At 44.1% G+C, this 72,089-nt stretch overlaps 1 protein-coding gene and 1 long non-coding RNA gene across 3 annotated transcripts; one reads left to right on the forward strand and one right to left on the reverse strand.

The window, feature by feature from the left end:
* Nucleotides 1–10,467: 10,467 nt before the first annotated feature.
* On the reverse strand, nt 10,468–17,805 carry LOC309525116. Its single transcript, XR_014216054.1, has 2 exons — nt 17,334–17,805; nt 10,468–11,771 (listed from the first exon to the last, which is right to left on the reverse strand). It is a non-coding gene; the product is annotated as an uncharacterized lncRNA (long non-coding RNA).
* Nucleotides 16,894–40,854, forward strand: SP3 (Sp3 transcription factor; the record flags this gene model as incomplete). Of its 2 annotated transcripts, XM_082237137.1 has the most annotated exons (7): nt 16,894–17,325; nt 17,827–17,987; nt 18,220–18,324; nt 28,498–29,851; nt 37,201–37,393; nt 37,722–37,918; nt 39,126–40,854. In XM_082237137.1, 7 exons carry the CDS (start codon nt 17,319–17,321, stop codon nt 39,440–39,442), a joined length of 2,334 nt encoding a protein of 777 aa, XP_082093263.1. In that variant the 3' UTR covers nt 39,443–40,854. The 2 variants fall into 2 exon arrangements, with proteins under 2 accessions (XP_082093263.1, XP_082093262.1); XM_082237136.1 differs by lacking the exon at nt 16,894–17,325 and having other exon boundaries at nt 17,817–17,987.
* Between the last annotated feature and the right edge of the window lie 31,235 nt (nt 40,855–72,089).

A 72,089-nucleotide genomic window follows, 5' to 3' on the forward strand; every position in this document is an offset into this window, starting at 1 on the left:
TACCCTCCCCGATTTTTCCTGGTAGCACTTGTGTCGTCGTCCCCCCACTAGAGAATTCAGAGGAACCTTTCTCCCCCCCACCCCAATTTAAACAGTGTCCCAATTTTCCAGGGACGGTCCTGGATTTACAGATGCTTTCCCGATTTCCGATTTGATCCCAGAATGTCCCACTTTTCCTTAGGACGTCCTTATTTTCTTTGGAGATATGTTGGAAAGTATAGTAGGATGTCGCTGTTTTCATAGGAGGGTATGGAGTTATGGAGTCAAGGGGATAAGTAAGTTATGCAAGCCTCTAGAGGACATCTGAAGGCATGTACAGTGGTACCTCGGGTTAAGAACTTAATTCATTCTGGAGGTCCGTTCTTAACCTGAAACTGTTCTTAACCTGAGGTACCACTTTAGCTAATGGGGCCTCCCGCTGCTGCCGCGCCGTCGGAGCACGATTTCTGTTCTCATCCTGAAGCAAAGTTCTTAACCCAAGGTACTATTTCTGGGCTAGCAGAGTCTGTAACCTGAAGCGTATGTAACCTGAAGTGTCTGTAACCCGAGGTACCACTGTATAGGGAAGGCTTTTTAAATGTTAAAAACAGGCCAGTTTTTAGTGACTACTTTCAAATGGCCGCGGGTGGTGCTGTGGGTTAAACCACAGAGCCTAGGACTTGCCGATCAGAAGGTCGGCAGTTCGAATCCCCGCAATGGGGTGAGCTCCTGTTCCTCGGTCCCTGCTCCTGCCAACCTAGCAGTTCGAAAGCACGTCAAAGTGCAAGTAGATAAATAGGTACCACTGCGGCGGGAAGGTAAACGGCATTTCCGTGCGCTGCTCTGGTTTGCCAGAAGCGGCTTAGTCATGCTGGCCACACGACCCAGAAGCTGTACGCCGGCTCCCTCAGCTAATAAAGCAAGATGAGCGCCGCAACCCCAGAGTTGGCCACGACTGGACCTAGTGGTCAGGGGTCCCTTTACCTTTACCTTCAAATGGCAGTGCTTTTGCAGGCAGATGCTACCTAGCTCCTCCAATGGTGTCCGTTCTTGCTGCAACTGTGCTTCACAGCGTGGTCAGGTCACAGTTGCAATCTGTCAGAGGATTGTGAGGTTTGCCAACTGCCTGGTGAAGGAAGGGGGCAAAATAGCATGCAGCACTGACCTGCACTTTGTTCCTTTTCAGCGAGATACCTCCACTTCCTGTACGTCTGCTGCAACAAAGCAGTAGCAGTGGGAGGCAGGATAAGGCTTGGGATGAGCCTGTGTAGAAACTATGCATGCGGGCCATGTCAAACACAGGACAGGAGGAGTAGACAGATCTGTCTGTTTCTGGTCCATTGCAATTTCACACATGCTCATTCATAAGCCCTTGAGAGGCTCCTCCTTGAGAGGTCCGGAGGGTGGCAACACGAGAACAGGGCCTTCTCTGCAGTGGCTCCCCGTCTGTGAAATGCTCTCCCCAGGGAAGTTCGCCTGGCTCCTTCATTATACACCTTTAGGCGCCAGGCAAAAACATTCCTCTTTAACCAGGCCTTTGGCTGACCCGATCAACATCCTATACCCTTTAAAATGTGGCTCTTTTTTGGGGTGGTGGCGTGTTATTGGATTACTGTTTTCATTTTTATTTCATATAGTGTGACCTTTTTGTGAACTGCCGCGAGACCTCCAGGTATAGGGTGGTATATAAATTCAATAAATAATAAGCACGTGTGTGCATGTTTTTAAAGAAAGGAAAACTCCAACAATGTGTATTTAAACATGCACTTAGGTTTATCACAAAATTTACCGCATATGTTTTTTCTAAGTGTGTGTATGTCTGAGCCTATGTTATCCTAAAATATGGGGTTTTTAAAGAGACAAGAACATTATTATTATTATTATTATTATTATTATTATTATTATTATTATTACCCCACCCATATGGGTGGCTTCCAAAACATACAAAACCATAATAAAAATTGCAAAATGCAGAGAAGTGCAATATCTGATGATTACTTTCTGGTTTGTGTTGTAGCCCAGGAGGTGCGAATATATGTCTGTTTGCTTAAAAATGAGGACAACAAAATACTTGTTGATGATCTGGCCCTACAAGGGAGGGGAACAAGGAAGTCTTTCCTCCAGACCATGCCCCCAGGTCTACCACCTGCCTACCTCCAGCACCTCCACAATATCCAGAATATTCCCTGAGCATCTCTTGGTTCACTGTAACTCAATTCTCCTTGTGCAAAAACCTTGGTAAAAGATTGCAAGACAGGAAAGAGTTATCTGACAAGTACAAATGAATGATAGATTTAATTAAGAACAGACAGCAGGAGAAACATATTCATCAATAGTTCTATAAATACGAATGTACATAAAATCATATCATTGCCCATTTAATTCCTCATATTGAATTATGAAATCCATTAAATACAATATTGCACAAGAGCCAAACATATGTGAATGGTATGATAGCCTATTATTTCGACAGCAAAGAGAATTTTCATAAGTCATTCATACTCAACTGAATTAATGCTAAGACTTACTGCTGGCTGTTAATTATCCTCTATAAAGATCTGGTTATTGTGTTCAGCCTTAGTAAAGGGAACAATCGTTATTGTGTGTGTTGAATGAACGGTTCCTGGGGAAAAAACATGCTTCCATGAAATTTCTAACTAGCAGGGCTTTGCTGCACAGAAGGAATGCTCTAGCTGTGATTTTAGCTTTCCATTCTGAGATTTGGATGATGAATGTTTCTTTTTGATAAAAACAGCGGACCATGAATCTCCAGGGTGCGTGTTGCTGTTAAAGTTAGGAACATGGAAAACTGACATACGAGTCAGAGCATTGGTCTATCTAGCTCAATATAGTCTACACTGACCGGCAGAGGATGTCCTGGGTTTCAGGCAGGGGTCTCTCCTAGCCCTACCCAGAGATGCTGCAGAGTCTGAAGGGCAGCCAACCGAATATGCACCCAGTATTTCAGAACCTCAGTGACACCTATAGACTAGGACAGGCATAGGCAAACCCGGCCCTCCAGCTGTTTTGGGACTACAGTTCCCATCATCCCTGACCACTAGTCCTGTTAGCGAGGGATGATGGGAGTTGTAGTCCCAAAACATCTGGAGGGCTGAGTTTGCTTATGCCTGGACTAGGAGGAGAGAGCAACAGAATGTAGCTTGATGCTCTGCATGTGCTGCATGTGAGTCAGCAGCAAAAAGTGAGAAAGATGTTTCAAGCACCATAGGTATAAACAGTTTATAGTACCATAAATGCTATCAGATAGTAATAAGTAGACCAAGAAAGGTGAGAGTTCTCTCAGTTTCAACCACAGATGAATTTCTTAATGGGGCAACCGTCTTTATGATTTGTCATAGGTTAAGTGATATATTAAGGGACGCGGGTGGCGCTGTGGGTTAAACCACAGAGCCTAGGACTTGCCAATCAGAAGGTCGGCGGTTCGAATCCCCACGATGGGGTGAGCTCCCATTGCTCGGTCCCTGCTCTTGCCAACCTAGCAGTTCAAAAGCACGTCAAAGTGCAAGTAGATAAATAGGTACTGCTCCAGCGGGAAGGCAAACGGCGTTTCTGTGTGCTGCTCTGGTTCGCCAGAAGCGGCTTAGTCATGCTGGCCACATGACCCGGAAGCTGTACGCCCGCGCCCTCAGCCAAAAAGCGAGATGAGCGCCGCAACCCCAGAGTTGGTCACGGCTGGACCTAATGGTCAGGGGTCCCTTTACCTTTAAGTGATATATTGGGGGGATGACCCCAAGGTCGGAGGAAGGGGGCACTCTGCCCTGGGTGTCACCACTGAGGGGGGTAACAAAATGCCGGGTTGCACTCACCACAGGGCCTGCAGCGAGCCATGCGGCTCTCCTGGGAGAGACCCGATGGCCTGGGTGCTTGCAGGCTTTGCGCTGCCCAAACGGTCTGCCCACTGCCTCTCCCTCAGCTGTAGGGCGGCTGAGTGGGAGGAGGCAGGCAGACTCTGGAGGCCCTATGGGTGACTTGCCCCACCCCTGGGCGCCTCACCCCAGGCGCCTGAGCAGCTTCCTCCGCTGCTGGATGACCCCAGCTGACATGCAGGTTTTCCCTTTCTGAATTTGAAATAGCCAGAAATATATTTACATCGCTTTATTTCTGACTTTGCAGCCCTACAGAAAACATGTCCGATCACTTCAGACTCCATCCAGCAAGAGGCAAAGACTTCCTGTACATACGCAAGAGGAAGGTCTCAAATTACACACTTCACAAAGTCTTTTCCAGCCTGTGAACTTCCGGGAAAGTTCTTTCCCACAGCTAGCCATATCACATGATGTCAACAAGCTGACTGTCTGCAGCTGCGATGTTCTCATATTGTAACAAAGTTGGCATCCTCCAGCTGTTTTTAACCACAACTCCCATTAGCCCCAGCCACTATGGCTGGGGCTGATGGGAACTGTACAGTGGCACCTCGGGTTACATACGCTTCAGGTTACAGACTCCGCTAACCCAGAAATAGTACCTTGGGTTAAGAACTTTGCTTCAGGATGGGAACAGAAACCGTGCTTCAGTGGCGCGGCGGCAGCGGGAGGCCCCATTAGCTAAAGTGGTGCTTCAGGTTAAGAACAGTTTCAGGTTAAGAACAGACCTCCGGAACGAATTAAGTACTTAACCCGAGGTACCACTGTAGTCCAAAACACCTGGAGGACACTGGTTGGCGAAGGCTGATGTACTGTTGTAGTATAAACACCAACAACCGGGAAACACTGGCCTGCGAGCGCTCCAGTTGGAGAACAACCTTTACCCATGGGCTTTGAAGACGTTTGAACTCAGGACGAAAGGGAGAAATGAGCTAAGAGGAAGGCACGTTTGGCAAACCCTCACCTTGATCAACTCCCACCCGGAAACCTATATCCCCACTGTGGAAGGACGTGGGGATCCAGAATTGGCCTCCACAGTCACTTACGGATTCACTGTTAAAACCGTGTTCAAGGAAGACAATCTTACTCGGCTACGAGTGATCGCCAAGGAAGAAGACTGTTTCGTCACCATTCTTCCTGACAGTTTCAGATGGGGGACATTAAATGCTTTTGAAAGTGCCAGTTCTATATTTAGTAATTATGAGTCAAGAATATGTCTGGTTGTGTGTGTGCACGCGCAAGGGAAATGTTTCCAACAGCATGCCCCTGGCTTACAAGGCACCTTAACAAACACAGTTGTGTTCTGCCCCTGAGATGTGCTGCCCTTTTGCTGTGATGGATCAATTTGAGGACTGCTTGCGATTCTGCACAATGCAAACCCTTCCACATGCCCTCTTCTGTCTCTTGAAGAGGAAGGAAGGAAAAGGTGAGAGAAAGAACTTAGATGGGCGGCTAGCATTGAAACTGCAGGAAGGCGATTTGAGAGCAAAGCGCTACCTCAGAAAGAAAGAGTTACAAATTCCGTGAAGGGGACCTTGAAATTCCTGATTGTAACTTCAAGAGCTGCAAGGCTCAAAAGGATAAACTGCTGGACAGTCTTGAGAAGCCTGATAACTTGTGCCTACTAAATGTGAATAGTACAGTGGTGCCCCGCAAGACGAATGCCTCGCAAGACGGAAAACTTGCTAGACGAAAGAGTTTTCCGTTTTGGAGGTGCTTCGCAAAACGAATTTCCTATGGGCTTGCTTCGCAAGACGACAATGTCTTGTGAGTTCCTGCTGGTTCCCCCCCTTTTTCTAAGCCACTTATCAGCTGATCCGATCAGCAGATAAGACGCTAGAAGCCGCTAATAGCGCTAATCCGCTAATCCGTCAATGGGCTTGCTTCGCAAGACGAAAAAACCGCTAAACGAAGAGAATCACAGAACGGATTCTTTTCGTCTTGCGAGGCACCACTGTAAAGTCTCTTGAGAAACAATTACCCTACCTTATCCCAGGACCACCAAGTACCCCTATTTTACAAGGACAGTCCGATTTACAGAAGGTTTCTGATGTGATCCTGAAATGCCCCGCTTTTTCTTAGGACGCATAACAACAACAAATTATACCCCGCCCATCTGGCTTGGTTTCACCAGCGACACTGGGCGGCTCCCAACAGAATATTAATAATAATAATTAAAAAGCGACAAAACATTAAACATCAAAAACTTCCCTAAACAGGGCTGCCTTCAGATGTCTTCTAATAGTCAGATAGTTGTTTATTTCCTTGACATCTGATGGGAGGGCGTTCCACAGGGCGGGGGCCACTACCGGGAAGGCTCTCTGCCTTCCTCCAATCTTCATCAGAGAAATGTTGGAGGGTATGTTATCCCTTGCCTTCCTTTCCTTACACCTTCTTTTCAGCAACCAGTGAACACTGCATAGAGTGCTGTTACATCATTATTTAGAATATACATTTTTTTTTCTTAGTGAGCCAAAAGGTTTCCCTATTTCATGGACCAATATGAGCAGATACACAAAGCAAATATAGCGAGTCTGTTGCACGCACTTGGTGACTATACAACTTTTAGACGTCTGAAGGCAGCCCTGTATAGGGAATTTTTAAAAAATGCTTGATGTTTTATTCTGCATTTGTATTTGCTGGAAGCCACCCAGAGTGGGTGGGGTGTAAATAATAAAATTATTAATTATTATTATTATTATTATTATTATTATTATTATTATTATTAGTGGGCCACCCATACCACCAAGCTGCCTGATCATGATTAAAGTAAACACTTTAACTCAGAACTTAAAATAAAGTACTTAAAACAGAAATAATATTTGCCCATAGCCATTTGCAAGGCTGAAGTAGAGTACTTAGCAAAATACATGTTCACTTCTGGATAGAACGTTCTTTATTGATTAATTGCCCTATAAATCAATACTTTATGGTGTGGTGTTAACAACATAATTCAGGGTAGAGATGCCCTGGAAAATACTTTTTTTTTTTTTTTTACTTTAAAATATCATTGTTCTCTTAAAAAGAAAATTATCAGTGTTACACCTCTAAAGGCTTTAAGCTACTGTACTTGCTCCTTTAAACTGGGGAAAAGATAAAAATGTTCTTGTTTAATTAAATCACTGATGATGAGATCAAATGCAATCATTTACTGAAGCTGGAACTATAGGATTGGGGAGTAGAATATATACTTTTGCGATTTATTTCAGTTTAAAAAGAAGGAAAGACAAACAAGGAATGACAATCATAATGTGCTGAAAGAGGGTATTTATTTGCTCATAAAATTGCAAAATGTAACTGCTTGGGAAGGTTGCAGTTTCATTTCACTGCTGTGAGATTTGGCGATTCCTCTTACAGAGCTGATCATTATTATAATCCAACCAGTGAAAGATTAAAACAAAACTTTTTCTTTTTAAAGGCAGTAAATTTGGGGCAAGTTTTATGTGGCACCCCTCCATATTATGCTTTGTTTGTTTTTTGGTGCTGTTGAAGCAGCAGATAAGCACATGAGATGTTTTAGAAACAGATTTCTTTTTCTATATTTCTTTCCCAAGGTAAGAGTATAATGAGAACCGAACTTGAAATCAGTCCATTGCATTCATTGGAAATTAGACATCTCTTTGTATCGCCCCGATTTCTAAATTGGTCAGGCCAGAGGAAACAGCAACAGTCCTATTCCGCTGATAGGGGATCTTTTTTTAAAGTTGAAGTTGGTTGTTTTTGAAACTAAGAAATGAAGTTCAAATAACCGATTTCCTCCTTGCCCATTGCGGCACCCTTACAACCCTACACCAATTATAGCTTCTTAGCTCACGTTGACGCCTATTTCAACTCTAGCTTTTTCATTGCCTTTCGTCTCCCATAGCATATCGTCGCCCTCCCTGATGAAAAAACGTGAATGTAAAGAAGAGATTGGCAACTGGTAGCCCTCAGATTGGATCCAGTCTTCAAAGCAGCATTGTCCAGCCCCTATCTCTTTTCTCCTTCCTATCTGAGCTGTGAAACAGCTCAAAAGGAGGAAGACATAGATCTGAGTCTGTGAGCAAGAGGAGGACTTCTCGTTTTAACTGGTGCGCTCCAATTATTCTCCCTGTCACCTTTTTTTCAGGGAAGTCACACCAGAAGGAATGGAGACTGGGCTGCAACACTCGTATTTCTCCTTAATTGCTGCGTCCCACCTTCTCATTCCAGATGAAGGGGAGTGGCAGTTTGGTTTGCCAGAAGGCTATTTCAAGTGACGAAATGGCCATACAAGGAATACTCCATGACAAAGGATCTAGAGCGCTCGTTTCCCAACCGGAGGCCATATGGCCTCCTTGCGGTCCCCAGGATATTACAAGAGGGCCACAGGTGACTGCCAGGAGTTCCAGGAACAAAGTATAAAAGGGAGCTGGCGGTTAATAGCTGGCAGCCTGCCCAGGATGCTTCACAGAACTTGCCCAAGGTGTTTCTCATAGCATAGATAAGAAGGTGCTGATAGAATCTCAGTAGGTTGGTAAGTTTAAAAGTAAAGGTAAAGGGACCCCTGACCGTTAGGTCCAGTCATAGCCGACTCTGGGGTTGTGGCGCTCATCTCGCTTTATTGGCCAAGGGAGCCGGCGTACAGCTTCCGGGTCATGTGGCCAGCATGACTAAGCCACTTCTGGCGAACCAGAGCAGCGCACGGAAACGCCCTTTACCTTCCCGCCGGAGTGGTACCTATTTATCTACTTGCACTTTGACGTGCTTTTGAACTGCTAGGTTGGCAGGAGCAGGGACCGAGTGACGGGAGCTCACCCCATCGCGGGGATTCAAACCGCCAACCTTCTGATCGGCAAGTCCTAGGCTCTGTGGTTTAACCCACAGCGCCACCTGCGTCCCGCAAGTTTAAAAGTAGAGAAAAAAAAGAGGAAAAATTACCTCCCTGGGTAGCAAATAGCACTAATTACAGTCCTGTTACCAGCAGAGATCCGAAGCCCGCTTGCTAAGCCATCGCCATCTTGGAATCGCCCTACCTCCTCCTAGAAGAGGAAGTCAGGGCCACAGGTGAAAAATACGCAAAAAAAAATTATTATTTAAAAAGAGTCCTGATTGGCTGGCTCTCTGCTTGGTGAATCGTAAGTGGGTAAGGGAGGGGGGCACCAGGGTGTGGTGCTCCTTTTTGCCACGTGCATTTTCTTGGAGCAGTCCTGGTTTGTTTCCGGTGGGAGAGGGCCATCACTGAGGCTCCCGTTATGACCAGTGCATCCCACAATCCAGAGCCCCCAGGTCAGGCAAGTTCGGTGCTGCAGTATGGGTAGGGTTGGGCAAGCCAGAGCTGGGTCCAGTGGCAGCCTGGGCCTGACTGCAAGGCGCAGGGCGCCATCCACCCATGCTTAGTGGATCAGGGCCTTTGGATGTTGCAGAGGGGCAAAGGGCCCATCAGCAGTGTCAGCCTGGCTCTGCAAGGCGTGGGGCGAAATTCACCCCAGCGCCTAGCCAAGTCTGGTGCTGCTGACGTGCATCTAGTAAATAGCTGTCTACTCAGAAGCCACACTTCCAGTGGGACTTACTCCCAAGTAAGGGTGTGTGGGGCTATATCTAGGCAGCCAGGGCTCCTCCGGATGACAAGATATTTTTGCAGTAGATCAGTGAGGACCACTTGCTTTTTAAAATTCTCCCATATATATAGAACTCCCTGTGCACCTTTTGGAATGTATCTGTAGATTTTCCCGTGTGTCAAATAAGTGGGGTCAAGCAAGTGTTGTTTACTTTTTTTAATACATGGAAGATGGATCGCCCTCATGCACTAGGAAAGATGACCCATGGGGTCCCTTCCATGATTCTATGGCTTTCTGCTTCAATGTTTCATGTCAGGGAACTGCCATCAGAGGCAAGAGGAGAGGTAAGACGCTCCAATGATGCAGGGGAGGGAACTAGCAAGGAGAGAGAGAGCACTTCTGCTGGGGAAGGAAATCCAGGGGACACCAGGGAGAAAGGGGAGGCTGAGAGTACGGTGGAGGGGAGGCTCCGACTCTTCCAGTGAAATCAGCGGAGAGAGCACAGGACCTCCGCTTGGCACGCTCACGCTGCGCAGAAGGCTTCCGCGCAGAGAATCTAGGAGGAGACTTGGTGTCAAAGAATTTCTATGTTGGAGGAAGTTTAGGAGACGCCCACTCACGGATTTTGGCAGTGACTAAGACAGTCGCGTTGTAAGGGCTGTCAAACCAGGGAAAGGTTTAGCTATACGACCAGCTTGGAGCAGTTTGCAGTTTACGCACAAGCAACCCCAATTCTCATTACACATTATGTTCCTATCATTTTATGTGATTGTATTTTGTATGAATTACAAAGAAAACATGTGCCATTTACAAACAAAACTTTTAAATAGCTACCTTTCTACCAGTAAGATGGGGGGAGGGGCCGTGGGCATAGCCAGGATTTTTGTTAGGGGTGGGGACAGAACCTCAGATTTGTATTGATTTTTACTTATTTGGCTACGCCCATGGGGGGGGCACACCACAGGAAGGAAACAAGGTTGGAAGGGGGCCACGATCGGAAAAAGGTTGGGAAACACTGATCTAGGCCATGAACTAATAAGCGGAGGAATGGAAACAGGTAAGCATATTACAGCGAAAACAATGTGTAAGTATAAAAATATAATTTTATTGAGTAGAATGTATCATCAGTAGTATCAATACAAAGTGGTAAGGATCGCCAACAGGTGCATTGAAACAGCTTTCAGCTTGTACTTGTTTTGAGCAAAAGGAAAAGGCGTTTTTGAAGGTTGTTTTAGTACCTTAAATGGGTGGAGAGTATATTGGACGAAGATGACTCACCCCAAAACTTGAGGAAAATTTTGCTAGGTGAAAAATATGTTTTCCTTTGCTATTTCTGATCTCTCAATATAGGGGTATCTGAGTCAACTAATCCGTTTCTGTCAAGTTAATAACATTCTTACCAGACCTCTAAAATAGTGTTTTAAACTTGAGCCTGAAATGATATTTGCTTCCCAGTAATGATGGAAAACACCAGTGATGTCCATGTTATAATCTGTTTGGATCATCACAGTCATTTCAAAAGCCTTTAACAGCAGTATTTCTGAGCTATGTTTGCATAGGCCCTTGGGTTCTTTTGAATTATTTTGTGCTTCAATGTGTGTTTGTCACATCAACCCAGCTTCAGTAAATGGAATAGCATGCAAACACATGGCAACCCTGTTGAATAACTGTTTATCACTGTCCACTTGTTGCTTGTTTGGAAACACCTCCCTTATTGTGGCTAATTTTGTTCCATAAATAAAGCCTGTAAGAAACCTGAGAGTATTTTAGAAAGCCCTCTAATATTATTGGGTCTTTCAACCAAATGCACCATAATATGCTTGAAAAACATTTGTGGAACCTCTGGAATTGCTGTCATCTGGAGTTAATCACTTGGTGATATATAGACAATACTGCCATGACTTGGGGTTCCTTGCACCTTAAATACACATACATTTTTATTATGAAGGGCATCACATCTGGTTCTTGATACAGAGTCAGTGGTGATGGACTACGACAATTTTGTTGCATCGCTCAGCACACGGCACTACCATTTTGTCTTCTTTTTTGTTCCTACGTACAGCTTGCCGCAGCTTCCTTCTAGATGCAAAGGTAGCCTTGCGTATTTTGTGAAAATACATTACCTTCCGGACTACTATCCCAATCCACGTTCTCATACCAATTCCGTATTTATACAGTGCGCTCCAGTGCTTGACTCTTCATTCATTTTATTCCACAAGTCTATGTGAAAGGCACTTCTGGTATCCTTATACTCTTCATCAACTAATATACACAGGCCATGCATCATGTCTTCCCATCTCCTCTTTCTGGCTGAGCCCCTGGAACTACTTTCAGTATAGGGGTTGGCATTGTTTGGCTGCTGGGAGATTTGCGTACATTACACATGCCACTGTAAAAAAAAGTAAAAAAGTAAAAAATTACAAATGTTTCAAATAAAATATATTCACAATAACCCATAAAAGCTTTTTAAAAAAATATGTTGGGGGAAATAACAGTGCCAACTTATGTTTAATGTCAAACAATATGGGTACCTTTATCACAATTACTTCTACTTAAGGTATCAAAAACACCTTACTGGGCCTTTGATAAGGGAAAATGTGGTAATGTCTGCTATCTTACATTTTCCACCTAGCTAATTTTCCTTATTATTTTTTTCGGGGCAAAGGGAGTTTCAGCATGGCTGATGAATTTTCCACTCTAAGGACTAGGTTTCAGACCTTTGTCCCATTTAACTGGCGGCATGGCTTTACTATTCAGCTTTCATTGTCACCTAACATACTACCAAACCATTCCTATCTTAAAAAAATCAAATTCTTTTGTTATTCTGCCACAATTGACATAAACATACAATCTTTATATAGATTTACAAATACTACCAAAGCAGTTATTTTTATTTCATTTGTTAAATCTGTATACCCGCCTTCATCTCAGGACGGTTCACAACATAAAAATACGAAATACATAAGAAAAGCAAGAACATTAAAGACACAAACCAATGAACGCCCCTCCCCTCCCCAAACACATTTAGAAGGGCATTGGGTATTAATCAGCCAGGCTGAAGAGGAACGTTATAGCCTGGCACCTAAATGTGTATAATAAAGGCACTAGCAGAATTTCCCTGGGGAGAACTTTCTATAAATGGGGAGCCACCAACTTGGATGGCTTTAAAAGAGGATTAGACAAATTCATGGAGGATAAAGCTCATCATTGGCTAGTAGTCACAATAGCTGTGTTCCACTTCTGAATACTCATTGCCTTTAGTCACAAGTGGGCAGAGTGCTGCTGTGTTCATGCCCTGCTTGCATGCTTTCCACATGTCTCTGGTTTGCCGCTGTGAAAACAGGATGCTGGACTAAGTGAGCCACGGGCCTGATGTAGCAGGCTCTTTTCATGTAAACCACAACGAAACTTTACTATAGGGATGGCTGTAAAAATACATATGAAACAGATACCATGAATTGCCAGTGACATCTATCACTGTACTGAAAGCTGCTCTCAAAGCTCAAGTGTTTTAATGGCTCCATATTATTCTATACCACAGCACAGGCTAGGCCTAGGGTTCAGTTGGTTAAATAAAAATTGAACTCCGCTTTCATGTCATTGTTGGACCTTTTCTCTGATCTGGAGTTTAATTTGTTCTTTGGTGTTTGTTTGATATCTGCAAATGACTGTGGTTCTCAACATTATACATGTATAGAGTGTGTATCACTATAAGCAACCTTTGAAAACTGTTGCTCCTGTGTTGAAAGAGTATGCATGCACCAGACATGCAGAGTCTCAACCCGATTTGAAAAGCCCTACTCATCAAATCCTGAAAATGTATTCAAAACACAAGTTTGACAGCTTTATCTATGTGGTGTGTAACACAATACCATTGCACAGTAGCGTAGACAGATTTGCAGTCAGACAGGCACTATACTAAAAACTTTAACAGGATAGATGAAAGGCAATAAAAAAAATTTAAAGCCATTTTCCATTTAATCAGATATTTTGAGCATGTGTGTGTATATATATTTGAATATGTCTCTTTGTACGTATTATGTTTTCTGGGGGACACATAATATAATGTAATAATATATAATAATATATATAATATTATATTTCTTAAGGAAATCAACCCTGAGTGCTCACTGGAAAGACAGATCCTGAAGCTGAGGCTCCAATATTTTGGCCACCTCATGAGAAGAGAAGTCTCCCTGGAAAAGACCCTGATGTTGGGAAAGATGGAGGGCACAAGGAGAAGGGGACGACAGAGGACGAGATAGTTGGACAGTGTTCTCGAAGCTACTAACATGAGTTTGACCAAACTGTGGGAGGCAGTGGAAGACAGGAGTGCCTTGCGTGCTCTGGTCCATGGGGTCACGAAGAGTTGGACATGACTAAACAACACCACACACACACACAGTTACATACTGCTCTGGATATGTAACTTTCGGGTTGTGAACGTGGCAAACCTGGAAGTGTATACTTCTGGGTTTCACCGCGCGCGCATGCGCACAAGTGCTCATCATGCCGCGTGTGTGCGCTGAAGCGGCGCCTCCAGTTACAGACTTTTCAGGTTAAGTACAGACCCCCGGAACAAATTTAATTCGTATCCAGAGGGTCCACTGTATATATATATATATATTGTGTCCCCTAGAAAACATAATACAAAGAGACACATTCAAATCTACTCTCACTCTTCATTAAAACTGAATCCATGACCTTTTATCAAACTTGAAGAAGTTCTATCTAAAAGAACAAACTGGGGCAAACATGACACTGTTTGCTTACAGTTATTTATATATTCCAGGGACAATATTTTTCTTGGCAGTTTCAAAGATTGTAAAAACATCCATTAACCGTTACTGTTTGTGAACATGCTATCTGAAGGACCATCTTCTCCCACACAACCTTTCCCACATATTAAGAACTATCAATGGAAGCCCTCTTCCGTCTCCTGAAAATACATCTGGTTGGGATAAGAGAAAAGGCCTTTCTCGCTACTGCGGCCTGAACTGATCCCTCCCAAGGCCGGCCTTGCTTCTTCCCTAATGGCAGTTCGCCATATTACCAAGACAACCCTTTTTAGGAAAGATTTTCAGTGTTTTGAATTGGTTGCAAGCTTTTGATTTCTGTATTCCCTCTGCTGAGAGTAGTTACTACATCTAACCTCTGAAGCTGTGTGTGTCCACGGTTCCCTTTCACTGATGAACTGGGGTTCAGTGAACAGTGCCCAACAGCTACTTTCACATTAGCTGCCCAAAATGTCTCATAAATCAGTATTAATTTTCATGTTTACATTATTATTAAGTCAGGATAATGAGTTAATGCAATATGTTCAGGGGTACAAAAAACCTCACATTATTCATTTACATGGTTTCCTGTTGGCTTGAGGCAGAAAGTGTCTAGGCCACAGAGCACTGCAGCCAATGAGTCGCTAGGAGCACTAAGGGGGGGGGGAGTCTGAGCTGATAGGCAAGGTGGAGGTAGTTGTGGTGATGGTGCTGTCAAGCCACATCTCCCTCTTCTGCTGCAAGTCTCCTTTCAGCTTTCTTGCTCCCACAACCAAAATAAGGGGGAAACTCGCTTGTGCTTTAAAATGAAAATATGCAATATTTTAAATATGGATGAATTCATGACTATTCCCTTGCCTTAACTGAAAGTAATCCAAAACTGAAACAGAAAAATTATTTTGCTTTGATCAGTTTTATAGCTACACACCATCTGATAACATGAACACCATCCATTCTTGGCCAGCCACAAATAGACATAGAAAAGGAGGAAGTCTCATGTATATTGGTCTATTGTACCTACACTTAGAACATAATGACCAAATCCTGGCAATTTCTACGTCTGATGAACAGACTGTATTTCATAACATATAGAATCCAACTTATTCCCATCATGTGCTGTGTCAGTTATTATGCTCACTAAATGCTTTTCACTAAGATGTCAAAAAGTCCTGAACTAACCACAGATTGTATGCTGAAGTCCCCCACCACTTAACAGTATCAGTTAATTCTTAGCAAACATGGACAGTATCAGAACGCATGTCTTCAAGAGTTCAACACTGCCTTCAAGCCAACCTCAAACTCAACAAGGGATCTACGCAAAAATATATAAAACAATCCCTGTGCTATTTATAGTTTAAGTGCATTTTGGTGTGACACATATCAATAACAAAAATCCAAAACACATCTAAAAAAATCATCCATGTAATTTTGACAAATTTATACAGATCCTAATTCAAGAAATGCTTGTGGATTAGCGCCCGATCCATTAGAATTAAATCAATGGATATTTCGCCATTGATCTCAGTGGGAGATGGAATTGCTTTCTTCAGGAACAATTCAGAACCATTATAATCACAGTTGCAGGTAGGTAGCTGTGTTGGTCTGCCATAGTCACAATAAAAACAAAGGTATCTAAAGAAGTGTGCATGCACACAAAAGCTCATACCAGTAACAAACTTAGTTGGTCTCTAAGGTGCTACTGGAAGGAATTTCACTATAATCACGGCAGTTTTGCAACTGAGAAATGTGGATTTACTGCTTTTGTGCTTTAAGCAGTATTTTTTTTATGTTGCTCTATGAACTCACAGTAAGCAATGTAAAAGCTGATTATTTAAAACCATGCAGAGAAATTAGAGATGTTCAACTGTTTATAATTTTAAAACTCAAGTGTTTTACTAAGCTCATCATTCGCCAAGACGAAGCCCCATTCATATTCAAAACTCTCTTAACCAGAGACTAAATACTGGAAATCAATGTCCTTTTAGCTCGTGGGAACTAAGGCCTGAATTTTTTTTAAAAAAGAAACCCGCTTCTGGAAAAAAGTTAACAGATGACATTAACACGTAGGCACAAGGCCCGGGTCTGGCACTTCAGGGCCTTCAAAACATTCGCAAGCGAGGCCTGATTGGCCCGCAGCGCGCCGACATTTTAACTGGAGAATTTTTTTTATTTTTTGGGGGGAGGGGTGGTTTTGTTTTCGGTCCATAAGCGCAGCCTCCAACTTTCCCTCCTCTTCCTCCTCCCTAGAGCCGCTGTCACAAAACGCTGAGTGGCAGCCGGAACGAGGGAGAATTCAAACCCTGCCGAGTCTCCCACGGAAATCGAGCAGGGCCCGAGGAGAGAACCGTTCTGAGGGGAGCAGGCCTCAGGCGCTTTACAAAGCGAACCTCTGTCATGAGGGAAAAGGCCAACAGCCCTGACGCGGCTGCCTCAGGGCCTCCCTTCCAACCGCCGGTTTAGGCGGCCGCCGCGGCCTGGCTCTCTCCCCCCCCCCTCAGCCCGAGCCCACCCGAGCAAGGCCTCGCTCATTGTCTCTCACACAAACCCTGGCAAACAGGAAGCCACCTCGGCAAGGGAGGGGGAGGAGGGGAGCGGGGGCCGCTCCCGCAAGCGGGCTGAGCGACAAGAGGCGAGGGCCAGTGAGAGCGCGGGCCGCGCGGCGCCGCAGCCAATGAGCTGCATGGAACGCCGCGAGAGCAAAGTGGAGGGGGGGAGGCGGGAGTTCCGGGCCAGCTCTCAGGGCGGGCGGGCGCGCGCGCGCAAGGCGGCGGTAGTAGTGGTGGTGCTGGCGGTGTCGGCCGGGCCCCCTCTTCCCTTTTGCTCCAAGCTCCACCTTTCGGCTTCCTCGCACCGTCAATCAAAACAAGTGGGGGGGGGGACCCCGGAGTGGGAGCCAGGCCGCCTCCGCCTCCTCCACCACCACCACCAGCAGAACCACCTCCTCCGCCGCCGCCGCTTCAACCCCGCGCGCACAATAAGCATGTCCCCGGCGGTGGCGACAGCAGCAGCAGCAGCGGCGGCGGCTGCCTAGCCGTAGCAGCGGCAGCGGCCGCCAGCGGGGCCTGCGGGCCAGAGACCAGCGGGGTTCAAGCCAGCGCTTTTCCTTCCTTCCTCCCTCCCTTCCCTCCTCGCCTGCCAAGTCGCTCGCTCGTCCTCCCGCCATGACCGGTACGTACGGGGCCTTGTTGTTGGGGAGCCGCCGCCTCGGTTGCTGCTCGCCCGCCCGCCGCCGCGCGTGTCTGCCTGCGAGTGTGGCTGGAGCGGCACTGGCTGAGCAGGAGGAGCAGAGCCAGGGGGAGGAGGGAGAAAAGAGGGGCAGGGGCAGCAGGGACGGCGGCAGCGGCGCGGAGGGAGGGAGGGAGGGAGGAGGAGGAGGAGGAGGGAACAGAGGGAGGGGAGCGGAGGGAAAGCAGGGCGGGCTCGCCTTGCGCGGGAGGGAGCGAGCCAGCGAGCGAGCAAGCGCCGGGGTGATGGGGAAGGGAGGGGGCGAGCGCGCCCGCCAGTGACTCTCCTCCCCTCCCCCCTCCGACCGATTCTCTCCGCCTCCCCCCCCCACCGCCCAACTTCTCCTTCCAACCCCCCCGCACCACCAAACAACCCGGCCTATCTTTTTTTTCCCTAACCCCCCCCCCTTCTCCAACTACTCCCCCCCCCCCGTTATGCGCGCAGCTCCGGAGAAGCCCGTGAAACAAGAGGAAATGGCTGCCTTGGACGTGGACAGCAGCGGCAGCAACAGCGGCGGCGGCCCCCACGGCGAATATCTGCAGCACGGGAACGGCGGCTCTGCAGCGGCTTCGGCCGACGCCTCGGACGAGTCGGGCACCCCGCAGGTGAGAGGCGGGAGGGCGGGTGAAGCAGCCAGGCTTCGGGCCCGGAGCCCTTCTTTTTCCCCCTCCTCCCCACCCCCCCCGGCGGTGACACGTCGCGAGCGCGGGGTTTCGGTGGCTGCGGCGGCGCTGCTGCGCGGGCGGAGGGAAGGGGACCGACGGAGACGCGCCCCGCACTAACCGACCTCTCCCGCCGCCTGTCTCCCGCTTCCCCCCCCCCCTCACCCCACCCCAGGACACCCAGCCGTCGCCGCTGGCGCTCTTGGCGGCTACCTGCAGCAAGATCGGGCCGCCGTCGCCGGAGGACGACGACGACGACGCTTCTCCGCCTGCCGGAGCGGTAAGTGCCCGCCCCGCCGCGCTCGCACGGCCTGCCGGAGAAGGGGGGGGGGGGAGAGAGAGAGGCAGAGACGCCGCAGACCGACCGCCCGCCCGGGGGGAGGGACGCGGAGAGACACCGCAGAGCACTGCCCGCCCGCCCGGGGGAGGGACGATCGCAAGGCCGACCTGCCGGGGAGAGGGGGTCCCCGAGCTCCCCTGCCTCTCCGGGAGGAGCCGGGCGGGCGGGCGGGCGGGATCCCTGGGGTGGGGGAGAGAGGAGGAGGAGGAGGAGGCGGCACCGGGACATCCCCTCGAGCCTCTGAATGCCGGCGGCGCCTCTCGTTGCATCTTCAAACGGGGCTTGACGGGGCGGCGGCGCAGGTTTGGGGAGGTGGGGTGGTGGGGAAGGCAGGCAGGCAGAGAGGCGGGAAGCTTTGGTTTCTCCCGCTCACCCCTCCTCCTCCTCCCCACCCCCCAAGGCAAAGGGAGGTCTATCTGGGCTTTCCACCCCACCCCCCTTCCTGCTCCTGAATGTCAGCTGTCACCCCAGAACCCCGCAGCAGCACAAAATGTAGGCTGGGTTGAAGGAGAGGAGGAAGCGAGAAGACACTTTAAGGGCAAAATGGCTGGTTGGAGGGAAGGGGGGGGGAAAGGAGAAAAGAAAAGGCAGCCTGTACTCCCTAGCGGAAGCGAGCTATTTTGAACGCTGTTTCTGGGCGCAGTTAACAGTACACTGCAGATCAGTGTTTTTGTGTGTGTGTGTGAAAAAGGGAAGTTTTGACACTCAAACCACCACCACTTTGCTTTCTTTCCTTGTGTGTTATCTGCCCGGTAAATACTAGTTTTTAGAGGTGCCTGCTAGGAATAGGATGTGACGGAAAACAACATGTCAGTGCTTTGCTGTTAAAAAGGAGCAGGTTTGAAGGTGTGTGTGTGGGGGGGGGGTTAATTGAAATGCAAGTTTTAAGCGGTGGGATGATTTGGCATTTTACGTTAACCTTTCAGATTTGATTCCATGGGTTTGCCAGAAATGGATACTCTCTTTAATTTCGAACGCGTCTGTACGTGGGTGATATAGGGAATTGTATGTTCGATGCCGAATGAAAATCTTCATCTTTTCTGTGGCTTCCTGGTTGTTCTCTAGATAGTGTTTATGGTGTGAATAGGAAATGAGTACTGCGGCGGAGGGGAATAGAGTGATTAGGTAGCTGTATGTGGATAGCATGGGAGAACTTTCATTAGCTTCAGTGACTGTTTGAATTCAGTCCTTTGCATACATGTGCATAAGTCCCTTTGAATTCAGCGGGACTATTGAGTAAACATTCGCAGTCATACACTGTTCCAGTGTCATCTTAGATAACTTGAACCAGGTTATTTGGCATCTGATGGTCCCTTCTTAATTTTAATGTATGCTTCTGTGGCCCCTTTGAGTGCTTATGAGCCCTGTCAATTTCAGTGGCATTTAAAAGCCATGTGAGTGGATTAAGGAATGTAGCCTCACACAGCAGAACGAAAAGTATTTATTATCTTCATTGCACACCAGGAAGCTAAGATGTAGTTGAAGCTAATCACTTGTCCACAGCCTCAGTGAGTTAGTGTCAGAGCCTGGAATAGAGCCAAATTTTAACTTGCTCATCTGTGTCCTTCCAAATGTGTGACGCAAAGGAAAAATAATGCAGCAATGTAGTCTCTGGTTCTCAGAGAGCCTGAAGCAAGGTTTTCACATTCTCCATCCTACAATAAATTTATTAAAACAGGATCTAAAATGGCACTCCGGTAACGTTAAAACACTTATTTTGATAATGGTTTAGCCTTATAAATGGGATGAGCTTTTAAAAGGTAATTGGGAATTGGCTACAGGAAATGTGGGCAGGCAAGAAGCAGGCATGTGAGACAGAGACAGAAAAAAAGGAGAGTGAAAAAGAGCACAAATGAAAAAGACCTTTCCACAAAATGTTATGGTTCCCTGCAAATATTTATATGTTTGGATAAATGGTTTAAATCAGTGGTGGGCGTCCTTTTTATGTTGGCAGCCACATTCCCTTGGTGGTAATTGGTTTGGTACCTTTTATTGACTGTATGTCACGGCCAAAGCCAAAAATGGGTAAGGAATACCTCTTTTTACTCAATAGCTCCTCTCTGATTGGTAGTTTGGCACCAATAGGAGCTTTTTTCTTAGCCTAATTTCCATCTGGGGGTAGGCAGGGCCAAAGAGGAGAGGCCTCGGATCCAGACTAGAATTATGGTTCCCACCCCTTTTTCTAACCATTTCTCTCAGTGTGCCTTTCTCCAACTATAGCTAATCCAGGATGTAGCTGATCACACATGGCGTTCTCTTGTGCTTTTCATAATACTAGTAATTCTGAGACCTCTGATGGTATTTCTACATATCAAATATATAAATAATGGCAGTAGATGAAAATAGTTGGAGAAGAGAAGCATTGGCATGAATTTTCCTGAAAGGAATCTTCTAGAGCAGATACTTCCTTAATGGCATTTAATGGACTGTTTCTTAACGAAATGAATCATTGCAAGTAAAAGTGCTAACTAAATAGCAACAAAACGATCTCATCTTTGTGTCTCATCTCTGGTATCAATGAATTCTCCTGTGAATGGGAAGGGAAATTGCAAACACATTCTTACACACTCAGATAGGAAAGCAAGCCACCTACCCCAAATCTCTCATCCACAATGAGATGTTGCTAAAAGTAATTGTCAGCATTTATAATAATTGGAAAAAGGAACTGGGTTCCCCCCAAGCCTTTTAAGATTAAGATTTAAATTATGTCCAACTTCTTATCAAACTTTCCAATGCAGCGAGGATCAAGTCATAATATTTGCATTCCCAAATTCAGTTTACTTTAGACCTCACCCTAGTAACTTGCAAAGTTGATTTCTGGATTAGACTACTATAGTCTAGCCATACTTCAGAAATTTAACAGGAAGTTAAATTATGAGAATTGTCTTCCGGAATTTAGAATTTTGCCACAGATATAATGCTAATATTTCCTTCCCTGACTTACTGGGCCATTTAATTAGGACTAATTTTGTAGAGTGTGCTTTACACTAAAGTCTAGTTCAGGTATCACAGCAGGTCGGCCATTGTGAACAGAATTTGTGATCACTTCTGATTCCTAGTTAACACATCACAGTAGTTGAAAACAAGTTATGATTTAATGTGAAAGGGAAATGTGTTGGTGCCTGCTACTCAAAAGTTCCCATGGTATTTCTCTCCTGGTGCTGAATATGCACCACAGACAAAACAAGCCAAGTCTGATTCGTTGCATCATCTGTAATTTCTTTTATGGTTTGTTTTCCCAGAACCAAGGACAAACCTTGTTTGTTTCTAGTGGTTTAGATGGCATGTCAGCCCAAGACTCTGGCTTATCTCTGGCATGGCATCAGGAATGAGAGAGTATTGCTATTAACTGCACTTTGTTTTAAGCGGTGGTTTAATGTGGCATGCGAACAAGGCCAGTTGCTGTATCTGAATTGGTCAAACAATAGCAAATTAGAAATTTGTTCTGAATATAGCAAGCCCAAATTATTGCCCTATTTTAAACATTATCTCCACATAGGTCTCCCTGCCAGTTCTGCAAAAGAGTACAACCTTTTTGAACCTCCAGGATCTCTACCGATTCCCCTGGGATTGCATCACTACCATCCTTCCGAATACTGAACTTTGTGGCCCTGCCTCTAAATATTTGGCAGCAATTCACACGCATAGTGGGGGTTTCCGCATGCTTAGGGGTTTCCTTGGCTATTCACAACAATACAAGGTTGTAAATACCCCCCCCCCCCAAAAAAAAACATGGTTGGCCATGCTGAGGGTGGTAACTGGGAGAGCAGGAGCTATCTGAGTCTGGAACAACATACAGCATCTCAGAAGTGGGTAGGGATAACGGCTGGGGAGTATGTGCCCTATGTCGTAAATGTTCCTTCTGTGCTACATGGAGACATAGCATTGAGTAAGGAAGAAATGAGTCTTTCTCTAGCAACCAACTCACCTCCCGTGTTAAGAGGCTGGGGCTGACACCCATCCTTGTTCCTGAGTAGTACATAACACAGCAAGAGGAGCTTTCAGAAGGTGCGTAAATAACAGAACTGATCACCAAACAGCACTGTTAGGTGTTCCTGACTGTAGTTCTACTTTTTAAAAAAAAATAAATGGTGAACTTAGTGGTCCCATTCCTATCAGATTGGCAGTGAAATGGCAACATCCACAAACAGTGTTCTGGCTTGTGCATATTTGCAGGACTTTCCAGATCTGCTGAACCAAATGATTTTGTACATTTAAAGGAGGGATGGAAACAAAACAGCCAGATAACCAGGGCTAAAATTGTGCTGTGGGTGTCAGCTGAATTGGGGTGGGGGTGATAGGAAGGAGGGGACAGAACTGGCCTGTTTGAGCTACTAACATATGTGTATCTGAAGAAGTGTGCATGCACACGAAAGCTCATACCAAGAACTAACTTAGTTGGTCTTTAAGGTGCTACTGGAAGGAATTTTTTTATTTTAACATATAATAGTGTAACAACAACAACAACAAATATATATATATATGTCCAGTAGCACCTTAGAGACCAACTAAGTTTGTTCTCGGTATCTGAAGAATAGTGCATGCACATGAAAGCTTATACCGAGAACAAACTTAGTTGGTCTCTAAGGTGCTGTTGGACAATTTTTTAATTTTTTAAAAATATATTTCGACTGCGTCAGACCAACAGGCTGCCTACCTGTATCTAGAACAAATAAATAATAATAAATGTATGGGCTGTGCATCTGACTGGGTTACCCAAGCCACTCTTGGCAGCTTTCAACAAATTAAAACACAGTAAGACATCAAACATTTAAAAAAAAATATTAACTGGAGGAGGCAGTTGGGGACAGGGAACATGTTCCTCATGGCATGTATTTGCCATGCAGCATAGTTTCCCGCTCACCTAACCCTGAGCTTCAGCAGTCAGTTCAATAGAAAAATTGCATTGTACTGTGGTGGTAAACTGCAGGGCTAGATGAAAGCTGAAAGGGGATTTCCAGATTCATCATCTTGGCCCCACCTTATTCCTTCTAAGAGAAGACTGGGTGCCCCAGGGCACCAAGTAGGGTTCAGAAGAAGGATCCATAAAGAGACAAGGTAAGAGTTTCTACATGCTCTGGGGAGACTTCCCAAAAGAAAAATGGTGAGGTGTGAATCTTGCAGCTTCACTTCCCCCGTCTCCTAGGATGCAATAAGCTAAAAGGATTATCTTGTGTCGGGGTGGGTGGGTTAACTAAGACAAGGGGGAAAGCTCTGTGGCTTGAAGTATCTGGAATGAGGGAGAAAAAAGCTCATGTGGCGAAGGGAGGGCACTTTTTGCTCGTGTTTCAAGACTTGATGAACATTGTGCCTCCTGCTCACTTGGCCCTGAGCGTCAGTAATAATGCTGTATGAGGTTTTGCACGAGAGTATTCCTGCTGCCCTGGAGCCTAGCTGTCTTGTGCTATTGTACAGTCGGGAGCAGGGGATTTCCCAATAATTGATTCTCGAAATGCCTTGCAGGATCCCAAATTATAGAAGATTTAATACGGATCTTATATTGATACAGAACTGCTTCACTGTGTAATAAATGCCAACTTTTACATAGGTGCATAACCTTTCTTGAAACCCGCAATAAGCTTTTTGCTGTAATTGCGTAGGCTGCCCTCCTGTTTGTTTGAATAGATAATGTTCCACTGAAAATGTAAGCAAAAGCTTGAGCGATGGTAGCAATAATAACATCAGCAAAGTTTTAGAAATCAATATTATGTTTCTGAAACTGAATAATCTTCAGAAGTAGGACTTGTTGATGTTAGGGGGAAAGACAATATTTTTATGAACTGGAAATATTATAAGTGTACTGGTGTAGCATTTGTATACCATAACTATAAGAGAAACTAATGTGTTTATATAAATAGCTCCCTGTGCTTGTGATTTGAAGAACACTTAACCGGGAAGTTAAGTTCTGTTTAACTTGGTGGGATTTACTTCTAATTAAATATATTCAGTATTGAGGTTAAATCTAATGATGTTTACAGCGCACTGTAATAATGCAATACTTTGTACACATCCCAATTATATAGTGGCAATATGTAGGCATTTTGTAGGCATTTTAATTACGTATTGTCATAAGGAGCTGTAGGTAACTTAGATCTGACAGCTGGTATCTCTGGTAGACTTAAGAATCAGAAATCTGAGTACAGGCAACAACCTATTTACACGTGATCATGCGCGTACAGCACTGGACCCGGAATTGACCTGAAAATATCACTAAAACGTCCCTAAAGGGACAGAAAGGAACACTTTATGCAGCCCTTCTGATGCTTGCTGGGGTCCGGAACGTAACCCCTGTGCAAAATGAGGGTTGCTTGTAGTGTAAACATAACCCCAAGTAGGTACTGTGTAAATGTAGTGAGTGCTTTTCATCTCAGGTAAGACCAATGGTTGAATTAATCCTTGAAAAAAATGGGGGGGGGGACTCTTACGAGTTTTTAAATATTCTTAATGCAGCTGAAATTCTTGAATTTGGTTTGGAAATAGTTATTCATGCCTTGGTGGTTAGTCTGAAATAGATAAAAGTTGTTTAACACCGTAGAAACAATTTGTTTAGAAGCTGTTTAAACTATAAAATATCTGGAAATAAGTTTTCAAAACTTAATTTCCAAAAAAGAATGGCTTCTCACTTTTCTTTTTGAAGTTATTTTTTCTTAGCGCTCCACCGCTTAAAAAGATGCACGAACAAAGTCCAGTTGCACTCCAAATTAACTAAGCTTAACATAAATTACTTTTATTGGCCTGGTTCAGATGTCTGCTTGAGCATGCTATGGTGACTCCCAGGTTCACACACGCCTCTGTCTTCCTTCACATGAGAAGAGGCGAAGAATGAAAGCTTTCAGATTCACCTTTGACCACAGCAGGGTCCGATCTTTGAGGACTAGTTAGTTGAAAGAAAACCAGGATTATTTCCAAGGATTCATCCTAGTTTGTTTAACTGTAGTTGGAACGAAGGACAATTCCTTGTGTTCAGAAGTGGCAGCAAAATGCTTTGCTGTAAGATACCTGTCCCTGACTGACTGGTTCTTTTCCGTTATTTTATACTTTGACTTTTGGAAAACAATTCATCAGAATGTTGAGATTGGTAAGAGCAGGCATAGGCAAACTCGGCCCTCCAGATGTTTTGAGACTACAATTCCCATCATCCCTGACCACTGGTCCTGTTAGCTAGGGATGATGGGAGTTGTAGTCCCAAAACATCTGGAGGGCCGAGTTTGCCTATGCCTGGGTAAATGGCATGCGACCAGATCCTTCGTGACAGGAAGTCCTTGGGACTTGTATCTCACCTGTGTGAGAACTGATTCGTTGTTTATTCATCTGCTGAAAAATATTGAGACATTTCATACTTTTAAGATACAGTGGGTTGGTAGCCATATCCGATGTTTGATGTAGCATTAAAGACACTTGAGAAGATCCAAGGAGTCTTGGAAGATGTGTGACTAGCTGGAGTGTTCTGAAATCACAGCACTCTACAGCTTTGCTTTATTCTGCTTAGCTATGATGAAACCATTGCGTTATGGCTGCTGCTCAGCGCAAGGAAGTGCCACTCTGCTCCTTGGAGCACAGGGTGTCCCTGGGATGTTTGAAATCTTGTAAGGAGCACAAGAGAGAGAGAGAGAGAGCAGATTCCCTGTTCAAGCACGTGTCCCTTTCTTGATTTTTGTTGTCGGTGCATGAAGTATAAAAAAGGACAACCTAATAATGTGCAGGAAGGGGCCCTTATAAAGGAGAGGCCCGCCTTCTGACTGGGGGCTGAGAAAGAGAAGCATACTGAATTTAAAGAAATAAGTATGTGGCAGATGGCTAAGACCAGAAATGGTTTGTTATTATTTCCAGTCTTGTCCATTGCCAATACTTTTCGGAAAATGATCTGAAATGGATCATTTGTAATGTGAACTTTAATAGTTCATTACAGTGGAGACTTGGGCCTTTGAAAATTTAGCGTCGTCTATTTTCTACGACATCCTTTTAAACAATTCTATCTCACCTACTTCTCCAGTAAAAACAGAATGAAACCCAACCTCCCTTCCTTATTCACTGAAATTAATATTAACAATGTGCAAACTAATTTAAGGAATCTTAACAGCACAAAAATAACCGAGCCATCAAAAAGTTCACAATTAACCAGAGGCCTTTTAAAAATGTCAGGTCTTCATTCTCCTTTTGGAGCAGTGCCACAATAGGGCCTGATGGACCTCACTCTGCAAGGGTCTAGGGTAGGTGCCGCAACCGAAAAAAAACACCCTGTCCTTCGAAGCACTTCAGTGTTGAGCTGCAGCTGCTTCTGAATCTGTTCTTGGAGTACTTAGCATTCTAATGAATACAGCAGTTATTTATTAGGATGCTGTAGCAATGTAACTAAGCTTTAGATCTATTGTGCTAAACTTGTTTGTTTTTTCCTTCGCTATTACTTTGCCTAAGCTTTTTTTTGATTTTGCAATCAAACAATTTGATTGTATTATCTCAAACCTCCTTAACTTCTAAAGCGCGCATTGGGAAGACAAGAAAAGCGGCTAAAATGATTTAAGACATCTGATCAGCTAGGATCCAAGTCAGGACAACATTCCACAATGCAGCGGGGATACTTGGAAAAGTGTTATGTTGTAGTCTCACTGCTGCTGTTTAAGTAGAGAAGGTTAAGTATATTTCAAGCCGAAATGATAGCACGTGGTAAATGCTTTCTGTCTGTCACGAATTAATTTAGTACTGCTTTTCCATAATCTCCAAAATGAATTATTACCACCTTCTAGTGCTGATCAGGACATGTTCTCCGTGAAACATTGGGCAGAGCAATCCTGGTAAGTGGTGTGGTTGGGTGTCTGACAGAAAAACTGCCACTTCCTAAGCCTTGCTGGGCTTGGGCCAGCCAGGGCACAGAAGGCACCGCATTTTGCTTTCTAAAAATAGAACTACATTTCATCCAGAAATGTATATAGTAAATTGTAAACGTATACAATCGTACCTCGGAAGTCGAACGCCTTGGCTCCCGAATGCCGCAAACTCAGAAGTGAGTGTTCCGGTTTGCGAACTTGCTTTGGAACCTGAATGTCCGACTCGGGTTCTGATTGGCTGCAGGAGCTTCCTTGGTTTCCGAACATTTGGAAGTCGAACGGATTCCATTCGACTTCCAAGGTCCGACTGTATAGTAAATGGTATATAGGTTTTCTTCTCTAATCAACCTCTTGGAAATGGGCAGGCCTGTGAATCTATAGTGTCCCTGACATGAATCCTCCCCAGCTCCCTAACTGCAGTCACAGTACAGCTGGCAGAGGAACAATGGCAGCTGAGCTTTCTGCCACTGCGACAAGGAGGCCCTCGTGGAGAGGGAAGTCCATAGGATGGAACGGCCCCATAGCCACTCTGCCACAGCGGATAGAATTGCTCCCGTAAAGCATCTAGGAATTAGCAGGCATTAACAATGTGAAAATAAGGTTATATAGCAAAATTTCAACACTTATTGTTTCTTATTCGAGTATATTTGGGTCAATTATATATATATTAGTTCTTTTTTGTGTAGCCCTTGACTCTAAAGGCTGTGTAGAGGGGCATCCAGCTCAGTTCAAAGAGGTGGGGCTGGAGGACAGAAAAGGGGAAATATTGTATACATGCAAAATATGCTTTTGACCATGAAAACTGAATTCTCTCTGTGTATGTATGTATGTATGTATGTATGTATGTATATTCATGTAACTCATAGTAGCCAACCTAAAATTCATGTATGACACATTTATTGGAGTATGGCGGGGACTTAAATCGTTAGAATGGTTTTATCAAAGATCAGCATAATGGATTAGCATTGGAAGATCCGGTGTCGAAAAGATAAAATACTTGACGTGAGTTTCTTGATGTTTTTCAACATTGATTGTCCGGCGATTAACCTTCAGTGTACTAGACTAGTGTAACAGTGTGTTGAAATGGTAGTTAAAGGCCACAATGGAGCACAGAGCTGCGTGTGTTCAGGCCTACTGAGGTAAATTAGTTCTAAGTGCATTTGAGTCCAGGTTGCATGGAAGTTGTAAATCACATGTCTGTTCGCAATGTATTGATGTACAGTTTGTATGTAATCTAACATGTAAAATCTACATGTCTTGATTTTCTGTTCTTTTTGCTTCTGTTCAGGCAGGGGATTTGTCATCTGTGCAGTTAGCAGGAACTCCAAATAGATGGGAGGTGCTGTCTGCTACGCCAACAACCATCAAAGATGAAGCTGGCAATATAGTACAGATCCCGGGGACTGCCACAGTAACTTCAAGTGGGCAATATGTTCTTCCCCTACAGAGTTTGCAGAATCAACAGATATTTTCTGTTGCGTCTGGATCGGATTCGTCAAACGGCGCAGTGCCCAATGTCCAGTATCAAGTAATACCCCAGATTCAGACAGCTGATGGCCAGCAAGTTCAGCTTGGTTTTGCAGCCTCTTCTGACAACGGTAGTGTAAACCAAGAAACCGGTCAAATTCAAATCATTCCTGGCTCCAATCAAACCATCATTGCCTCTGGAACATCTTCTAGTAATATTCAGAATATATTATCACAGACTGGCCAAGTCCAAGGGGTTACCATTGGCAGTTCGTCTTTCCCTGGGCAAGCACAGGTAGTTGCTAACGTTCCTCTTGGACTGCCGGGAAATATTGCTTTTGTTCCCATCAATAGTGTTGATCTAGATTCTCTGGGACTAAGTGGTTCTCAAACCATGACTGCAGGCATTAACGCCGACGGGCATTTGATAAGTACTTCACAGGCGATGGATAGTTCGGACACTTCTGATAGGACTGCTGAACAGGTTTCTCCTGAAATGACGGAAACCACCACCGATACAGACTTATTTGTGCCAACATCTTCTTCATCACAACTGCCTGTAACTATAGACAGTACCAGTATATTGGAGCAGAATGCAAACAGCCTGTCTACTAATACTGGGCAAGTACACAGTTCTGATCTTCAGGGAAATTATATCCAAACATCTGTCTCGGAAGAGACACAGGCTCAGAATATTCAGGTCTCCACAGCACAGCCTATTGTGCAGCACATACAGCTTCAGGAGTCTCAGCAAACAACCAGTCAAGCCCAAATTGTACAAGGTATTGCGCAGCAGACAATCCACGGGGTGCAAGCTGGCCAAGGTATATCGCAACAGGCTTTGCAGAATCTTCAGCTTCAGTTGAACCCTGGGACGTTTTTAATCCAGGCGCAGACAGTGACCCCATCCGGGCAGATAACCTGGCAGACGTTTCAAGTGCAAGGAGTGCAGAACTTGCAGAACTTGCAGCTGCAGAATGCCCCTGGCCAACAAATAACATTGACCCCTGTGCAGACGCTCACTCTGGGTCAAGTTGCAGCAAGCGGGGGCTTGACTTCGACTCCTGTTAGCCTAAGTACTGCTCAGTTGCCAAATCTACAGACAGTTACAATAAATTCCATAGATTCTGGTGGCATTCAGCTGCACTCAGGAGAAAATGCCGACAGTCCTGCAGGTATTTATATCATTATAACGCGTCTTTGTGAAACTAGTCCCTTTAATGCTTTTAACATTGATAAACGTTCACAATATTTTTGGGGGTTCATGGAAGTGTACAAGATTTTGTGCTGCTGTTTCCCCAAGAAATACTTTTGCAACAGCTGGGAATAGTTCACTTTCTGAAATGTCAAGTTCTAGTTTGTCCTCCTTAAACTGGTTATATCACTGTCCGCGATGTCTGAAATTCATTTTTCTGAACTTTATGTTTCAAATGATCATAAATGTCAGAGATGAGATGCAACATAAGCGTGAGTGGGCTTCTGCTGATGCACCAAGGTTTCTCCAGAGGAGTGGAGGGACCCTCTATAAGATGTTATGGGGGACCAATGGGGGCTGGAGGGGGACTAAGAGAAACTGCAAGTACCATTTTTCCCACCAGTGAATATAATTGAATGCCTCCCATGGTTTAGTAACTTACTTTATAAATCTAATTGTATGAAGTACTTTTTTAATAGATCTATAACAATGGCAAGACAACACGGGATAAGGTTAGTTGTTCATTGGCTTGTAGTACAGAGGCCATGTTTCAAAAAACCTTGGACAAGTTTTGACGGATGAAGATGAATTGGGCTAAACAATACAAATGATGCTATTTGGTATCCAGTTTAGGATCTGCCATATAACTTAGCTGCTCTACTGATTTACGAAGCAGCTTCAGCGTGTTTTGAAAATGAGCCTGATATCAGAAGAGTTGCTGAGACTCAAACTTTGCAATACTTGTTGCTGGCTTTTACAGAACACTTAGGCCAAAACTTGTACCAGAGCCTATATGCAAATTTTGAAGCATGGGTTCAGACTGCAGTTTTTTCCGTCGGCAGTACTACATTAAGCAAGTGCAGTGCAAATTGTAGTGTGAATTTTGAATCCAAAGAATGTGCAATATTGTACAAAGAAGAAGGTGTTAAATCCAGAAGGAAACACTGGTGGTTAATGGGTTCATTTACTGATCAAAGGCTTGAGTTTTGGCAAAAGTACAATTCAGTTTCTTGGTTTTCAGTACAGCGGCAAAATAATTTGGGTTAAGAGTGGGAGCAAATCAATTACTCTTGCCAGTGCCACTGACATTCCAATTTGATAAGCAGAGAGACAATTCTCTTGCAGTTGAAGAGTGGAATCTATTCGTTCCTCTCCATCCAGTGAATGTTTTTGCTAATTGCCGTGTTTCTCAGACTTGGGTCTGAAGCTGTTGTTGGACTACAACTCCCGTCATCCCTGACCGCTGGTTCCGCTAGCTAGGGGGGCTGGGAGTTGTAGTCCAAAAGCAGCTGCAGACCCAAGTTTGAGAAGCCCTGTGCTAATAGAAGGAGGGGAATCATTTACCAGTTCTCTTTTCCTCTTCCCTTCAGCTTCTCTGCCCTCCCCCAAATTTGCTTTGGGGGGGATTAGAGGAAGGTGATTTGGAAGACTGAAGGAGAAATTGGTATACAGTGGTACCTCATGTTAAGTACTTAATTCGTTCCAGAGGTCCGTACTTAACCTGAAACTGTTCTTAACCTGAAGCACCACTTTAACTAATGGGGCCTCCTGCTGCCGCTGGAGCACGAAAGTTCTTAACCTGAAGCACTATTTCTGGGTTAGCGGAGTCTGTAACCTGAAGTGTATGTAACCTGAACCGTATGTAACCCTAGGTACCACTGTAGTTTGCCACCCCCTTCTGTTCACTGGGGTCTCTGCTAGGTCAAAGATGCTTACTCCTTCCACGACACAATTAGATACAACCCAGAGAAATTAATACTGTACAAATTCTCAGTAACCTTATGAACTGAGTTGCACGGCTTACATAACCCACACCTCCTTGAGAATTCAGTTAGAGGCTAAAGATTGTTAAATACGAAGAAATGAACCCCTCGTTGATTTGTGGCTCTTGTTTTACTTCACATATGTAAATAGTAGCCAGGATCCAAAGAGAAAGGCATGTCCAGTGGAATCCAGCCTTGTGTTTCTAGATTAGCAGCCCCTGCCCACCCCCAGTGCCAAATGGCAAACCACTTTAGAAACTGCAGAATGTTACAAAGCCATTCGTTTGTATAAAGAAAGTTAAAACAAGCTAACCACTGGGCATATTCCAGCCCTTGCATGCACTTCAGTTAAAGCCGTTTCTTCTGAATGCCACCTAACTGTATAGCTATTGGCCTGGATATGCACAGATAGGTAGAATTTGGAATTCTCTGCAGGTGCCTAGCAAACATATCTCGGTAAAAGACTTAGATCATTTACGGATGGAAGTTCAGTGCTGAGTTAATGTTAGATATCCCTTTGCCATATAAACCAGCTGCAGTTACGAGGATAGTCCATAGTGTTTTCTTTAACAACTGTACTAGATTTAGTAGTGTTTTATGTCAGAGCCACCTCTTATTTTGGATAGTGAAAACAAAGAGCCTCATTAAGTGGTAGTTGGGAAATGTGGTCATTTCTTTCCATATTGCATTAACTGCTTTGAAAACGAAGTTCAAAATAAAGAATAAGGATGATCTCCCTGGTGCGATATAGCAGGAAACCTAAGAAAATGCTGTGGGCACCAAACATGCATACACACTGCAGCGGCACAGACATGCTCACCCTGCAACAATGCTTGCTTGCACGCCGCATGCTCTTTCTCTCTCTCCCCCCCCAACTCCTGGCAGTTAGATTTGAACAAAGTATTTTGGCTTTTTTCAGGCCTAATGGGAAGTGAATGTCCTGCAGAGTGCAACTTGCAGGACTTTGCAAACTCCAGGAAGATGCCCCACTGCAACAATTAGGTTTTTATAAAGCCCACTGCAACCAAGAAAAATGCTTACTTCAAGTGAAAGTTTTGGCATGGGGGGGGGGCTTTTTGGACAGAGGTGTGTGCCAGAGAAAGCTAGGGAAAGAAGGCTCTTTTCAAGCCTAATTGTATTGTGGCATAAGGGATGTTTTGGAGGGGAGGGGACATCACAGGTGAGGAGCAAAAGCTTACCTGTGACTAAGCCAGGAGATTTGAAGGGGCACAAGAAAGGGATGCTGTGGGCACAAGGAAAGGCCTTGGTTAGTGTGCCCCCCCCCCCGTGCCATGTTGGTGTCCCCCAGCACTAGTATAGAGACAAGAACTAAGCAAACCCAAACTTATTAGTAAATAATTTTTCTACAAATGAAATGTTAATCTCTTCCCTACCCTTTGCACGTTGCTGTTTGTTTGATTATTGTTCTGTGTAAGTATGCATTCCTGGAGCAATAGCAGGCAATAATAGAGCTGTTTCTGGGTGGAAAATTGAAACGAGAACTCTAGGTAAAGGTAAAGGGACCCCTGACCATTAGGTCCAATCGTGGCCGACTCTGGGGATGCAGCGCTCATCTCGCTTTATTGGCCGAGGGAGCCAGCGTACAGTTTCCGGGTCATGTGGCCAGCATGACTAAGCCACTTCTGGCAAACCAGAGCAGCGCACGGAAACGCCGTTTACCTTCCCGCCGGAGCGGTACCTATTTATCTACTTGCACTTTGAAGTGCTTTCAAACTGCTAGATTGGCAGGAGCAGGGACTGAGCAACAGGAGCTCACCCCGTTGCGGGGATTCGAACTGCCGATCTTCTGATCGGCAAGTCCTAGGCTCTGTGGTTTAACCCACAGCGCCACCTGCGTCCCTCTAACAAGAACTCTAATCAGGGTAAAAACAACAAGTGGAAAGAATTGCAAACTGTCTCATTTAAGAATAAGGTATGGAGGGAATCGTTTGACAGGATCTCTGCAGCACTATGAAAATAAGCAACACCTAGTGAAATTCTCCTTTCAGTTTAATTTTTTGAAAAATCTGAGCCTGGACATCATAAGGCCACGAGATAACAGCAGTAAGGCTAAATTTTACCTTTAAAGCAAAGGGGCGACTCAGAAGTCTGCGCAGGCTGGCCAAGCAAGAAAACAGCTTCATAGGCACGAGGAGCGGCACTAGACTTCGCGTTGCCTGTTTCCGTCTATGTCACTTGCAAGGTGTACCTTCTGAGAAGCACAGCTTTTACTAGTGATTGAAAGATCTAGCCTTTTTATAAACAAACAAACAGACAGGCAAATAGACAGCCCAGAAGGTGAAATAAATGGCAAGGTTCATCTATGCCTCCAAGATGCTTCCACAGTAGTTGCTGGTTTCCCCCTTGCCTCTATAGCCCCTCCCAACATGCTACATTCTCTTCTGGTCCCATGGGAAACTTCAGTGCATGCAATACTTTGGGACCCTGGCCAAATAAAGCAGTGAAGTTTTAAAGAATGGCTGCTCTTATCTCCTGGATTTGCCTTGACCCCCAAGGTATAAACTGCGAAATAAATGAGCGTGGCCGTGGTATGTGATAAATGTACAGATGTTTGTTGTGCAAGCGGATTTTGAGCCCCACAGGATGAGCCTCTCTTTACACTTCCGTGGCATCTGAAAAGCCACCCCTGAAACTTCAGGTTGGTCTTCTCGTTATTTGAATCGGCACAAACAAACAGCTGCAGTCACAAGATAAGTTTCAGAAGCCTGGTGTGTGCCTAGGATTGCTATATTTTGGGTCCCAGCTGTTTGCCCGCACCAATAGTGCATCTCCAGAATTTTCTTAATAATATTTAACAAATTGAGGAAGGAAAGTGAATTTTTGCCTCTAGAATAGTATTTCTGCACCCACTTGCATAGGAGCAAATGGCAATTTTACCTAATTGCTCTAGTTTGAAACCTGCTGTATCTATTCCCCTGATCAGTGCTTTTAACTTTTATTGGGCTACGGCTTATCTGAACCACTCTTATATTTCAAACGATAAATGGAACAAGACACATTACGTCTTTCCCTTTATTTACGGGGTTATTGGGGGGGGGCATATATCAGTAGTTTGTACCTGGCGTTAAGGCAAATTCAGGAGATAGAGCAACAGTTCTTTGCTTTCTTTGGCCATGTTCGAAATGTGAGGAACTGTCCCATGAAGAGAAAAACAGAAACTAGCACACTTTAGGTGCCTACATGAGGACTTCTGTTGGCACATCTAAGACTGCAATTTAGTGCACCCTTCTCTGGTAGTTAAGCCCCATTGAATAAAATGGAACTTCCTTCTCAGTATATAGAATTGCACTGCAGAAGAAACAGCCCGAGTATCTGATTTTTGAACCATCTCTGGACGTTTTCATTTCAAAACCAAACATACAAGCAGGAAGATTATTAGCACTGGTTGCCTCTCTAGGTAAGAGATTGAGGTGAACCCGTTTGCCATATGTTAACCAAACAAATGCCTGTAACAATTATATTATCTCTCACCCCTCCCCAAAATTATTGCTGCTATATTTCTTGGACTTGGTTTCTTGTCAGTTTGTAATTTTTCTTCTTGGAATTCCATTTGTGGGCCATTTGCTAGCAAATGGTACCATAAATTAGCAGTACTCTTAGGATGATTTTTATTTCTGAGTGCTTTTCAAACTTTCAGCAGCTTTGAGTTGCAGAAAGTAACTTACTAAGCAACTGACATTTCATGGCAGAGAGTGCATTATCAAGGAAGCTGCATCTGAGGCTAGTGGTAAATATGATTGGTAATAGACAAAAAATAGTCTCATGGCTATCTTACTGCTTATAAATGCAAGTAAGGGGAACAGCCTGGGTTTGTTAGTGAGATTTTAAAAAACCTTTTGGGTTGAAAAATCTAGGCATTGTCACAACCGAAAACCTGCTACTGGCATCTACATTATTGTTCTTCGTTAGGAGTAACAACAGCATAACTTTCCCATGTTTGGCTTTGTCGTGGATTGGATGGGCATTGGTTCAATCTTCACTTCTTCCCCAACTCCACGGTGCAGAGTCATGAAAGAAGTAGAGCTCAACCCCACATTCATCATTTATAAAGCCTTAAGCTGGGGTTTAACATCGTTCTGAATCTTCAGTTAGCAGGGAAGAATTGAACAGGTGCTAAACAGAAAATACCAGGCACAAGAAGCATATAGGAAGCAAGGAGCAAACTTTGCATGTATGCAAGTTGCCCTTTCTTTTACGAGTGCGAGTGCCAGAACCATAGAGGCAGCTTTGCTTTGGCCGTATCTTCCCAGGAAGTAGCGATTTCATATTTAGCTAGCTTGGCTTCTGGCATTTCCCTGCTCTCCCTAGCAGTGTTAGAAATTAGCCAGGCGCCAGGAGCATTTTGCATCTGACTGTCTGCCACTTGCAACCACCACCAACTGGAGGTTCATTGGATCTTGGCTTGTTTTCACACACTAATACCCCATCCTGTAGCATTCTATCAGTTGTATTTTATTTGCACAATTGGAATGAATTTCAGGAACCAAAATGCTTTTTCTGTGCATCCTGAGCAGGAGCAGTGAGCGTTGTAGTTAATTGTTGTAGCTTATCTTCACTTCTCCCCCCTGCCCTGCTCACAGTTGTGAATATTCTTACATTATGTATGGTCCGTGTCACCATTAAGAAAAAGAGATGGGAATAGGCCAATATATATGTGGACTGTCCCTGGATCAAGTGACTTTTCTTCTTTAAGTTCTCAAAATTCTTAAGCTAGCTCAAGGTTGTCATCTGAACTAGCCAGATGATAACCAGTCATTGAAAAGTATTTGGCGTCTTGCCCAAAAATGTTAACTAGACATACTGTTTTGGTGACTGCAACCTTGGTTTAAGGAGCCATTTGGCACCTAGCTTATATATCTGAGTTTCTAACCCTGCTCCCTGGAACCCAGAAATTCTTGCTGCTGCAAGTACTGGTTCAAGACGACTTCTTCGATCTAATTTCAGGATATCTGCAGTATGTGATTTTGCTTGCATACGTCAGTCAATTTGAAATCGTGTACTTTTGAAATGCCGTGTTGTATAAAACAGCTGTTTGGGCAGAGACAGTCCCACTTCAGTTGTGTTCACATCCCATAGATGTTGCAAAGCGCAATTTGCAGGGTTGTTTTAAACAAGCATTCTTGAAACTTTCTTTCGGCCTTTTTGAATTGCCATTCTGCTTTCAACAAAAGGCATTTACGTGCAAATACTTAACAGTTTTTTCTGATAATTTCATATTGGGTGGCTTAATAACTTTTATAGCAAGTAAAATACGGTGTGCATATATAGCATGTATTTCCTCCCCCCGTCAGAAAGAACTTTTAATGGTGTTGTGAAGCTTCTCCGTGTTGGTGATCTGAAACCTGTGGCTCATCATCGTGACTCTTAAACGCAGAATGGGCAACAGGGGCATAGATAGCCATAACAAGGGCAGGTAGTAAAAGCACCTGACTTTTTAACTGGCATGCACATAGTGCTAAGTACGTTAAAGGACGAGATCATTATGTGTTGCTTCCTTTGGTTTTTAATAGGCCAAATAACTAATCCCTGTGTTTCTTCTCCTTAGATATCAGGATTAAAGAAGAGGAGCCTGATCCAGAAGAATGGCAGCTTGGTGGTGATTCTACACTGAATACCAATGATCTGACACATTTGAGAGTGCAGGTGGTGGACGAGGAAGGGGACCAGCCACATCAAGAAGGGAAAAGATTGCGAAGAGTCGCTTGCACCTGTCCTAATTGTAAAGAAGGGGGTGGAAGGTACGCACTTCTTGACTTCCCGTGTGGTAAATGTCTTTAAAATAAATGAGGCAAAAGTGAGGGAGCTCATTAATTTCAGCACCTGTAGCTGTGGGGAATGCATGCTTCTGGTACTTTTCAGTGCGAGCAGACAAATGACTGACTGAGGGGTGTGGCTTGTGTTACGGTTCTCAGTTTCAGTGGCGACAGCCCCTGCGGCTTCTGAGCCATTGATCCCTGTAAATGTGTGTACCAAGATGTTTGGAATGCGCCTCTTTACAGTTCAGCAAACTGTCCCTATGCGTCTGCCTGTGCTGAGGAACCTTTGTGTCGGTTCGTATTTTAACAGAGGCACCAATCTGGGGAAGAAGAAACAGCACATCTGTCACATACCTGGTTGCGGGAAAGTGTACGGGAAGACATCGCACCTGAGAGCTCACCTTCGCTGGCATTCTGGAGAGCGTCCGTTCATTTGTACTTGGATGTTCTGTGGGAAAAGGTTCACCCGCAGTGATGAGCTACAGCGGCACAGGAGGACACATACAGGTTACCAACGTTTGGCGTCTTTACAATTGTTTGCGCTCTCCTTTTGAGGGCGCAGATATCGTGGACTGGTTGGATGCAGAGGAATGGTGTGGAGGAACCCTTTGGGGGAACCCCCATGGCAAGACGGCTCAGAGCCCCAGGGAATTGGTGGTGGGATGACCATGAGTGGTCAGATGGAGAAGTCTGGGAGGAGGAGGTGTCAGAAGCTGGAGTGGTAACAGGGCTTAGTGAGCAGGGGGAGTCTGTGGCAGAGAGCAGTCCGGAATCAGAGGCAGGAGCTGAAACAGGAAAGTGGGATGAGGAAGGCCAAGAGACATGAGTCTGGCTGGTGAAGAGGCACAGGTGCCTCCTCCTGCGGCTGTGACAAGCTCCCGTCCCTGCTAGTGCCCCAGAACCAGGAGAGGCATGAAGAGGGCGGAGGATAAATTAGCGTCATGCAAGCACCATCTCAGATTGCTTAGGGAAAACCCTGGAGAAGAGGGAATTTAGGCAGCTGTGAGAAGGCAGGGACCTTCAGTCTACGCAACTGCCTCATGGGGCAAGACCTGGCAGCCCTGTGCAGATCCTGTTTTTCTAATACAGTGGTGCCTCGCAAGACGAAAAGAATCCGTTCTGTGATTCTCTTCGTCTAGCGTTTTTTTCGTCTTGCGAAGCAAGCCCATTGAAGGATTAGCGGATTAGCGCTTTTAGCGGCTTTTAGCGGCTTATCTGCTGATCGGATCAGCTGATAAGCGGCTTAGCGGCTTAGAAAGGGGGGGGAGGGGAAAAAACCAGCAGCAACTCGCAAGACATTGTCGTCTTGCGAAGCAAGCCCATAGGAAATTCATTTTGCGAAGCACCTCCAAAACGGAAAACTCTTTCGTCTAGCGAGTTTTCCGTCTTGCAAGGCATTCGTCTTGCGGGGCACCACTGTAAAGAGTTTGCTTCACTTACTCTGTGTGACTCGCACCTGTCAGCAGGGATGGGGAGTTAGAGCAAAACACCAATCCAGATTAAAATATGGCTTGTAAGCACTGCTGCTAACATCTGACTGCCTGTCAAAATTTAGCCTACTGTCGCTTCCTTTTCGCAACGGTGCATTTAAATCAGTGCACAGTTTTCAACCCAAGAAGCAAATCTGAGATAAGCTGACGCTTTTGGCTACAATGTGCCAGACGGTATTTTGTGTGTTTTGTGTGAATGCTTCTGACTTTTATGTTTTCAACAGGTGAAAAGAAGTTTGTCTGCCCAGAATGTTCAAAGCGCTTCATGAGAAGTGACCATCTTGCCAAACATATTAAAACGCATCAAAATAAAAAGGCTATTCACGCTAGCAGTACAGTGCTGGCCTCAGTAGAAGCAACGCCGGAGGATACTTTGATTACTGCGGGCGGAACAACGCTTATCCTTGCTAATATTCAACAAGGTTCTGTTTCAGGGATAGGGACTGTTAACACTTCTGGCACCAGCAATCAAGATATTCTTACCAACGCTGAAATACCTTTACAGCTTGTTACTGTTTCTGGAAACGAGACAATGGAATAAATATTACACAAGATACCTATTAATTGTGGTTATTTTTATACAGTAGTGAGAAGAATATTGTTCCTAAGTTCTTAGATATCTTTTTATTGATGTGCAAAAATTTTTGGATTGACAGTAACTTGGTTATACATGACACTGAAATGCCTTACTTTGTATGATATTCCATAGTATATTAAAATGGTAAAATTGCATGGGTTTTGTAGGTACTTTTGGAATCTAGAAGAGATTAAATTTTACCAACTTGTATAAAAAAAAATTTAACGATGGAAATGGTAGTCTAATCAAATGCATCAATCCTTTGTGGTTTAGTGTAAAAATGAGAACATGTTGGTATTTATCTATTGTAAGATAAAAGTTGATTGGTGAAAGAAATCATGTTATGATAAAGAAAGAAATTTTGTAATTTTCTTGATGACTGGAATTTTTATTATGCATAACTGACAAATCAAGTTTCCAAGCAAATGTTTCATTGTATAGGCTTTACTTAGCTCATCAAGTTGTCATTTTGAAGCTAATTATTTTAATTAGGTTAACTATGTACAATATTTTAAGCATAACTCTTGTAAGATTTTGAGAAGTACATTTTAACATGGAACTCTAGGGATAGTTACCTTTTAAATCCTGTTGAAAAGCCATGTTTAAAGGTTTAATTTTGCCAAAATAATGTATTGTTAATATTCTTTCAGTAACTAATTTGGACAATATAACCAATATTTAAAATTATTCAAAGGCTTAAAAGAAAATAGGTTGCAGCATTTTGGGTGGTGAAGCAAAAATTAAAGGTGCCCTTTTCTTGAATATTGGAGGACCAAAAAATAAGGGGTGTCCGTTTCAACATTGGTTTTTATCTCATCTTGTCTCTAAAAAAATCTGTCTGCCAGGGCCTTAAAAGCCATCATGTAAATTTCCAGTTAAAAAACAAACATATGCAAATAATAGAAATTAGTCCTACAGGGACAGTACTCCAAACTATATTAATATTAGTCAATAGTGAAATAAGGGTTTTTACAACGCTTTCTTCTGCCAAGCTTTTGGTTAGCTCTACATTTAAATGTCCACATCTTTCCTTTATGCTTCTTCCTTAAATTGTATGTATCCAGTACATTTAAGTGATAAACATATATGTTTTTTATTACGCTGAATTCTTTTTTATTTTTTAATTACTGTTTATATTTTCAATAATAGAAAAAAAATGTACACACATAATTTGCATAGCCAGTCTGTAAGTGCGCTACCCATTTTACAAGGAAAAGGAAAAGAACAATAATTAACACCTGTTCACTATTTACAAACATTTGGGAATCTGTTTATTTGTTCAAACCACCTCAAATTTAAAGGCTACCTTATTGTACGTTTAAAATGTATTATAACAGTGTGGTAGTTAATAAAACACTATTTTTTTTTCCTTTTGACTTGGGATTTCTGGTTTTTCTTGGCCTTTTCCGTAAGAATGAAAAATGACCTGTTGCGGTATGTGTGTTTGCAGTTTTCCAACGGAACTAATCTCTGAAATGACAACAGACCCACACAATTCTTCTCTCACACCTTATTCACTTGGAGAATTAAGCAGTGTTGCCAAATGTAGCCATATGGACTCCTGTTATATACTTTGCTTTGGAATGAACTCTTTACTCATGTTTTCAATGGGCCTTTCACCACAAAATATTGAAACCCTTTCAGAAATTTGGTGGCCCTAAGGTGATCACCTCTTTAGTTTCTCTTTAGGGATCACTTTGGGGGCACCAGTACATACAACTGGCACAGCCACACGGTCTCTGACATGCCATGATACATACATTCTGGGCAAAATAAAAATAAAAAATGCTTGGTGAAATAGCTTGACTTTGAGCCAGTAATGATATTTACCAGAATCTGTGACCTATCTGCAAAGGGAGGGAGTAGGTCTGGATATAACCTTTGCTTATACAGTGGTATCTCGGGTTAATAACTTAATTCGTTCTGGAGGTCCGTTCTTAACCTGAAACCGTTCTTAACCTGCAGTACCACTTTAGCTAATGGGGCCTCCTGCTGCCGCTGCACCACCGGAGCACGATTTCTGTTCTCATCCTGAAGCAGAGTTCTTAATCCGAGGTACTATTTTTGGGTTAGCAGAGTCGGTAACCTGAAGCGCCTGTAACCCGAGGTACCACTGTATCCTCCTTTGCTTGTCCCCATGCTCATTTAAGTTTGTTTAACTTTTCTAGTAGGGCAGTTTCCCATACCTTTTGGTGTCATTGGTCTATGTTCACTCCTGATAGATGTTTTGAATGTTTTTAAAGCAGCGTATCTTAACTGAAAGGTATTTCAAGGGACGCGGGTGGCATTGTGGGTTAAACCACTGAGCCTAGAACTCGCTGATCAGAAAGTCAGCGGTTCGAATCCCCACGACGGGCTGAGCTCCCTTTGTTCAGTCTCTGCTCCTGCCAACCTAGCAGTTCAAAAGCACGTCAAAGTGCAAGTAGATAAATAGGCACCGCTCCGGCGGGAAGGTAAACGGTGTTTCCGTGCGCTGCTCTGGTTCGCCAGAAGTGGCTTAGTCATGCTGGCCACAGGACCCGGAAGCTGTACGCCGGCTCCCTTGGCCAATAAAGCGAGATGAGCGCCGCAACCCCAGAGTCGGCCATGACTGAACCTAGTGGTCAGGGTTCCCTTTACCTTTTTACGCAAGCCAAAAACACTAATGAGATACACCAGTGGTTTTCAACCAGTGTGCCGTGTGGCACCCTGGGGTGCCTTGAATGATGGTCAGGGTTGCCGCGGGCAACACTGGCCTCTTTCCCTCTTTCTTTCCCTCGCTTCTCTGATGCCTTCTGCCTCCCAAAGGCTTGCACAGCTGTCTGTTGCAACAGCCCTGGCTTCAAACTCCCCGAGGCGAATGGTACCCGTGGGCTGACGATGGGCTGCTTCCCAAGACCCTGTGGGACAGCTCAGAGACTAGAGGTGACAGCTGCGGCTGCCCTGAGGACTCCCAATGAGAGAGGAGAGGAGGCTGAGGGAACACTCCACAAGGGTGGGTGTTTGGAAAAGGGTGAGAAGTTGCCAGCTCTGCAGGCAAGGGGTGGCATAACTGGGCTCCAGAGCCCCACGGGTGCCACAGAAAGAATGTAGTTGGTCAAGGGAGCCATGGACACAAAAAGGTTGAAAACCTTTTGAGATACACTTAAGGTAGGTTTTCTAGTTGGCTGCTTTCTCCAGGATGTTGCACATTATCTCCATTGATTGTGTCTACATTCTGATCTAGGACCTTTCCCACTTGGGCCTGTCATCACAGGATGACTCCACAATTTCCCAAGCCAAGTTCGTTGTTGAGCAATAAATCTCTAGGAAGTTAAAATAATTTGAGATTATTATTGTTGTTGTTGTTTAGTCGTTTAGTCGTGTCCAACTCTTCGTGACCCCATGGACCAGAGCACGCCAGGCACTCCTGTCATCCACTGCCTCCCGCAGTTTGGTCAAGCTCATGTTGGTAGCTTAGAGAACACTGTCCAACCATCTCATCCTTTGTCGTCCACTTCTCCTTGTGCCCTCCATCTTTCCCAACATCAGGGTCTTTTCCAGGGAGTCTTCTCATGAGGTGGCCAAAGTATTGGAGCCTCAGCTTCAGGATCTGTCCTTCCAGAGAGCACTCAGGGCTGATTTCCTTCAGAATGGATAGGTTTGATCTTCTTGCAGTCCATGGGACTCTCAAGAGTCTCCTCCAGCACCATAATTCAAAAGCATCAATTCTTATGTGATCAGCCGCCTTTATGGTCCAGCTCTCATTTCCTACTGGGAAAACTAGCTTTAACTATACAGACCTTTGTTGGCAAGGTGATGTCTCTGCTTATTATGCCACCTTCTCTCAGGTGGCCTCATTGATGCACTGGCCAGATCTGAACCCTCAATTTCATCAAGGTATCTGCATCGTTTGTCCAGGTTCCATGCCTGATTGGAAGCTGAAATGCTCAGGAGGTTGTTATATTTAAGCAGAAATCACTACCAGTCCTGAGGTGCTTACAGTAAAAAAAATAGGCTCTGTGTAAGAACATGAACCGGTGTATTGCTGTTAAAAGTGCTCACAGGGGCAACAGACAACACTCCCAACCATAGATGAAATAGTGTCGGCCAACAGGCATCCCAGAAGGTTGGGAAGTATGCATGTGAGCAGATAATGTCTGTCCTACTTCCATGCACCCAACCATCCGCCATAATAAGATTTGTTCTTTAGCTCCACGTAGGTCACACTCCTGCCTTGTATTCTAATGGGATAAAGAAATCAAAGCCGACTGTGCAATTGGGAGCAGATACAGTTGTTAATATCTCCCATCAAGTTTTATAAGGTGAAGTAAATGAGCTTTGGATTCGGGTGGCGCTGTGGGTTAAAGCACAGAGCCTAGGACTTGCTGATCAGAAAGTCAGCGGTTCGAATCCCCGTGACGGGGTGAGCTCCCGTTGCTCGGCCCCTTCTCCTGCAACCTAGCAGTTCGAAAGCACGTCAAAGTGCAAGTAGATAAATAGGTACCGCTCTGGTGGGAAGGTAAATGGCGTTTCTGTGCGCTGCTGGCCACATGACCTAGAAGCTGTACGGCTCCCTTGGCCAATAAAGCGAGATGAGCACCGCAGTCCCAGAGTCGGCCACGACTGGACCCTAATGGTCAGAGGTCCCTTTACCTTTTTAAACGAGCTTTAGGCAGCAAGGGGAGAGGAGGCAAAATGGACTCTCACCTCCCAAAATCAGAAGGCCAATAAAGTGTGTGAGTTGCTATCAATGGGGAAATAAATAAGAGTGCTCTACAGGAAGACAAAATGGCGCTGGTGGCAAGCAGAACTTTGTGAGTCAGGCGGAAGCACAAAACACACAGTGCAAAGGGAAGGTACATTTTGTCCCTTCGGTGTACAATCCCTCTCTGTCATGTTGTGCATTAGGATTCTATAGTACTTAGACTGCTGAGCAGCCTGTGATCTCGAGAGAGGAACTGGGGACTTGTGACAGCCCCAGGGATGAGGAATTTGCGTCGCTGAATGGTGCTAACAATTTTAAAATGTGTTAATGTGATCCTGGTTTCCACAAAAAACGCAGAAAAACAGGGCTGATGATTAGTCCTTAATACGATTGTTCTTTCCCTCCCTCCTTTTTTGAAAAAAGGTAAAGGAGTGAAATAGCTGAGGTGCTGTGATTAATAATTAACTGCACTGTGGTACGTTGTCAGATTTTCCATATGTTTTCATACCAATTTTGATGTAGGCAGTGTGTCCTAAATATATAATTATTTAACAGCTTGGAATGGCGCTGAAGGAGCCCCCGTTGCACAAAACATGCATTTGCAAATAATAGCTTTGTTTCTTGCCCTATTTTTACTTTAATTAGTTGAATATTTACCTGGGGCACTGAAATGGGCTACTTTTTTTGAAAAGGTTAATTAATTCTAATTTTTTAATTAGCCACGTTATTATGTACTTACTCAGACTGAGTCCATGACATTATTATATAGGTTTAATTTGAAATGTTAAAATCTCAGAGCCATTCAATCAATAACTTGCACTAGGGGAGCTGGCTTTTCCTTTTTTTATTATTTTATTTTGCACTCAGTTTTGAACTCCTGGAAATGGTACAGTAAGAATGGTTAGCAGTGGACACCCGGATGCAGACGCAAAACCTGATGCAGCGGTGGAGAATCTGTGGCCCTCCAGAGTTTCTGTTACCCTGGCCATCACTGATGCTGCCTGAGGCTGATAGAAAGTCCCATAGCAACTGAAGGACCACAGTTTCCTCATCTCTGCCTTAGGAGAAACATCCAAATGATAAGAGCTGTTCAGCAGTGCACTGAGAATTGCTGGGAGCAATTCAGCAGGAACTGGGCAGCCACCCATGAGGGATGCTATATTTTCATCATCCGTTGGAGATCCTGCATTGACAAGAGGGTTTGAGGAGATGCCCTTTAAGGCCTCTTTTGATTGTAGCGTTCTCTGATTTAAAAACAAACATAGTGCAATTTCAACAGCCTATCAGATCTACTGATCAGAAGGCTAATTCCCTATGTAGCTCTCAGTTTGGTTTATGTGGGTACTAAAGGGTTAAGAGGTAACAAGTTGCTCTAATCACTGAGCAGCTGGAAGTCATTAAGCATCCAGGAATGTGAGTTAGGACACAAGACCTACCCACCTTTGGAAGACTGGCAGATGCAACTAATAGACTACATGGAGATGGCGGAAATGACTGGCAGAATCCGAGACCAGGGAGAAGAGTCAGTGGAAGAAGATTGGAGGAAATTTAAAATCTATTTGCAGAAATATTGTAAAATTTTTGAATGTTGATGACATTGAAATGAATTGCTGGGGTTCTAGCAACAAGGTAAAATGCAAGAGTAGACCAATAATAGATAAATCAATGGGATATGAATTTGCTGAATTAATCTGTAAAAGGGATACAAGAACGGGAGACGTGAGGAAGTCAGGAAAATAAGTGAATTTAAGATGTAAATTAAGAAAGAGGGAATTTTTGTGTTTTTTTATATGTGTTTCTTTTTTTCTTCTTTATTTTCTGTGTTTAATGTATGTATTTTTGTATTTTGTAACTTGTATTTTTGTGTTTAATGTGTGTATTTTTGTATTTTGTATTTTCTTTGTTTTTGTATTTTTCTATACTTTTCTATTGTTAAAATCTAATAATTTTTTTTTAAAATAAATAAATAAGCATCCAGGAATGTGAGTTAGTTTGCATAAATAGTCAGTTCACCCGTGTGTTCTCTCTCTCTCCCCCCCCCTTTGACCTGACTCGCAGACTCAGTTTGTGGCCATGGGCGTGTTTGCTAGTATGAGTTAAGTTTAGAGTAAAGTTTTCTTTATGCCGGAGATAAAAGCATGTGTGCTTTATCGCCAGGGTTTTTTCTTTTGTAAATAAAGTTTTTTTTTTTTAAGTTCCAAAGTTGCTTGCTCCAGGATTCTTCACTGAAAGGTACTGACTCTCCTGCCGCCTTCAACCGCTGCACGAAATTCTCTGCTGAGATAAGACTTATGGCATTAGAAGCGCACTGGACGTTTACTTAACATTAAACTAATTAAAGTTTAATGGACAGTTTATTTGGGCTAGTTTTTAGTCTACAACACCATACTGTGCTAATTCTTTATAAAGAGTTGCTGATAACTGTGAGAAGCTTTGAAAGGAGGTTGGGCTGCCATTTTGCAACATCACCCTTGAGAATTAAGCTAACCTTTTGAAATAAGTTCTGAGCCAAGTTTAGAAGATGCCGAGCAAATGTAATCTAGAAGTCACAGAGGTAGCTTGCAATACACATTCTGATGTGGCATTGGGCTGAGCCATATGTTTATAAAAGGAGAAATTATTTGAAGAGGGTAGGTCACGGGTCTTGGTGCATGGCTGCTTTTTATGCACTGTAAGTACTGTGTAAACGTTGGCTATTCATGGAGTCTGCAATACCCAGCCAAATAGCTATGCACTCTGCAAGTCGTGAGTTTCCTAAGTGGCAGAATAGCTGATGTTTACACTTGCAAACATCAATATGGCGATTTAAGACGGATTTGCACACCGGAGTGCTGCTTCTGTATTACTGTGGGAATGTGATATTTGTAGGAGATCTCATACAACATATTACATATAGTATTACTTATTATACGGCCATTTTCAGAAAATGCTTTTGGGACACAGAATAATGGAAAACAGAAGAAGAAAAAAGCGCCTGGTTGTTTTGTTTTGTTTTTAAAGCTAGGATAAAATTGCCTGTGTCTCTGGGGAATTCACCAAACATATTGTGTCATCAGCAGGGTGAAGACATAGTGGCAGCTGTGCAAAGGGAACAGATCAACATGCGCTGCTTTTTCATATTATTATGCAACACTTTGGACAGGAAGTTGATCGGTTGTGCAAAATGAATGCTCTGGCAGACTGCTAGGCCTGTGAACGAGTGATTTCCAAAGAACACAGACTTACAGTCACTATGTTGGTCCATCTCCCCTTGAAACAGTTTCTGAACCTTGTGAAAAAGATGAAACAGCTGAAAAAGAACTCTGAAGATTAATATGCATAATTTTTCTTTTCCTTTCTTTAGTTTTTGTTATTGTTGTTGGATTGAACTATGTATAATAATGTAAAACCCCGTATCTGTTTTGAACATTTTGCAATGCCAGTCCCCCATTCTGGTTTTTTTTAAAAAACCAAACAAACAACATGCTTTGATTGAAAGCCACCACGATAAGTAAGATCTCCTTGCCCTGAAGATGGCTTCAGAATGGAATATGTTAGACATTTTCTTCCAACTAAGTTTTCCAGTTCTGAGCATTGTTTTGCAGCAAATTTAACTCTTTTTCTATTAGGTTTGTTTTTGAGTGGGGAACATGCAGACTGACCCACAAACGTACATAGTTCAAAATGCTGAGCTGAAGTGGAAAAACTTGTTGGACAGATACTGTATTGTTAGAAGGCAAACTTAAAATTATCTTTGTTCCAATTTTCTGCAGCAAGTTAGTGACTCAGATAAATAGGGGCAATAAATATACACACTGAAATTCAGCAGTTTGGTAATCAGGCTGGTAATTAGATCAACTCACAAAATATTCAGCTTAATAAAGATCCCAGAAGGCAAAAAATATATATAATTGACAGAAATATGGAGAAAGAAAAGGCAAAATATTACATGGATTTGCAATCAGACAACCTTAGGGAATCATCCCCAATAATCAGTACAAGGATTCTAGAAAAGCGTAGTTCCTCTCTGAATTTTAGCGTCACAGACATGGCAAGTCACTTTGTGCATGATCATAGCATCTCATACTTCAGACATCCTTTCTTTGTGACTCAGAGTTTCCTGTTGCTTCCAGCTGCTTGCCAAGCTCTCAGAAATAAACAGCGCAACAGGGCTTTGTGCAGGGTTAGGGGATGACTGGATTCTATCCCATGCAACAAAACCAATTCGGGATCCATTTCAGTTAAACAGTACAGTGCCGGATTTACATATAAGCTAAACAAGCTATAGCTTAAGACCCCACTCTCTTGGGGGCCCCCAAAAAAATTAAAGGGGAAAAAAACTGGAAGTACAGTTCCAAAATACAGTGGTACCCATAAGCTTCAGGTTACATACGCTCCAGGTTAAAGACTCCGGTAACCCAGAAATAGTGCTTCAGGTTAAGAATCAGGATGAGAACAGAAATCGTGCTCCAGCAGCGCGGCGGCAGCGGGAGGCCCCATTAGCTAAAGTGGTGCTTCAGGTTAAGAACAGTTTCAGGTTAAGTACGGACCTCCTGAACGAATTAAGTACTTAACCTGAGGTACCACTGTATAAGATAAAAAAATAAAAAAATAAAACCTACATACAGCAACAGTGTTTTGTGTTGTATAAGGTCCTATGATGTAAGTAATGGGCCCCGCCTGCTAGCCTGCTCCCAAAAATATCACTGGTAATTATTTCACTATTAATATACTTCTTAATTGTATTTCAGTTCAACAATTACTTTGATAAAATACATACTTTGTTATGTGCAAATGGCTTTGGATACCTATTAGGTCCATAACTTACCATATAGCATATATTCAACACAAAAAACAGCGACAATTTGTTGTTGACAAAGGACTGCTGGACATGTAAAGGGCCCCATGACCTTCAGTAGCTTAGGGCCTCATCAAACCTAAGTCTGGCCCTGAAACAGTATAAGGGGTTCTCCATATATCATGTTTATTGTGAACAAATGAGGAGATGTGCTAATGATGCTGTTGGCACACTAAGACATGATCCTGCTTTCAATACTGTTATGTGCACCCCAATATTTTTAGAGGGACAGCTGCTTCCTTTCCAGTCAGTGCCAATCCTGTAGCTTCTTGCTGAAACCTTGTAACTTTATACCATAAATGTTCAGGGTCGTTTTTGGTTTCAGTTCTGCTTTTATTGCACTGTAGTCTCTACAGAAGGCAATAATGCAATAACTCTTGGGATGTATCAAAGAGCCACTAATAAAGCAAAATAATAATAAAGGGGATCTATAACGCCTGCTTCTTGGGAGAAAAGCAATGACAAACCTAGACAGCATCTTAAAAAGCAGAGAAATCACCTCGCCAACAAAGGTCCGTATAGTTAAAGCTATGGTTTTCCCAGTAGTGATGTATGGAAGTGAGAGCTGGACGATAAAGAAGGCTGATCGCCGAAGAATTGATCCTTTTGAATTATGGTGCTGGAGGACACTCTTGAGAGTCCCATGGACTGCAAGAAGATCAAACCGATCTATTCTGAAGGAAATCAGCCCTGAGTGCTCACTGGAAGGACAGATCCTGAAGCTGAGGCTCCAATACTTTGGCTACCTCATGAGAAGAGAAGACTCCCTGGAAAAGACCCTGATGTTGGGAAAGATGGAGGGCACAAGGAGAAGGGGACGACAGAGGACGAGATGCTTGGTCAGTGTTCTCGAAGCTACCAGCATGAGTTTGACCAAACTGCGGGAAGCAGTGGAAGACAGAAGTGCCTGGCATGCTCTGGTCCATGGGGTCACGAAGAGTTGGACACGACTAAACAACAACAACAATAACATGGGCAGTCCAGTAGAAATCCATCACAAATGCACTATCTTTTGCAACAGTGGCATGTTGCACAATTGGGATCATAATGACATAAAATCCCCCAAACAGGCTTGTTTTGGTTCGCGGCTGCATGCCTCTCAGTTGTACAAAAATGAAAAACTTTGTTTCTTCTTGGTTGCATACTGTTTGGAATATGGCTCCATGTCATGAACTGGCAGGACAATGGGGAGGAGGGAAAGGACTGCAGTGAAGGGTGTAGTGACTGGGACATACCAGGGCAAGCTGGGGACGGGGAAGGAGAAGTTGGAGTAGGAAGTACTCATAGGGTGATGGAGGATGGTGGGGGGCTGGGGGTCAGTGCACAGGAACCAGAGCAGCAGGACCCATCACCAGAGCCAGAGGGGCATAGGGAGCAGTGGTGCTCCAGGAGGCTGAGGCAGACAAAGGCCCACAGCCCATCTCCCTAGCTGGCCAGGTGGAGCTTGCTAGCTCTAGGAGGAGGGGTGTGATTCCTCCCTTGGAGCAGGTGAGAGTCATCTGCCTCATCAGGCCCAGGTGCTGCAATCAGCCTGCAAAGTCCAACAGGGAAGCAGAGCTGAGGGCTGTGTCTCCTCAACTGCTCACGTTGATAGGCCTCAGCTTGGATTTTCCAGCATCTCTGTGGGACTGTGGTTCGGCTTGGGCTTTGGAAACATGGATTGACCCTGGACTGACTGAACTGACATACTGGACTGACATACTGACTATTTGCCAGGTAGGCCAGCAGTTCAGGACACTAGAAAAAGTAACACCGCATGCGAGAGCCTTATGTGGAGCCAGTGTGGTGCAGTGGTTAAGATCAGTAGACTCGTAATCTGGTGAACCGGGTTCACATCTCTGCTCCTCCACATGCAGCTGCTGGGTGACCTTGGGCCAGTCACACTTCTCTGAAGTCTCTCAGCCTCACTCACTTCACAGAGTGTTTGTTGTGAGGGAGGAAGGGAAAGGAGAATGTTAGCCGCTTTGAGACTCCTTTGGGTAGTGATAAAGTGGGATATCAAATCCAAACTCTTCTTCTTCTTCAAACTCTTATGTGATACAGCAAAAGCAGTTTAATTTCAAGCAACATGGTGAGACTTTATTTCATACACCGCTTTGGAACAATTACAACCATCTTTGTTGGACATTTGGAATATATGGTTCTGATTTTTAAAAAAACCAAACAAATAACATTTGGGAAAAATATTATTTATTTAGCATTTGCTGGTGCCCTTGAAAAATATGAAAGGTGTACAATATGCTTATGACCTCCTCTTGTTTCGTTACATTATATTTTGTATTTTACAAGTTTTTTTCTTTTTCTTTTCTAAAATCTGAAAATCAACAAAGGTTATTTGTTATTGTTAAATGGTTGGTTTTTGCTTAAAATATTGTTAAGTTTTGAGTTGCCGTGGCAAAAATGTGACATACATTTAATATATAATATATTTGAAAAAGCAATTTCTTTCTTTTTTAAAGGACATGTTACAGAATATACCCCCTCACACAAAATACTAGTTTGAATGATCCCCAAGATGTTACCCCATGTAAGTATCTTTCCAAAAGGTCTGTGCCTTACTAAGTAGGAATAAGCGTTTAAGTGCAGGGAGCACTTTTACCTTTATACAATCATGTACACCTGTTCTGTGACAATTGTATTCACATGATTGCAACCATTGAGATAAGACACTTGCTTAATCAAGTTACTTAAGCTGTACTAGAGGATATATGATTTAAAATTATGAATAATGATTTAGATGGATCAATGAAGGAAGATTAATTCTATTTGATTAATTGAGGAAATGGTCAGGTAAACGTTTCAACAGGAATTGAACATGCACAGTCGATGGAAACAGGAATGGATGGAAAAGTATTAGAAATTAAGAAAATGTATTTTACTGTGAGCAGCAAAGGAGGGAGGGGGGGAAAGTATTTTTTGAGGCAGGGCGGAAAGTCAATTTTTAAATTGGTGTTCAACTCAAATTGTTAATTTGTTTAAAATTTGGAAAACTAATAAAAATTAATTGGCTTTTAAAAAAAAAGAGGTAAGGTGTTTGCTGAGTAACCTATAATTTGACACAAAACACCTAATTCTGGAATTTTGTGTGAAATTTCAAAAGAGAAAGCACTCAGGTTGTAGGTTCAGGAAAAGCATTCAGGCCAGGGCTGGGGAGAAGAGAACAATATACTGAAAAGAGAACAATGCCTGGTTTATGGTGCAAATCAGTTCAAAAGGAAGTATTGTTGAGTTCAGTGGGGCTTACTCTCAGGGAAGTGATATAGGATCGCAGCCTGAATTTGTTCTGGGATCTGTAACTTGACTATTGAATGGGGATGCATATTTTTCTGTTGGGCATGTGTGAGTTCTTGCTGATGAAAGGCATTTTTGCTCATGAAAATGCAAAGACTGACACGCATGTGACAAATAATGGTTTTGAAATGGGTCCTGGAATTTCTGCCCCCTGTGCAAATATTCATGTCTGTGTTGGTTTCCAGCAGTTATGCTTGATGGCTTAATAGCCAAGATTAAGAGCGTACATTTTGACCTGAGCTGCATGCATCCTTCATTAGCAGAGCCCTGTTTGCCCCCCAAACCTTTCTCCACCCTATTTTAAATGTGTAATAATAATAATAATAATAATAATAATTTATTACTTATACCCTGCCCATCTGGCTGGGTTTCCCTAGCCACTCTGGGCAGCTCCCAACAGAATATTGAAAGTGCAATAAAACATCAAACATAAAAAACATCCCGAAACAGGGCTGTCTTCAGATGTCTTCTAAAAATCAGATAGTTGTTTATCTCTTTGACATCTCAAGAGAGGGTGTCCCACAGGACGGGCGCCACTACCAAGAAGGCCCTCTTCCTGGTTCCCTGTAACTTGGCTTCTCGTAGTGAGGGAACTGCCAGAAGGCCCTTGCTACTGGACCTCAGTGTCTGGGCTGAACGATGGGGGTGGAGACGCTCCTTCAGGTATACTGGGCTGAGGCCGTTTAGGTCTTTAAAGGTCAGCACCAACACTTTCAAATGTGCTCGGAAGTGTACTGGGAGCCAATGTAGGTCTTTCAGGACCGCTGTTATGTGGTCTCGGCAGCCGCTCCCAGTCACCAGTCTAGCTGCCGCATTGTGCATCCGATTCACCTAATTACAGGATGGTTTTTCAAACTTTTATTGAGCTCTCTGAGCGATGGGTTCAGCGTGGTCCTGGCTTTCTGTTTGCAGGAGGATCCTGCAATAATTACCCACCGTCGAGCAGAAGGTCTCTCCATTGTTTTCATGAACAAATGACCCCATACTTATAAAAGAAACAGTGCAACCCAAGGCGGCTGTTTTGCTCAGGTTGCAGTTACCAAAAGGCCTTTCGCATTTCAGCTGTCACTCTCTCTCACGCACAAGGAAGATCCATTTACTGCTGTGCCTTTCTTGGAGTAGGTGACACTGCATAGGTGGGCAAAGGAGGATCGTACTTGGTTTTTTAGGAGTTTGAAAGCTATTGCACCCATTTGCTTGCTTTTGCTGTCTGGAAGCCTCTGAGAACATCATGGCATTTATAACCCCTACCACTAGACCTTGTCATGGAAGCTACTGACGTGCCGGCTTTTGGGATTTGTCCTGCAGAGAGAGAACGACTCCTCGCTGTGCCTCCATTGTACAATGTTTCCTTCTCCCCTGAGCCACAGCCGTCGGCTAGAAAGGTCCAGCATGTTGGGATCGGCAGCCCACAGCAGCTCTGATTCCTTTCCCAACACTGCCCTAAACCTTCCCCTCAACTTGAATTCTACTTTGACCAAAGATGAGCGCATCGATCTCATCAAGGAGCAGGCTTTCAAGTCCTTTAAGCTGAAGGCTGAAAAGTGGAATCGCTTCGTCTCGACAGAGGAGAACCAAAGACTTTTATTGGATTTCTTGGATGAAGGTCAACATCCTTCGCTGGTCCTTTTCACCGGCCCTGGGGGCAATCTGTATGCAGGTGATGGGCAGGTAGGAGCAAAATACATAAAGTGTTGGCGTGTTCAGAAGTGGAAAGACCTGTGGGTTTGGGGAGCTAAGGACAGGTCATTCACTTTAGGAGTCAACTATTAAAGGACGTGGTGGTGGTGCTGTTTCCAGATGTGTGAAGCTCAGAGAGGAGGATAGGAATAATTCATACCACTTTGTGGTATGTGGTGGTTATGAGGAGGCAGCTCTCAAGAATAAAGTGAGCTTTTTGCTGAAATGTTGGCCACGATATAGAGGAGAAATATTATGAAGATTCCTTTCCAAACCTTTATTTGTGTGTGTGTGTGATTCTGATGCCCTAACTGAACTAAAAAAAGGTGAATGGCATGGTGCCAAATTCTGAAAAATGAATTTGGGCCCTATAAAATCATGCTGGAATCCTAACTCCATTTACTGAGGAGTAAGTCCCATTGAATTACTTCTGAGTAGACATGGTTAGGATCGTTCTGCTATTTTATAACATTTTTCATATCTCAGTAGGAAGGTAAATAGTTTCCTTCACTATGCTGCTATACACAAAGGGTGTGTATCTAATAATAATAATAATAATAATAATAATAATAATAATAATAATAATAATAATAATAATTAATACCCCCCGACCATCTTACTTGGTTACCCCAGCCACTCTGGGCAGCTTCCAACAAATATATAGGCATAGTAAGACAGCAAACATTAAAAACTTCCCTTTACAGGGCTGCCTTCAGATATCTTCTGAAAGTTGTATAGTTAGTTATCTCCTTGACATCTGATGGGAGGGTGTTCCACAGGGTGGGCGCCACTACCGAGAAGGCCCTCTGCCTATGCACATGTCTGAGCGAGCAAACACAGTCCTGCTCCATTGATCTGAAAGACTATGGTGGTCATATAGGTCCTATAGGAGTTGGGTGTCAAGAAAATACACTGACATAAAAAAGCTGATGAGACTGATATATACAGCAGCTTTTGACAAATGTATGTATTAATCCACCAACTAAATACAGCAAAACTGGGGACTGGGAAATGTCCATTTGTGTATTCCTACTTTCTTATACCAAATTGTTGTGCATGAACAATGCATACACATTATTTCTGCTGTTTGTTGGAGGGTTATTAAGTCAAGTTAGTGTTTGTGTTTGTGTTATTATCCTGCTGCAGTAAGATCCCCATAATTCATCTGATACTCTGCACAACTCTGGGAAATCTGAAACAACAACAACAATCTGGGTTTTACCAGCTTTGGATAGATTGCTCCACTTTTTCATGATTATGACAACAAGGGCAGAGTTAACAGTGCAGCTTTCTTAAATGTGTACAGAATGTTTTAATTTTTTTTAAAGGGCTGGTATTTCTTGTTTTATTTGTCCCCCAGACACCGATTTCTTGGAAAACAAAGCTTCTCTATGTTTTGCGGAAAAGGACAGTAACCAAAGTATCCCAGTTTGGCTACAAGCAGGAGATAGAATTGGGAGAGGTCTCATCTCGACTTCTTGACCAAGTTCCCATTCTCATCAGCCAGGTAATCTAAAAGATGTGACTGCATGCCATTGATTATATTCAAAAATTTCAACATGACTTTTGTTTCCCTGTGTTTCCATATTCCACATACCTGCATTTAATTGGGTAGCAGGCTTGGAAGGTGAGTTGCTAACTATTGGGTCCACTGGAACTTACATTATCTACTTAATGCTCCTTAAATTCTTTCGAGGTGTCTTTGGTGAAATAAGAGGAGCTCATTATAAAGAATGCTGAGAGGGCCATCTCATCTTTCCGGCTACCTTGCCAAAATTAGCTATACCTGCAAATATAGGTCATCAGCTAGCAAATATTTTGCTGAATAGTTAAAATGAGATTTGTTTGATTAAGTGGCTCAGCAAATTTAATGCTTATTTGCAAAAAGAAAGAAAGCTGAAGGGGGAAATGGTTTGCAGTTATCTTTCTCTTATGGAAAAACAAAAACCGCAGCAGCACATTATTTGGTAGGACTTCGCATCAATGAAAACATCTCTCTCAGGTTTCAGGTTTCTGACCACACCCAGTGCCAGATTTATAAGCTAAACAAGCTATAGCTTAGCCCCCCCCCCCAAAAAAAAAAATAAAAGGGGAAAAAACTCCCAGGATGTACATTTCCAAAATAAAATATAAAAAACAAATAAAATAAAGCCTATATACAGCAACAGTGTTTTGTGTTGTGTAGGCTCCTATGATGTAAGTCAGGGGTCAGCAACCTTTTTCAGCCATGGGCCGGTCCACCGTCCCTCAGACCATGTAGTGGACCGGACTATTTTTTTGGGGGGGGGGAATTGAACGAATCCCTATGCCCCACAAATAACCCAGAGATGCATTTTAAATAAAAGCACACATTCTACTCATGTAAAAACACGCTGATCCCCGGACCGGATTGAGAAAGCGATAGGTTGCCTACCCCTGATGTAAGTAATGGAGGCCTGCTAGCCTACATATTTTGTTATGTGCAAATGGCTTTGGATACCTATTAGGTCTATAAATTACCATATAGCATATATTCAATGCAAAAAAAACCAGTGAGAATTTTGTTGTTGACAAAGGACAGCTGGACATATAAAGGGCCCCATTACCTTCCGTAGCTTAGGGCCTCATCAAACCAAAATCTGGCCCTGACCACACCTCAGACATATTTACTTCTATACTTGATGACAGGTTCTGTTGGTCATTCTTTCCAACCCGGAAAATTTATGTGGCTGGCCCAGAGTAGTGCTGGAGGATGCAAGGAAGCATGTTGAGATGCTCAAAAACACGGTGTACGTTCTGCAAGGGCACGTGGCAAGGAGGACATACCTACCCCTCCCCACACTGACAGAAAATTTTGATGACGTGGCAATGTAAGTATTCATGTTGGGTTCACATTTAGGAAGCGTATGTATCCTTAACATACTTTCAAAGCGCATCCCTCAAAGAACTCTGGGTGTTGTAGTTGTGTTATGGGTTGCTGGGCATTGTAACTCTGTGAGGGATAAACTACAAGTGCCCAGAATTCTTTGAGGGAAAGAATGTGCTTTAAATGTGCTTTAAAAGGTATAGTGTGTCCACTGCCATGTTGTTGTTGTTGTTTAGTCGTGACTGACTCTTTATGACCCCATGGACCAGAACACGCCAGGCACTCTTGTCTTCCACTGCCTCCCGCAGTTTGGTCAAACTCATGTACACTGCCATAGTCTTCATATATTGAAAGCACAGGTTGAGGGGGTTGTGGGGTCATGGTGGCTAGCTCTGCAACCATATCAGTAATACACATTTTAGTCATGTCTCCCCAACAGCTGGACCTTGGGCAGCTGTGTGAAGTGATCTATAGAGGTACCTATGTACCTATGTTCCCCTAGTGAGGGAGAATCTTTACATGGTTGCTACCTGTGAGAATGGTCAGCATCTGGGTTGTTGCTGGGATATAACAACAACAACAACAACAGCAACAAGAACAACAACTTATTATTTATACCCCAACTGCTCTGGGTGGCTCCCAACATATCATCATCATCATCATCAATAAAGTGATAAAACATTAAACATTAAAAAACTTTCCTAAACAGGGCTGCCTTCAGATGTCTTCTAAAAGCCAGATGGTTGTTTATTTCCTTGACACCTGATGGGAGGGCGTGCCACAGGGCAGGTGCCAATACTAAGAAGGCCCTCTGCCTGGTTCCCTGTAACCTCACTTCTCACAGTGAGGGAACCGCCAGAAGGCCCTCAGAGCTGGACCTCAGTGTCCGGGCTGAACGAGGGGGGTGGAGATGCTCCTTCAGGTATACTGGGCTGAGGTATAGCCCCACAATCTCCCCACACATGCTTTCAATGCATTGTTGTTGCTTTCATGTGAACCCTGTACTATTTCTGTACATAGTTATCAACTCTGTCTTGCAGCCAAGGACAGATTACTTACTCATATTATTCCAGCTTCTATTGATGGGCTGTTATTGGGTTTTATTAGTCCAATTTGTGTCCTTCAGCAGTGAGCCATTAAAAAAAGGAGCCTCAGAATGGCACAACATTGGTCCCAATTCAGTTTGTACTTAGGCACCACTGGTTGGGCCAAATGTAAATGAACAACTGCATTCAAATGCATGCATGCCTTTATGCTCAAGCCTTTGAAATTATTGCAGCGTGGGTGGATGACAGTTGCATTCCAAAGCTACACCCAGCCCTAGGCTTTGCCTTGCTTTGAGCAATTCAAACTATAATAGCACACTTTCAAGATGCAATAAGTGAGAAGTGCAGTTTATAGAGCAATCCTATACATGTCTTGCTTGCTATACATGCCCACTCATAAGTCCTATTAAGTTCAATTGGTTAGTGGATATAAGATTGAGGCTCTATCTGTCTAATTTATTATTTGCTATTGTGTGCATTTACCCTGTTAATGGTTAATACAAAGTCTCACTTTCATGCCCATGTAACCGGAGGAATGAAATCTGAACTGTCATCAAGTATAAATAATAGAAGATAAAATTAAACGGCTACACGTTTCCAAGATCAGTGTTGAATTTCTATTTCTTCTTTCCCTTTCTTTCTTTCTTTTTTAAACCATAGGACACATTACACAGAAACAGCTTTGCTGTATACAGTTGAAACCATGGTAGTTCAGTGGACCCATCTCATATCTGATGTGCTAAGATTGGATTCAGCTCAGCTGATTTTACAGGGAGAAAACCCCGGGCCTTCTGCAGAAATTCAATTTTGGCAGCAGCAAAAGGAAAATCTGCTGGGAATTTATGAGCAGGTAAGACAGATGTAGCAGGAGATGTTAAAACACTGAAACCAATCGGTAACTTCAGGCATGTGCATGGTATGGTAAGTAGGAAGCTGCCGTTGACCAAGTCAGACTGCTCAGGTGTTGTCTCCTCTCAGTGACATAGTGTAGGTTGCCAGTGCCCGGGGCCACATGGAGGGGGTTGGTGCAAGAGAGGGAAATGGATCCAGTACTTATGCACATTCAGCTGCCTAACAGCGCCCAGATCACCAAGGACATCACAGCCGCAGAGATAGGAAAAGAAGAGTCTCCAGCTGTTTTTGGACTACAACTCCCATCATCCCTAGCTAGCAGGACCAATGGTCAGGGATGATGGGAGCTGTAGTCCAAAAGCAGCAGGAGACCCAAGTTTGGGAAACCCTGGTATAAAGAGACAAATGGTTATCAGGAGGACTCTTTAATTTCACCCATCCCAAGTGGTTCATTACATCAAAACTGGGTCTCACCCTGCTTGGACCTTCCTCTTATAGAAAGGAATATCCCAGCTGCTATGGGTCCAGCTTCCCAGCAAACCTTCATAAAAAAAAGTGATCTGAAACTGGACAGCCATCACTTCAGCCAGTACTTGCTCTGAGAATTAAAGTAACTTCAACACAGTGGTGAGCCAGGGAATCTTCAGAGAGGAACTTGAAGCAGCTGCATTCTATGGTTCTGAAATATCCAGATGTTCCTTATGAAAAGAATTAAGCAGAGCAGTCAGGATCTATATTGAGTGTTATCTGCTCTCTCTTTGCAGCTGCAAAACCCAAAGGTTCACAAAGTAACGGAGATTCTAAACAGGAAAAGAAGCAGCTACTATCCTGGCTTTAAGCAGCTCACCTTAAAAGTTGAAGAAGGTATGAGGCTTTATATGCATGTAAATCTCTTAAATATTTTTAACCTACGGTACTTGGAGGGCACCTTAAAAATTAAAGGGGAGGGAATTCCAAAGGGTGGGAGCCACAACACTTAAGGCCCAACTCCTATAGTGTGTGGGATGGGTGCCCTAATAAGATGGTATCTGAATTCTTTGTCCTTGAGAGGCTGTCCTTGAGGAGAATAAGAACAAATAAACTGTAGTTACAACAAATATCCATGCCCAAATGTCAAGTGTGGCTGCTCCAGAGAGCAGTTGAGCCGCCACATTTATACCAGCTACATCTTCTCAAGGACAGTCTCCTCAAGGACAGCCACTCAAGGACAAAGAATGCACATACCATCTTATTAGGGCACCCATCCCACACACTATAGGAGTATCAGCTGGAGACTCTTCTTTTCCTATCTCTGCAGCTGTGATGTCCTTGGTGATCTGGGCGCTGTTAGGCAGCTGAATGTGCATAAGTACCGGATCTCTAATAAGATGGTATCTGCCTGCAGACCACCTGGGATGCAGGTGGTGCTGTAGTCCAAACCACAGAGCCTCTTGGGCTTGCTGATCAGGAGGTTGGTGGTTCAAATCCCTGTGATGGGATGAGCTCCCGTTGCTCTGTCCCAGCTCCTGCGAACCTAGCAGTTTGAAAGCACGCCAGTGCAAGTAGATAAATAGGTACCGCTGTGGCAGGAAGGTAAATGGCGTTTCCATGCGCTCTGGCTTCCGCCATGCTGTTCTGTTGTGCGAGAAGTGGTTTAGTCCTGCTGGCCACATGACCTGGAAAGCTGTCTGTAGACAAACGCCGGTTCCCTCGGCCTGAAAGCAAGATGAGTCGCCTTTGACTGGACTTAACAGTCCAGGGGTCCTTTACCCTTACCTTACCTAAGGCATGAGGCAATCTTCCAGGTAACCTAGTCAAACGTTGTACAGTGCTGTAAAACCATCGCTTTGAACTTAGCTTGTTAGCAAATTGGCAGCAAGTGCAATTCTTTCAGCAGTGAGTGGACTAACATATTGGTGGTATGCTGCTCCAGAGAGCAGTTGAGCCGCCACATTTATACCAGCTGCATCTTCTCAAGAACAGTCCCCTCAAGGGCAGCCTCTCAAGGACAAAGAATGCAGTGCAGTTATCGCATCTGGAGCTTTACTAGCTTGCAGGGACAGAGGAAGGGGGGTGCAGTGGTGCGGGCAGCCCCGGGTGTCACCTCTGAGGGGGGTGACAAAATGGTGGGCAGCACTCACTGTGGGGCCTGCAGCATGCCTGAGCCACACGTCTCTCCTGGGAGAGACGCAGTGGCTTGGGCGCGCGCAGGCTCCGCATTGCCCAAACAGTCTGCCCACTGCCACAGCTGTAGGGCGGCTGAGAGGGAGGAGGCAGGCTGACTTCTCGGAGGCCCCACGGAGCGGCCTGCCCCAGCTGGCCTTGCCCCACGGGTGCCTGGTGCTGGGCACGCGCACTGCCCCAGGCGCCCGATCAGCTTACAGTGGTACAAATTAAGTACTTACCGTAATTTGTTCCGGAGGTCCGTTCTTAACCTGAAACTGTTCTTAACCTGAAGCACCACTTTAGCTAATGGGGCCTCCTGCTGCTGCTGCACCACCGGAGCACAATTTCTGTTCTCATCCTGAAGCAAAGTTCTCAACCTGAAGCACTATTTCTGGGTTGGTGGAGTCTGTAACCTGAAGCGTATCTAACCTGAAGCATATGTAACCCGAGGTACCACTGTACTCCACTGCTGCTGGCTCGTGGACAACAGTTGTCCGGTTATCCCAGTCCAGAAATGGCCATGGCCATCTTACCAGTCAAAGCTGGTCAAAAGTACTCTGAGTCACCGAGGTTACTACATCACCATCATTTGCACCCTGCCCATCTGAATGGGTTGCCCCAGCCACTCTGGGTGGCTTCCAGCATTTAGAAAAACATAATAAAACAGTAGAAACTGCCTTCAGATGTCTTCTTAAGTTACTTATCTCCTTGACATCTGATGGGAATATTACTATTAATTTTGCTTTGATTAATCAGGCAATAAATGGGTTTAGTTTAACACACTACCTCAAACAGCAACAGGGTGATGGCAAGCATAGTGCACACAGACTTGGGTTGGATCTGGCAAGCTTCGCTTTGTAGAAGAGCTTAAGATCTAGCAAAGGTTCACACAGGTGGAAGTGATTTCCCCCCATTCCCTGGACAAACTTACTGCTGGAAGTAGATGATAGGAACTTGCTTCACCTGTGATCCTGAGGCGAGAGAAGAGGCAGGAGAGACCTGTTCAGGAGGGGTGGGTCTATTGGAGTGCGGTGAGTTTTATTATTATTGGTTGTTGACTGCTGTTCTTGCAATTGGTGTGTTCGATGATCACTGGCTGTTGTGTGTAAAGAGCACAAGTAAACCCTGCTGAAGCTGTAACGGTTGTGTGGGTGGTTGATGAAAGTGAAAGACTGTTAAAATAGTTGCCTGGAGGGTGTAAGTTTTTGAGAACTTGATTTAAGGTGTGTGTACCTCTGGGTTTCTGTATCTCCCCCATCCCAATCTCTCTAACCCAGGGGTCAGCAAACTTTTTCACTAGGGGGCTGAAACACTGTCCCTCAGACCTTGTGGGGGGGCGGACTATATTTTGAAGAAAAAAAATGAACGAATTCCTATGCCCCACAAATAGCGCAGAGATGCATTTTAAATAAAATGGCACATTCTACTCTTGTAAAAACACGCTGATTCTCGGACCGTCCGCGGGCCGGATTGAGAAGGCGATTGGGCCGAATCCTGCTCCCAGGCCTTAGTTTGCCTACCCATGCTCTATACTTTAGAATAGGCATAGGCAAACTTGGCCCTCCAGATGTTTTGAGACTACAATTCCCATCATCCCTGACCACTGGCCCTGTTAGCTGGTGATGATGGTATTTGTAGTCCCAAAACATCTGGAGGGCCAAGTTTGCCTATGCCTGCCTTAGAATTGTATATTGTGATTATTATTGTTACACCTGTTGATACTGTGTAGTATTGTGCATCTATGTTCTTGAGTTTTCTTTTCTCTTTAAAAATAGTTAAAATTGTGTTTATTCTATATTTATGTACCTGGATGATGTCTTAAAATGTAAAGTGTTGATGATAAGTGGCTATAAAATGACGATGATGATGTTGAAAGTATTTTAAACGATTTTCAGCGGTTTCTGAAGCTCAAGATATTTGCCTGTATCTGGGCCCTTTGAAATGCTATATTGCCTGCTTGGAAGAATCCGGCTTCTCCAATATTGAACGTCTCATTGCTCCCCTTTTCCATACCATCTGTCTGATCTGGACCCATTCCAAATACTACTGCTTCGCCAACAGAATTGTTGTCCTGCTACAGGAGTTTTGCAATCTTCTAATTGACAGGGTAAGGAAAATGTGCTTTACACGTTTCAGTTAGCAAGTTATATGTTTCTTTGATAAAGGATTTAAATACTGACATCTGCCATATTAAGTTGCACTTTATGGGTCTCAGTTAGTGTGCACAAACTATTTAATCATATTCTCTTTGCTGGTCCAAGTTGTGCTTTGCCTCGCTGAAAACCCAACATTTCTTTTTTAAAAGAATGCTTGTATAGCCTGCCAATATATCACTTTTGTGCGTCTAGTATTGGAATGCTTTCCTTAAAGTAGCTTGTCTATTCTTGCGGCACAGGTGGTTGGGAATCTAGTAATCTGACTTGATTTAAAAAAAAAAGAAGTTCATGATAATAAAAGATAAATAACAAGATAAATGCGCAGGTGTAAAAATGTTAAACTCCATAGAGAGATTTACGATCAAGATTTTCAAGTGTGACAAATGATTTTGGGTAACTTTGATGGATAAAATCCAATAGGGTCCTAGCAAGTCAACTAGCCCAACTGCCTGCAATGAGCAAAAGCCAATATATTTAACCTCTGCTCTTTTTGGAATACCAATTTTACATTACAAAATTGGAGTTTGAAACTTGAGTGCCATTCTCTCACTCTAGGTTATAAGTAGTCTTTTGGGTTTTCTATTATTACATCTCTTCTCCTGCTGTGCTTTAAGAAAAAAATATATGTGTGGCTCCCATACATGCAGCCAATGTGGACGGTGTTAGTCATTGAACTGGACAGCCAAGCCATTGAACTGGCTGCATGCATATTCTGATGAGAATGGAGGTCTGCACCCACTGCCCTCCCTATAGTCTGTGAGAGTATACACAGCCTTCACCAACAAATACTGTATTTTTCGCTCTATAAGATGCACCAGACCACAAGACGCACCTAGTTTTTGGAGGAGGAAAACAAAAACAAAAAAATATTCTGAATCTCAGAAGCCAGAGCAGCAAGAGGGATCGCTGCACAGTGAAAGCAGCAATCCCTCTTGCTGTTCTGGCTTCTGTGTTAGCTGTGCAGCCTGCATTCGCTCCATAAGACGCACACACATTTTCCCTTACTTTTTAGGAGGGAAAAAGTGAGTCTTATAGAGCAAAAAATATGGTAGATCTTTTCACTTTGCTTAATGCAGAGAGACCTCAGAGTATGCATCCATATACACAGTTTGGGGTGTGTGTATCGTATATTTTTTACTGAAAAATAAGAAGGGATCAAGACAAAGGTGCATCTCATATGACATCCTTTTCTCACTCCCCTCTGTGTATATATATATATAAAGGTAAAGGTACCCCTGCCTGTACGGGCCAGTCTTGCCAGACTCTAGGGTTGTGCGCTCATCTCACTCTATAGGCGCTGTCCGCAGACAGTTCCGGGTCACGTGGCCAGCGTGACAAGCTGCATCTGGCGAGCCAGCGCAGCACACGGAACGCCGTTTACCTTCCCGCTGGTAAGCGGTCCCTATTTATCTACTTGCACCCGGGGGTGCTTTCGAACTGCTAGGTTCCCTTCTGTGTATATATACCTGCACACAATTTTATTATCAATTTATTAATTTATATGCTGCCCAACTGACTGGGTTTATACCACTTAATAGAAACAAACCTCTAGGCTTACATAATAACATTAAGAACGCAACAATAACACTGAGTAAAATTTCCTAAAAATGACATAAAATGGGGTGTGTGTGTGTTAAAAAATGTAAAGGTAAAGGACCCCTGGACAGTTGTGGTGACTATGGGGTGTGGCACTCATCTCGCTTTCAGGCCGAGGCAGCCAACGTTTGTCCACAGACAGCTTTCCGGGTCATGTGGCCAGAATGACTAAACTGCTTCTGGCGCAATGGGACACCATGACAAGTGCCAGAGTGCACAGAAACGCCGTTTACTTTCCCACCTCAGCGGTACCTATTTACCTACTTGCACTGATGTGCTTTCGAACTTCTAGGTTGGCAGGAGCTGGAAAAGAGCAACGGGAGCTCACCTTGTCATGCAGATTCAAACTGCTCACCTTTCGATCAGCAAGCCCAAGAGGCTCAGTGGTTTAGACCACAACACCACCTATGTCCCTTACATAAAATAAGATAGGGGACAAATCAAATATAAGGGGTGGGGAGAACAAAGCAAAAATGATATATTTCAAATAAAACTCAGCAGTGATCAAAACAGTGAAATAAAAATTAAGGGTTCTGGAAAGGCCATTACAGTGGTGCCCCGCAAGACGAATGCCTCGCAAGACGGAAAACCCGCTAGACGAAAGGGTTTTCCGTTTTTGAGCTGCTTCGCAAGACGAATTTCCCTATGGGCTTGCTTTGCAAGATGAAAACGTCTTGCGAGTGTTCCGATTTTTTTCCGCTCCCCCCCCTTTTCAAAGCCGCTAAGTCGCTAATAGCCTTTTAGCCGCTAATCTGCTAAACCGCTAATAGCGCTAATCCGCTAATAGGGTTGCTTCGCAAGACGAAAAAACGCTAGACGAAGAGACTCGCGGAACGGATTATTTTCGTCTTGCGAGGCACCACTGTACTGTCTCCGCCTCACAAATTACCTGTGGGATGGATGCATTCCAGAGGATGGGTGCTATCGCTGTGAAGTTACCAGTGTATGGACCGTTTTGGCAAGGCTATTTTTGTTCAGGAGCAGTCATGGTTGGCAAACCAACTGAAGTTGGTAGTGAGTATGTGCAGACCAGAGATTGACCAAATGATGCCCTAAAGATGCTGTTGGACTGCATCTCCCATCATCCCTCACAGCTGCTCATGCTTTCTGGGGCAGCTGGGAGTTGTAGTTATGGAACCATAGAATTGTAGAGGAGGCAACATCTGGAGAGCCAAAGGTTTCCCTCACCTGTTCTATGACTACCCTGATATATATTTACATCTCTGAGTGTTTGTATCTCTAGCTATCGTCTAAAAAGTCAAGAATCCCAGAAGAATGTAGCATAGAGCAAAGAAAACAAATTTCTGAAGTTATAAATAATTGTAAGGTAAAGGTAAAGGGACCCCTGACTGTTAGTTGTGGCCGATCTCGCTTTATTGGCTGAGGGAGCTGGCGTACAGCTTCCGGGTCATGTGGCCAGCATGACTAAGCCGCTTCTGGCGAACCAGAGCAGCGCACGGAAATGCTATTTACCTTCCCGCCAGAGCAGTACCTATTTATCTACTTGCACTCTGACATGCTTTCGAACGGCTAGGTTGGCAGGAGCAGGGACCGAGCAACGGGAACTCACCCCGTTGCGGGGATTCGAACTGCTGACCTTCTGATTGGCAAGTCCTAGGCTCTGCGGTTTAACCCACAGCACCACCCGCGTCCCATAAATAATTGTACAGTTGGGGATAATATGAGCATATCTTGACATGCACCTGGCTGCATCAAGCTCTTGTAAGAAATGCACAGATTCAAGTATACGGAACCACAATAACCAGAGAGTTTTAAAGAGATGGTTATCCAATATATTGATTTATGTCTAGTGCCTTCATTGAGTTCATTATGTGATCCACAGTAAATAATGTAAATGCAAACTACATAGAATTGGGTTGGGGGTGGGGACACACATTATTATGAGATCCACAAATAAAGCAGTGATAAACGGTATATGATTTGGAGGGTCATTTATAAATTCATTATGTTTTATGTGGAGTCCAATACCGATCCGTTTTTTAAAAAATGGAGACGTTTATGTGTATGCCTCCATGTGCGCTCCCATCTTTCTCTTTCTTAAACACACACACACACACACACACACACACACACACTTACACACTTGTTTCCAGGCTGTTCTGAACCATCCGTTTCATGTGCTCCATCACTTAATAAATGCACAGAGCAACACTGACCTCTTCAACTGCATAGATATCTCTGGCTCAGAATTTCATATAGTTAACATTGTTATGATATTATATCAGAGGTGCTCAAGACCCACAAGTGAGGTGAGCAGGTGCGAAAAAGCCAACAGCAATGGTAGAAGTCTGCCTTCCAATCAATGGCAAGCAACCCATTTCCCCATCATACCATTTGTAAGGCGTAGGCAACCACTCAAAGTAATAATAATAATAATAATAATAATAATAATAATAATAATAATAATAATTTATTTATACCCCGCCCATCTGGCTGGGTTTCCCCAGCCACTCTGGGCACCTTCCAACAAAATATTAAAATACAAATACAAGCAGTTTGCGGTGGTAATTAATTAATTAATTTAAATAATAAAAATCATTTTATTATTTTTACCCCACCCATCTGACCGGGTTGCCCCAGCCACTCTGGGTGGTTTCCAATGCATATGAAAATGTAATAATAATAATAATAATAATAATAAACACTTTGAAAGGCTTCCCTATACAGTGGTGCCTCTGGATATGAACAGGATCTGTTCCGGAGCCCCGTTCGCATCATGAAGTGAATGCAACCCGCATCTGCGCGTGCGTGGGTCACGATTTGCCACTTCTGTGCATGGATGTGACGTCATTTTGAGCATCTGTGTGAGCGGCGAAACCCGGAAGTAACGCGTTCCGTTACTTCCGGGTCGCCGTGGAGCGCAACCCGAAAATGCTCAACCTGAGGCAACTTCAACCCGAGGTATAACTGTACAGGAATGCCTTCAGATGTCTTCTAATGGTTACCGTATTTTTCGCTCTATAAGACGCACCAGACCACAAGACGCACCTAGTTTTTGGAGGAGGAAAACAAGAGAGAGAAAAATCTGAATCTCAGAAGCCAGAACAGCAAGAGGGATCGCTGCGCAGTGAAGCAGCAATCCCTCTTGCTGTTCTGGCTTCTGGGATAGCTGCGCAACCTGCATTCACTCCATAAGACGCACACACATTTCCCCTTACTTTTTAGGAGGGAAAAAGTGAGTCTTATAGAGCAAAAATTACAGTAAATAGTTAACTCATCTCCTTGAGATCCGATGGGAGGACATTCCACAGGGTGGGTGCCACTACTGAGAAGGCTCTCTGTGTAGTTCCCTTTAGCTTCACTTCTCGCATTGAGGGAACCACCAGAAGGCTCAGCAGTGGACCTCAGTGTCCGGGCTGAACAATGAGGGTCCTTCGGGTATACAGGGCCAAGGCCATTTAGGGCTTTAGAAGTTAGCACCAATACTTTGAATTCTATACATACACACACAAATACACATATATACACATGCAATAAAAATGAGCAACAGAGAGAGCTTCTATAAAAGCCAGGTAAAAGCCAGGTGTTACTTTTTAAAAAATAGATACGGTCTCATAGGAACCTCTCTTTGCAATTGGAGGCTCTATGCAGAGGGGAAAATAAAATAGGGAGTGGGGAAGGGAACTTGTAAAACTATCCTCATTTCTTCCCTCCATTGCCTTTTGGGTTGGCTTTGTCTTTTGTGTGATTGCATACGAAACTGCAAACTTCTTAAAACTAATGAACAACAGGAGAGGGCAGGCTTAAACTGACAGAAAGCAGGGAAGCCAAGCTAGCTGCGAGTCTGAAACTGCTCTTAAGTCCCTGCGTGCACAGGAAACGCAGCACATATGGAATGCAAAATTATCCAGTGTTCAGAATCCCTGCTGTATCTTGGCATTACAGAGCCAGAGAAGAAGAGCCATTGAAATTTAACCCTCAACTGTCTGCATAGTGTTGTCGATGCCAAGCAGCTGAGACTTGCATCAAATGGCATTCAGCATTAGAATTGTTGCTGATTGCTGTGTTTCTCCCCTCTTTTTAGGGAAACAATTTAGCTCCTTTGCTATTCTTGGTAGCAGATCAATGCCATGAAAGTTCTCGACAGAGGAGAAATAAGTAAATAAAGAGGGTGTGTCGTGAACATCATGTACAATAATAAAACTTTAAGCAGGGGTATTCCCGGAGGAAACTGCTAACATTTTGCAGCCATTCTGTTTCAGAGACAATTTTTGTTATGAAGTGAATGTATGTGTGTGAACATCTATGCTAAGAAGATGACAGGCATAGCAATTGGTTTGAAACAAACTGATGAATGGTGTCATGGGTGGACGTCCGAATGTAGCTAAGGCAATATTAGCTCTGTGCCCTTTTGCCCTCAATAAATGGGACATGGGTGGCGCTGTGGTCTAAACCACTGAACCTCTTGGGCTTGCCGATCAGAAGGTCCGGTGGTTTGAATCCCTGTGACGGGTTGAGCTTGTTGGGATTTCACTCCTCCCGAGCTGCAGATGTGTGGGATTACTGCATGTCACATGTCTGTTTACATTCCAGCACAGATTGCTGGAGTCCGTGAGCGGAACTTCTGCTCTGTATTGTTTTTGTTTTTAGTCTCTCTCCGAGAAGACAGCAAGGTGAGATGCCATGTTTTCTTTGTCCTAATTTATGTATAATAAATGTGTAGTTTACTATGTGTCTATGCCTCAAGCCTCATCTGTTGCGCAATTTACACTGCTGAGTAATGTGTGCTCAAGCCTGCTCAGCTTGAGTCACAGATGCATGTTGGAGGAGCAGAGGTTGATGAATCTCTGCAGCGGCAAGGCTGAGAGGGAGACGCTTCAGCTGGGGACGAGCCAGCTGGCTTTTCATCCCCCGATTCCAACAGAGCTCCCGTTGCTCTGTCCCAGCTCCTGCCAACCTAGCAGTTTGAAAGCACGCCAGTGCAAGTAGATAAATAGGTACTGCGGCGATGGGAAGGTAAACGGCGTTTCTGTGTGCTCTGGTTTCCGTCACGGTGTTCCGTTGTGCCAGAAGTGGTTTAGTCATGCTGGCCACATGACCCGGAAAGCTGTCTGTGGACAAACGCTGGCTCCCTTGGCCTGAAAGGCGAGATGAGCGCCACAACCCCCATAGTCGCCTTTGACTGGACTTAACCGTCCAGGGGTCCTTTACCTTTTACCTTTAATTTGCCCTCATGCAGTCATTGGACTCCAATTCCATCATCCTCAGCCACTATGGGCAATGGCCAGGGATGATGGGAACTGGCAGCCAGCAGTATCTGGAGGGAGGGTGGGGCCTGGTGCCGCTCACTTCTGCTGTATAAACTACTATGGGGTGTTAGGGGAGGGGTAGTGCCTCTCTTGGGGGACACAGTGTGCTCCTTCTGGGGTAGTCTGTCCACCTTTGGTGCTCACCCTGCTCTCACCTGTGGCTCCTGGAAGCTGTAAGCATGCAACAGCCACCACACCCCTGGAAACTGCTTCAGCTGGCTGAATAAACCAGGTGAGGGTAGCCGATGGGTCTCAAACCCACAGCGAGCTGCATGCCAAGGGAGGTGAGTTGAATGGACAAGACCAACAGTGGGTCCTGTGGTCCAGAAGGCAGTTTCTGCATATGCTGCAGCGGGGAGTGAGGGGCAGATGGGGCTCATCAACCTGGGATGGTAACCCATCTAAGGAGAAGGGAAACCTCCAACCCTAAACCTTTGCTGCCTTGTACTCCTTCTGGCAACTCCTGCAGCCAAGCTGATGCTAAACATATTGGTCTGCTGTCCTTTGGACCATACGAGCAAGGCTGAGATGGGGGGGGGGTTGTCCGTGTCAGTTTGCATTTCTTAGCACAGAAAGTATTGATCTGATGTGTAGAGATCTTTCTTATTGCTGAATTCAAAAGTGTTCTGGAAAGTTTTCTTTCTACGTGAAAGAAACAGGCAGAAGGTTCTTGTTTGGGATATTCTGAGAAGCCGAGTACAGCTGGTTTAAATGGTTCTGTTATCTTTCTGTCAATATCACGCTGACTATTAATAGTAAGGCCAGAAAGAGCCTGAACTTACCTTTCTCTATGCTATAGTGTTAAGGTTTAGTCTTATTATAAGTCATTGTAAGTTTTATTGCAAGTGCTGCAACTGGATTTTTATCGATTGTGCCAATCCTGAATGTATTGGATTTGTGACTATTATGCTCATTTGCCTTCAGTAGCAGTAAAGCTCTGCTGGATGAAGTACAATTGCCTCTGGTCTATTTTTTTGGGAACTCTGCATTGTGTTCAAGTCCTCCCCCCCCCAGAGGGGCACGACAGTCTGGGCTTCCCAGGACCTCCATACACACTGCCCAAGCTTTTGTCCTGGAGTAGTCCCTTTGGTGCTGCTTATACAGCTCACCCCTGGAGGCGCACTCCATTGTCACTTAAGACAACAGCAGTTATTGGGAAGACTGGAGGCAAAAAATTCTATTCTATTGCAAAAATAGAAATGGCTAGAAATCTTGCATTCATCTTTGAAGGCCATCATCTGACATCAATGTGCCAACACCCAGATGGAGCTCCTGCTCCAATGAATGGGAGCGCTGAATTAGCAGATTCTGTATTGAAATGACTGGAAACTGCTTTAAAGGCAGGGGAGCTCAGAGCATGCACCAGAGCCACTCTGCCTGTAGCACACCATTAGATCAAAGAGACCTGGGTCTGGGTCACATTCCTGTACTCCTGCAAAAATCCCCATTCGTTTCAACTAGTGCCTTCACATGGCATCACTGTAATTTGTATAAACTGGAGGAGCCTGGAGAAGTGCCCCCAGGATCATGTAAATGGAAGAAGCCACAAATATACAGACTCTTAACTCGTCATCATTGGCAGCATCTCTCCGGATGAATTTTGGCTCCGTCTTGAGTGCGCATCTGGAGGTTGTAAGCCTATCAATAGCCTTGTGTGCTCCCAAGGCACTTGCTTGTGTGGGTCCTGCTATGATTCATTGCGAACTGGTCCCAGCTGTGATTTAGCAGGTGCTGTTGCTGCATGACCTCCATCGCTTGGAGTAGCATACAAGGGCTATGCCTCAGGGTTGCATGTCCTGTTTTTCACCCGCAGTACAGATTCGGCAAGAGTTGTCATTTAAATAAATGAGAAGGTGGGTGGGTGGGAGAGAGGGGAGGACTGTGCAAATGGAATTCTGCTCATCCTCCTTTGGATCCAAGCCAATTGACTCTCTTTGCTTCAGAACTATTGTTTTTACTCATGCAAATTTGATTGATTGATTGATTGATTGACTGAAACTCATACAATGAGTCAACTAAGATTTATTTAATCAGCTGACAGCTCTAGTTAAAAGGGGTCCTATCATATGCAAATACAAGGCAATCAACTGGGATAATGAAATTCTGGCCAGACTAGTTGATTATTGCACAATAATTAGACATACGCACTCACTTCTTAAATAAATGAAAAATGAAACAAATGACCCCATTTGTTTGTTTTAGCAGTGAAAATGAACAGGAATTCAAA

The sequence above is a fragment of the Podarcis vaucheri genome (assembly GCF_965113315.1).
Source record: "Podarcis vaucheri genome assembly, chromosome: 1".
Lineage (NCBI taxonomy): Eukaryota > Metazoa > Chordata > Lepidosauria > Squamata > Lacertidae > Podarcis > Podarcis vaucheri.